Source organism: Amphibalanus amphitrite, unplaced genomic scaffold, assembly GCF_019059575.1.
Source record: "Amphibalanus amphitrite isolate SeventyFive unplaced genomic scaffold, NRLGWU_Aamphi_draft 001733F_arrow, whole genome shotgun sequence".
In the NCBI taxonomy this organism is placed as follows: domain Eukaryota; kingdom Metazoa; phylum Arthropoda; class Thecostraca; order Balanomorpha; family Balanidae; genus Amphibalanus; species Amphibalanus amphitrite.
The window spans coordinates 6,110-77,500 of record NW_024883226.1 but is presented as its reverse complement, the minus strand read 5'-3'; the positions used below and the strand labels follow the sequence as shown (position 1 = coordinate 77,500).

Genomic DNA, 71,391 nt, shown 5'->3' with positions numbered 1-71,391 from the left:
CCCGGGTTCTGTCCAGCGCTCCTAGGGTTTCCTCACTCCCACTGTCCGCCATCAGCGCGGGTGGGTCTTCAGATGGGAACGACCCCGGTCAACCTCCGGATTCCGTCAAAGCCCGACGGGTTATCGCACCCCGCTCGGCTCCGTACTTTCCACAGTCCTATCCCGGAGCCGCGTCGGTCCGAATCGCCCCGAGAGTGGCCTGGTTACCCCGACGGGCCCGGACCCTAGTCGACACGAACTGATCGCCGGCGACCGCCGGCGCACCGAATGTGATAGCTAGAGAGGACGCGCCATGTGATCGTGTATAACTGTGGTCTCGCTGTAAATATATCCATATTGCATCCATCGCGCCGGCCGCCCGCGTCAACTGATAGGGATTTAGCGTTGTAGAGCAGGCGCCGGTTCCCGGATTTTCCGATGTCAGGTCCGAACACAATAAAGTGCACTTGATTTTTATTCCGGGTCAACCCGGGTGTAGTCACGGTTCGCTCCGCGCTAGGCGTCGTGACCTGGTTTTGGTTCCGTCGAGGATTGCTCACACCTATCTTGGGCGGTCTTGTCCGTGAAAAATATTATTTTTCCATTATGTCGATGTTGAATGACAAATATAGGTCATACCAGTGTCTGTCTTTTTTAGCACCGGTCTTCAATGCGTCAAAAGGATAACACCATCTATGTCATAACTGCTTATTGTTAAACATTTTTAGCTTTAGTGGACTACCTGCATGGCATCACGCAACTACGTGGTATTTTTTTAGCCATGACTGCTGTATGGGTCACAGCTGCTTCCGAGTTCAACTTCCACTGCGACAAAGATGAAGGTAACTGAGTTGAGTCAGACTACTTTGAAGTGTTAGTTATCTGAACTTCATTGGGTCATTTAAACTTGACTTGTATTAGATAGCGCATAGTCCGATAAGGCTACATCTCAGCTCATTTAAACACAATGCGTTTCGATGCGACGTATTTTTCGACGTCGATCCTCACATGTCATCACACACAGGTAACATGTATCATGTTATCTATGCATCACCAATTCACACTGTCGTAAGTATGTATATGTCGTCGTAAGTATATGTCGTAAGTATAAATTATTATGAAACAACTGATTTTGGGTCTACCAAAGTGTCAAAATGATGTTGGAAATTGCGATACGCGGTTGGTATAATGCACAAATATATATTTCACAACACGTTGTAAATCTGGCCGCACAAGAAATATAGTAAGCAGCATAATCATTGATAATATCGGCCAACAGCAGCCAACTGATTTGGTCCAGTGTTATGGCACGACGGGTCAATGAACCTAACCGTCTTATCTCGCGGTGCGACCGTCCGCCTACGACGGCGGCCGCAGACCTACATCGACCTTATGACTGAAATAGCAGACATTGCGATCTGACCCAGTTTGTTAACAACTTTTGATATGGAGCCATTGACTGCGCCATTTTTAGCCATCGATACATTTTTAGCCTGAAGTCAAGGAATAAACTAACTCTTTTCGTTTCCTCCATCCTACCGTGCGTGAAAATACATCGAACAAGAGTGCGGAGAACGGGACTTGCGAAGATCTTTCGAAGGTCCCAAAAAAGATGCCAACTTAAATATATCATGTATTGTAATGTTAATCTCATGTACGATCTACGCATCGTAACGCCACACAGCTGGCACTATCACAGTGTTAAGTTTACTCAATAACCCCCAAACTTCGAACGATATAACGAGGCGGTGCTAACTGGCCGCATCCTAACTCATCGCTTCTGAACACCTTCGCTTTCCTGATCACAAACCCTGAATAAAACCTGCATGTATCAGACATGTCCATGTCCCACTCTGCCAGGGTAGTCACACAACTCTAATCCAGCCTGTTATAATAACCAGACATGCGTCAGTCTTACTCAGTGGTCAGGCGAAATTCGGGTTTAGTTCACTCACTGGTTGCTCGGGTTCCCTCAGGTAGCTAGACCTTCTGCACTGTGTCATACAGGTCGAGTCGGCGCTGCTTTCCTAGAGGGATGTTCTCTCTGATTCGCTTCAGTTCCTCCAGATCTGTCAGGGAATCGGATAAAAATGCGTCATTAGGTGGTAGCATTTATACATGTATGACGAAACAAGGATGATGGGGGTAGTGTGTCTCATCTAAGAATAGTAACCCGAACATCAAAGTCAGTCTGCTAGGCTCTGTATCAAGGGTCGTGATGTGGGCGAGAATTGCACCTTGGAAGCGTTTTTAAAATGCATGGAATCGTCATTCGTCACCAATCTCGAACTGCAATGCAATAAACACTGAAGCCGCACTCGTTTGCTCAAGTTCCCAGCTGCTATGCATCTCATTATGAAATTTAATTTTGTCCATAGTTTCCCTTGTGGTGGAAGGACAGCATACCTATATCGGCGTAGATGACGGTTTCGTCCGCCTCGGTGGAGGCCACCACCTCTCCCCAGGGCGAGGCCACGAGCGAGTGCCCCCAGGCCACATACGAGGCGGTCGTGTCCCTCGCTGGCGACACCAGCGCGGTGTACACCTGCGACAGAGCACGCAGACACGGCTGAGAGACTGCGCGGCTGCAAGGTCCAATGTGGACAGGAAACAATGCAAAATCCACTGATAACGCTATCAAATGGACAAAGTGAAAGTGGACAAGACTGCACAATGCACACGGTTGAATGTTGCATACCGTGTGGCTACGTCATAAGCTGGACAATTGATGTCATGTGGCGCGTTGAATTCGTGGGGTGCCCTTACGGAGTACTTAGCAGAACTTAGCATTGGAATTTGGAATGTTGGAGCAAAACGAATCGGAGTTTTCAGGGGTTGTCTGTCACGCCAGTGGCGCCATCTGAAAGGCGACGCCACCTGCCGACGGTTTCCGAACATTGAAAGAGTTTGCAAGTCGGTCGGCAATTCTTTTACTACTTTGAACCACGATTGGGAGTCTGGGACTATTGTACCTTGCAGTATGGTAGTGGCTGCTGTCAGGATCGCCAGCATATGGTCACATTTACATCGTGCAAGCATTGCAATAGTTAGCGAGCGTTCCATGACAGAACTGCAAAAGAAATTGTTGCACCGAACTCACCTGGTTATCGACGGAGCGGGCTCTGGCCAGCAGTTCCCAGTGCGCCGGTCCCGTGGTCATGTTGAACGCTCCAGGGTACAACAGCAGGTCACAGCCTGTAAAAAAAACGAATTCAAGCATACCGTGAGGTTTGTCCGTGTTATTTTCATGCCTTGAGGATATCGAAAGGGTGAAAGTAATGAAGTAAACGCATCCAAACCTTGGTAAATGCAACATGAAGCAATGGTTGTTTTACACGGCAGGGGAACCTACGTTGTTACTTTCTTATACAGAGTGAGGCGAACTGTTGGGCACTCTCCATACACAATATGAGCTCGTCATCTAAGTTCAGCTTTCCATCGCATAAACATTGATTGCTTTTATTTACGGTTGATAACAATCACGCACTAAATATTGTTTTCTGCATATCCCACATATTATGATAGCGCTGCCAGTTTTGATACCGACCCTGTCTGGCGTAGAGAGTGGCCATGTCACTGAAGCGCAGGTCGTAGCAGATGCCCAGGCCGACCCGGCACCAGGGCGTGCTAAAGGTGGTCAGAGACGCGCCCGCCGTCAGCGTCTCAGACTCCTGGAACCGGATCTTGCCCGGGATGTCGATATCGAACAGATGCACCTGGCAAGAGACACGATCGGAAATGTGGGTGTGCAAGCTACATAGTAACAGACAAGATTTATGCTTCTGTAATGTGTAGGCCTGCATGGCCGTCACAACGATCTGGTATGACAGGCTTAATTATCAGTTCACTCTGAAGCAGTTGATACACGGAAATCGATAAAGCGAACTATCGGGCACAAATAACTGGAATAGAGCATTAAATTTTCGTTTTTTTTTTAGTTGCCCCTGGACTCGAAACAACTGGGAAATGAAACTAAAAACGCGACCAAAATGTCGCATGGAAAAGACGTGAACTTGAACCACCGTGAGCGGCTCCCGCCAGTGTCGATGAGATCGACAGGCCTATAAAGCACACATCGACTACTGCTGGGCTTTGGGACTTATAGCACCAATTATCAATCAGTTGACAAATCTGTTAATCGACGTTTCCACGAAACGGTCGTTGAGGAGCAGTGCCCGACGCGATCCGCTCACCTTGCGGTGTTTGGCGACCAGGCTGCCATCTGGCGCCCAGACCGTGGCGGTGTTGTACAGTGTCTCCCCCGCTCGCTCCGGTATGGATCCACCCACCAGGTGCACGCTGTTGTCACGTGCCATCTCAGACAGGGCTTTGCACGATGGTCCATCAGGCACGCTCTCGGCATATTCTCCGAAATATTCTGGAAATGACCATAGATATGCAAGTAACAATTAACAAACATACCAGCAATCAGAACCCCACAACATAAATGGGACTTTAACATCTTCCTTTTCATCTATTTGTCCAGCTTTGGAGACAAGATGCCCTTTCAGCTTTCTGAGCTCTAAGTTAAATGAAGCTAACATATGACATGAATGTAGAACAAGTACCTGATGAATTCATGATGCTGGTAAAGTGCTTATTGGTTAGGTGTTCTTATGAGGGGCTGGGCTCACCATGACTCATGCATGCAGTGGCAGTTATCATCTAGCACTGGGGTGCTCATGACTGGCAGCATTTTTCAGAAATAGTCATGCACTTTTTACAAAGACAAGAACACTAAATTGAAATAACCACTGATTATCATTATTTACCCATTGTATAACTCAATCACATCCTAATCAACAAAGTCACAATGACCCTTTATGACCTCACTAGTGATCTTAACTGGATATTTGACAGAGCACAGAGCTAACAGTAAGGCCACCTCAAAGCAACCATATCGAGTAAAAGTGAGCACAAGACTTACGAGTTCCATATGGTGAGTTGAAGCACTCTGGCAGTGCAACCATCTGAGCACCTCCAGCAGTGGCTTCTTTGACCATGCGAGCAGCCCGCAAGAGATTTTCCTGTTTGTTTGCACATACTGATAGCTGGACTAGTGCCAGCCTGAAACCTGCGATCATACATAAGCATGTGTCAACATGATAACTTGGTATTAAATAATAAATTGTGTTAACATCTGAGACTTGAGAGGATATACAACTTGAAATGAGGGCATTCTGATGCAAATGACTAGTAGGTACTAGGTAAACACCCTAGACAAGACATGAATGAAGCAATAACACCGAAGATGAAGGTGGTTTTTGTAGGTAACAACTAACAAGCATTAAAAATATCAAATTCATATTTAAATGGACAATGCTGTGGCTTAACACTTTAGAGTCCTTTCAGGAATAGGCCTCTTTACATCATTTTAGACTACCTTGACTTTTAGTGCAAGGCTGTAGGCATATACCTACTTTAGGTAGGTATAAGTGTATGTGTATGTCAACAGATCAAGATGACTCATTACATGCAATGCCATTGTGCTCATACCAGATTGAGATATGTAAGATTTAAGTGACTATCCTACCCTGAAAAATTAAATTTGAATTGGCCTAAAATTGGTGTTGATGCAGGTAGCTTGATTAAAAAAACACACACACACACAGATGACATAGGTTTTACGGTCCTTCATTTCAATTTGATAAACTCACGTGATGCTGCGGCCATGTCAAATAAGTTATGTGTTCCTTGTTGTCGATTAAAAACACCCACCGACCAAGCGAAATTCCAAATAAAAAAGGCTTCGGTGGTGTAAACAGTTAAGGTTGGTATATTGTAGGTAAGTGTATTGGCACAGATGGAAGCACTGTCGAAATGAATGACGTCATTGGACTATGAAAAGTCTGGAACGTGTCAAGCGGGACAAAGTGGGACTCAGCCGACTACAGCGGGACAAAGTGAGACTCAACCGACTACAGCGGGACATAGTGGGTCTCAGCCGCCTCCAGCGGGATAAAGTCGGACTCAGCCGGTGGGACAAAGTGGGACTCAGTCGCATAGACTCAGTCGGTCCCAGTGGGACACAATGGAACTTGGCCGGTCCCAGCGGGACAAAGTGGAACTCAGCCGACTAAATCGGGGCATAGTGGGACTCAGCCGACTACAGCGGGACATAGTGAGACTCAGCCGACTACAGCGGGACATAGTGGGACTCAGCCGGTTCCAGTGGGACACGGGACTCAGCCGACTATAGCGGGACAAAGTGAGACTCAGCCGACTACAGCGGGACATAGTGGGTCTCAGCCGGCTACAGCGGGACAGGACTCAGCCGGTCCCAGCGGGACAAGTCGCACTTTGAGTCCCGCTTTGTCCCGCTTTGAGTCCCACTTTGTCCCGGTGGGACCGAATGAGTCCCATTTGTCCCGCTGGAACCGGCTGAGGCCCACTATGTCCCGCTGAAGTCGACTGAATCCCACTATGTCCCGCTGTAGTCGTCTGAATCCCACTTTGTCCCGCTGGGACCGGCTGAGTCCCATTGTGTCCCGCTGTAGTCGGCTGAGTCCCACTATGTCCCGCTTGACACGTTCTAGACTTTTCATAATCCAATGACGTCATTTAATTCAACAACAGTGCTTCCATATCTATGTCAATATACTTACAATAATACCAGCCTTAACTGTTTACGCCGCAAAAGCTATCGGTGACGCAGGACCTTTTTTAACATGTTTACTGGGGAGGGGGCAAATGCCCCCGCACTCAACAGAATCCCCCCCCCCAGTCGTCGAAATTTGCCCGCTATAAAAATGGGCATAAAGGAACAGGGTGACAAACATACTACTGTGACTTGTTTTGCAATGGATGTCAAATGAGTCAGTCTGCAAGTAATGACCAGTGGTGGATCCAAGGGTGGGTCATATGGGTCATGACTCATGACCCCCGCCCCCTTGGGGCCCGGGGACACCAGAGGCCTGCCAGGGGCACCACAGGCCTGTTGGGAGCACCATCGACCTAGCAAGAGCACCATAGGTCTGCCAGGGACACCACAGACCTGCCAGGGGCCCCACCGACCTCGCAGGGACACCTTGGGCCTGTCAGGGGCACCACGGGCCTGTCGGGGGCACCACAAGTTTGTCAGGGGCACCACAGGCCTGTCAGGAGCACCATCGGCCTAGCAAGAGCACCATAGGTCTGCCAGGGGCACCACAGACCTGCCAGGGGCCCACCGGCCTCGCAGGGGCACCACCTTGGGCCTGTCAGGGGTAACAGGCCCGCCAGGGGCATCACAGGCCTGCCAGAGGCACCACAGGCCTAGCAAGGGCACCACGTACCTGTCAGCGACACCACGGGCCTGTCGGGAGCATCTCAGGCTTGTCAGGGCCAAGGGACACCACATTCCTTTCAGGGGCACCACAGGCCTGTCAAGGGCACCACCGGCCTCGCAGGGACACCTTGGGCCTGTTAGTGGCACCACGTGCCTGTCGGGGACACTCCGGGCTTGTCAGGAGCACCGCAGTCCTGTCAGGGCCCAGGGGCACCAGCGGCCTAGCAGAGGCACCACCGGCCTAGCAGGGACACCACCGGCCTCGCAAGTGCATCATGGGCCAGTCAGGGGCACCACGGGCCTGTCGTTGGAACTTCAGGCTTGTCAGGGGCACCACAGTTCTTTCAGATGCACCGGCGGCCTAGCACCATGGCACCATGTTTGGCCGGGATCGCGATTCGGCGTATGTCGCCTCGCATTAGCCGCGCGTTTGCAGTCTTTTCGTGGTTTCAAACGTTCAAACATGGGATATGATGTTGCTCCCATGCATTAGGGTGGGTGTCAAGGTCACCGGAAGGTCAGGTCAGGTCATTTACCTTTGATGACCTCGGCTCACATTTTCGAGTTGTATGTTTCTAGGCAAGTTTTTAGAGCTGAATTCGAATATAGCAACCATTTGACCGTTTACGAAGTAGTTTTGGTGCCTTCGTAACATGTTACGAAGCTTTCAGAGGCGGTTGCCACCTACTACGAATACCCGGCAAAACCCTTATTGGTTGACCTGACCTGACCTGACCCGACCTGGCCTAAATGCATGAAGACATCATCTATGATCATAACTAACATGATATTCGTGATCAGCACCCCGAAAAAACCATAGCAGCCACCCTTTACGACGCTCTAACAGGTCCCGATTTTCCCGACTTTTGAGTCATTGACCTGACCTGGAAGGTCAACCGATGACCTAGGACCTTAACATTGGATATCATCGGCTTCCTTTCATCACGGGCAATATGGTCGTTTTTCCGCGAAGCTCTAGCTCGATCAGGCGCGAAACGGCAAGGGGGAGGGTCCAACGGACCCCCCCTCCATATACGTTCGCCGCTTGAAAACACCAATACGGGTGAGGGTTAATGGATATTAAAGACAATTTTCCATTGTGCATCATCAAGTAGCGCTCCAAGGATGCGGAGCTCTTCTCTTATGCTCTTCGTACAGTCCGCAGCTGCTCATGCTAAGAATCAGCAGCGTGAGCAGCATCTGTTGTTCTCAGTAGCGAGGCACCTTAGTAGTTGGCTTAAATAGATAATGACGTCATTGGTGACTTGGTAATCTACTATACTATTTGTAGAATGAAACTCTGTCTGTGTGGCTGTTTGCACCGTGCAGAGGTGTGCTTTGACGCCGTGCGCAGGTCAAACGGTGCGGTCGATGGGGCTGAAATTTTCGCAGCGTGTTGATGACGTCATGGGCACGTGCAGTGTCGAGGTTCGAGTGCCGGGGGGTGGATGGTTCGCACGTGGCACGCGCTGGAAAAAGGTGCTTTTTCTCCAAATTTTGCTCGGCTCTCAAGCTTGCTTCAAGGCATCGGCAGCCGGGTTCAATCGCCCTTGACAATAAAATGCATGACGATCGGCGGCGGGTGCCTCTCATTTGCAGATTGTCCAAGTTATTTATTTTGATAAACAGAGGCGAATGAAGGTGTTGATTTTCGGTAAATAAAGACAGTTTTTATGCGCTTAACCGAATGCACCGCGTTTGCCGCAGTGCGCCACATTTGTCCACATGCGCTATTTTTGCCTCGCAAATCGCACAACTTTGTCAAATATGGTCCGATAAAGGTGTGAGAAAATTGGTTCCTGGCTGCAGATAATCGCGAGTACAATAAGGGCATAACGCAAAGCACACCTCACGGGGGAGAGAAACAAACGACGGTGACGGAATGACAGACGAACGCTTGCTCTCTCCTTCTCTCTCTCTCTCTCTCTCTCTCTCTCTCTCTCTCTCTCTCTCTCTCTCTCTCTCTCTCTCTCTCTCTCTCTCTCTCTCCCTCTCTCTCTCTCTCTCACTCCCTCTCTCTCTCTCTCTCTCTCTCTCTCTCTCTCTCTCTCTCTCTCTCTCTCGGCACCTCCCCGGTCTGACAGTGTTCCTAGCAGAAGAGCAGTGCCTCTCCCCAGGGGCATCTCCATAATTACGCATTTCCAGAGTTCCATGACCCATGGCCTCAAGAAGCGAGCGGCGCGGACCAGCGCGGACGCTGAGAGGTCATTGTGCGTTTCAGCGCGTCGAGGAGATGGCGTGCCCACGCATTTACATAACCTTAGGAAGTAAAGGTACACCTGGTGTGGTTTCATCGCTGTATTATCTGCACACCACAAGGTAGCTTTTGGATATACAGCTTGAAAGAAAGGGCAGTTGAAAAAGTATGATCAACTTTCGTATCTATCCTACCCCATTTCATCAACAGGTCTCAGGGAGGGGAAAAGGTGACTATGCTTGTGTTCACAGCTGTTGGCTCCGGTGCACATATCTTGCTATCAACAGGTGATGGCCGATCAGAATCAGATGCAACATCGGTGCCAGATTACGAGCGGCAGCCCGCGGTTGCGGGAGGGTCGTACACTGCTCAGCTCTGACCCTGAGCGCGCGCTGTCAGTACTTCGGCTGGAATGGAGCGGACAGACCATGGACAGTGCATGATCTACATGCAAAGCAGCAATGCCGGCTCTTCGGTGCGACCGATTTCTTATCAACTCAACTCGTATCTTCTGCACACCTACTTCTGCACAAGTATGAACTGAGAGACAAACCGAACGACCGAGGTGTTGCTTTCGCGGTCATCGAGGGAATGTGAGATGAAGGTACCCCGGCTAACGATTAATTATGCGAACCGTGAAATGGCGATATCCCGTTATTGGAACAGTGTAACAAAAATATTCCAGATAGGCACTCGCGCAGTGGATAGACAGTCGGAAATAGGGACAGCAGCTGGCGCAATGCATCGGTAATTTTGCCGCAACAAGACATCGAGTGAGTTTCGTGTTATCAACATCAGGAAGGGTGATGAGGAATACACATTTGGAAGGTACATGGTTATGCCCGAGCGTTAATTACGACGCGGCTGTTCAGATACGCGACACACAAAGTACGGCGCAGTGATTGGAGTGATGGTGCGTTGACCTGAATGTTACGCAGCGACGTGTTATTGTAACATGCTTGCGGTAATAGTGGTGACGGTATTTAGATATGCAATTGCAGGTGGCGGCATGTGTAGTTTAAACGTTGTGGGTAGTATGAACACCGGTACAGATTGTTGTGCATTGTTCGATAGGGAGCGTGTAATGATGCTATATTGCACTATGGTGGTGGTAGATTAGAATATTGCGATATGACAATTGGTAAGATATGTGAATGCTATATAGAAATACCATGCGCCGATCGCCGGCCGCACCAGCCCCGAGACGGGCTAGAGACGGGCGCGGCCCTGTGCGGTGAATGTGCGAAGGTATAAATAGGCGCGTTTGAGACCTTCGTGTGGCTCTCTCTCGCTCGGGCTCTTGCTCTCTGGTTCGCGCGCGGGCAGTGGTGGTCCCGACGCCGCCCGTGGTGGTCGCCTTGTGCGTCTGGTCTACAAACATGTAAGTTCTTGGGCCTTATCTCCTGCCCAGTCGGACGTCTCTAACCGGACTCTTGCCAAGCCCTATCCACGACACTGGTTCCGACCGGCGGAGTGAAAGGGTTAGAGCCTGACTTCGGTTGAGTCTCTGCTGCAGTCGGAGATATGTCTCAGGCACAGACACGCACATATAGTCACACTGGCGTAGGTAACAACACTTCAGGATGGCCGCGGTACTGTGGGCAGTTTTTAGGTTCGATTGATTGGTCTATATGTCTTTTTGAGACACCGTGTTTCGGGACTCGACTCAGTCCATTTCGGCACGTTTGGCTGCTATGAGTCAGTTCCACCCCTTTGGCAATATTATTTCGGTGTCATGATTTCGGCTTGATCATTGTTTCGGGTTCCATTGAATGTTTCGGCAATCAGCACTTTGGCAATATTTATTTTAGCAGTGCACGGTTACCGTGACATTGCTCGTTTTCTTGTACTTTTGTTTAATTTGTTCGCTTTTATTTATTTCGGCCTTTTCATTTTCAATACATATTTAATATGTATATCTTACTCCGTTCTTTTTCGAGGCTGGAAATGTCGGTGAGAACGCTGGCAATATGAAGATTCGGACACGAAAGGGTTTGTGGGTCGCATAGTTTTTGGTCGATCAGTAAATACAACTATAGACGGTTAAATGATTGTTGAGAGTAAGACGATACCCCTAGACAACGATGATAGGATTGTGCAGATGACACAGATTAGAATACCCCTAGACACACGAGGAATATTAGCAGAAGCTACCACAACAGCCAGTAGGCGGGCCTGAATCCATTCTTACACCCATCCTTTACCCACTCTACATCCTCATCCTTCTCCCAGTCATCCTTATCCTTATCCCCATCCCAAACACCACTTATAAATTCACACTGGGGGCTCGTCCGGGATTTGATCTTAATCAGTTCGATTAAGAGACCTCTGGAGATGCCCCTACTGGCTTTTGCTTGTTTAATAACCTTGTTTATTATTTTGTTTATGGTCATTGTTTCCGGCTCCGAACTGTAATCACATTCAGTCTGGGCTCGGCCATCAGTGAAAGTGATTGAGGACGGTAGGTGCAAAACACGCACAAACAAATTCTGAGGGTCGGTTAGTGTTCACAGTACCGCGAGCCTGAGGTTAAGTTTGAAATTGAAAGTTACGGATACGGAATGGACACGATTATTACACACAGACAACGGGACTGGGAAGGGGCGCGGAGGGCGTTGACCTCTTCGCACGGCAAGTTACAAACACCTGTAACCATGAGTTATTCGGTGCCTTCATTACCAGAAGGTATTCTTCGGTAATGGTGCAAATTCGCATGTTGATCGGCTCGATCACGAAGCCTGGATGTGTTCCTGCGTCAGCATGCGGTTAGGAGGTTGTGGGTGCCACGGGTTGCATCTTGATCTGCTCGATCAAGAGACCCGGGCGTGGTTCGGTGCCGACAGGTTGTGAGAAAGTTGTGTGCGTGCTGAGATTTGCATCTCGATTTGCTTGAGCTAGAGATCTGGAGGTGTTCCGGATTCGGAATGATGTTAGGAAGTTGTGTGGTTGGCTTCTGATTGGGTATTTTCATGTAGCGCTATTTCTATTAGGTTTGACGGTATTCAGCTGGATTTTGCTTCGCCTTCAAATACTATTGTAACCGGCATGGTCATTTTTCATGACATTTTATGATATTGTGGCTTTCATATTGAGGAAAATTTTCGGCTAATTTTGCGGTTGTATGGCTTCCATGATATCTGGAGATTTAAGCTCGGCAAACGTAGGTTTAATTGGTTTCTTATAGGGAGTTTCGGGCATAGGATCCATTCGATAATTTCATGTGACTTTATTCCGACTTGCATTTACAGCAGCTAGCATCGCCTGGTGACAGCCCGTTCGTTTTTTTTTCACGGTATAATGGTCGATTAATATTTCGGTTGTGTACCGTAAATTGCATCGGATTTCGTCGAAGTTAAAACATTTCTTTGCTAGTTTTATTTGTATCTCAGTTTCCATTTTAAAAGCCTGTGATTGTACTTCGGATACGTTTTTTTTCAACAACATCCAATTACAGCATGGGAAGTAACGTTATCTCTTCTCGGTTGGTTTTGTTCCAAGGGCCTATATCGAGCCTATAGTATGGCGATGCCGCGATACAGCAGAGATTTCCTACAAAATCGGTAATATTTTATTTGCCGTCCAATTATTTCAATAGCAGGTATGCTTCGGATGCCGAAACGTTTCACAGGCGACTCTCGCAACTCCACTTTATCGGGGTCTCTGTTGGCGAAAGTGCAGCACGGTCGGTGAAAGCTCTCAGGTGGAAGTAGGACACCGCCGCGCTGTACGCACACGCACTCGCCCAAGGCTAGTAGTAACGTGTTTACTACGCGCCTCACGGTCAAGGTCACCACAGGACGTTACACCGATTACACCGGACAGATTCACCGGAGGACAGCAGGACAGAGTTTGTGAACACCTGGGCTGTGTCAACACCCGGACTTGGAAGTTCATGAAATGTTTAGCGTATTACAGTAACATTTTATTTCACAGTAACAGACATTTAAGTTATATATTATATATGCTATATTCAAACTAAAGACTTATTATCACAATTCAGTTAATGGTTAAATTTGCTGGCTAAACCTTGGCGTTCCTTTGATGTGCATGATTGTGGAATTGAGTGTGACCTTCCGTGCGTTATGTGTTAATTGATCTGTGACATGAGTGTGTGACGCATGAGAATTGATGTGAATGCTTAGCGCTTACAGCGTGACTAATGACACAATGACTAGACGATCATCCCCGTATCAAACAAAACTTTGGTCGACGGAGATTTAAGGGATATTAGGTATTGACTTTTAAGTAAAGTGTGAGGACCAAAAGTAAGCTCAGCTTACCATGACGGAGCAGACGTAACGACGGTTTTGACGTAATGTCTCACAGGATATGTGCAGGACAATCACAGACGGAAATTGTTACTTGGCAGGCGGATACGGTTATTATAATAATTTCGGCACTGATACCTAACGTAGGCACCGGGGTTAATGTGACGGTGATACGGGACGACTCGGCCGCCACGAGGTGGGGCCACCAGCACGTTGAAAGACTACGGCTGGCATGAGGTCATCTGGCGATCGGGTGCTTGGAGTGTCCGGACGTAGAGTCTTAGATAGGAGGATAAGTCGCCCAACTCTACGGGCCGGGAATAGCGTATAGGGGCAACTCCCCCTGGGCAATACGCGCTGCTCGGCTGCGCCTGATCAGCGAGCCCAGCAGTTTTGGACACTGCCAGTGACGAGGCGCCAGAGGGGTACAGATCGAATAATGGGTGACGTCTGCGTGACCCCACGACAGTCATTGGAAGAGAGGATATCAGTTGCCCTCGTTTCCGTTTTCCTTGTTCTAGCGATATGGAAACCCGAAGGCGTGAAGGCGTCTGCCCGCGGGGTATGACAGAATTGGCGTGGACTGCCCAACCACGGCCCCTTCAGCGACGGGAGGAGACGAGAAATATTATAATTCGTGCCCGAAGCCGACCATTCGGAAGGTTTCGCTCGCGGCGGCGATGCCAATGGCAAATTTCGACTCAGAGACGATTCTTTTGTCGAGGACAGGCTCGTGGCCATCTGCTTGACAGTGGTGTCAAGATGTCATGAAAACCCTTGGGAGAGGGTGGAGGCGTGCGGTCGAATTGGTCTGAGGGAGACGATTCGAGGTCTGAGGTCTTCCTGCGGGTAAGAGGATGGGGAAGATGATGCAAAAAGCTAGAGACGACAGCGAGTCCGCGGACAGCTTGTCTGGGAAGAATCCCCCTCTACGTTTGCGTCGGTTCATGCAGCGGTCACGCTGGAGGTCCACAGGGACCGGTGACCACCAGGTCGTTTAAGTCCTATAGGGATATATAGGGCGAGTAGAGAGTGAGAAAGAACGTGCACAATTCGATGCATTTTGTGCAGCGCAAGGATGCATCTTTTGAGTACATCTTCACTTCGACGATGTGGCTACTGAGCTGGATTATCTTTTTATCTGGTTTGGCGTAACTTGCTAGGTGTTCTGTGAACCAGGTGAAGCACTTTTTAAACCTTTTGACAGAATTCGAAACAGAAAATGTCGGAAAGATTAAGTGCGTTGCGATCCAGACCTTGGATGGTCGTGAGGACAGACCAATGTCGCTAACAACAACCGGACGGTTTTGGGGCGTTAGCACGGTGAAATATTTCGTCTTTTGGTTTGACGGAATCAGCCATTTAAGCATAAAAATATGCCACAGATTGGTGACATTTGTTTCAACATCAAAACAGGGAAACCGGTCAATTGCCGTAAGGTTGCTTTGGTTAAAAGTTTTTCATATCAAATGACAGTAAAGGTCGTGAGATGAGGTTTTGAATTTACGTAGTACACGTCTGATATCTTGTTGTGGATGAACACGTGATAATTCTCGATGGACTGGCAACCCAATGTACCCAGTGACCGCTACTGAATGTCATAACCGCTGGTCTGTTGACATGGGCGTTTGCAGAGATAAGTCGGACAAAGGTCGGCGAGATCAACTCAACCAGCGACTGCTATCCCATAAAGTCGTGAGTTTCCTTTTAAGACAGCAGAGTGACTATACCCCGCTGTTGGGATAACGTAAAAACATCCTCTGAGAATGTCAACAACCAAATGGTCGGGTGGCTCTTGTCTCGACTAGCACGATGTCCTCTGACTACCCTGAGAGTGCAAAGGCGGAATACGGTGATCAGTTGGCGTTCAGGGGCAAATGGTCGCAGGTATCCTCAGTCGAACCCTTACGATGGCCAGTAATGTCACGAGCGGGATCTCAGCTCATCGGTGGCTAAGACGCAGCCAAAGTGGGATGACACAGCATGAGATGCTGTGAGTCTCCAAAGGAACATTCGTTCCCCGCCCCCAGGATCGGTCGGCCCCATACACGTGAGGAACACTTCACGAGTACTGGTACGTCGCTTACCGTATACAAAGGTGGCAATGTTTAACTCCTACGAGGGGTCAAACATCACAGGCGAGACCCAGGCGTGGCGGCATCTCAAGAGGTATTCTGTGCGACTACCGGGCAACTATGGCCGCCCCGAGACCTTTGTCACTATTCTCGCCCCGCACACTCAATAAGTAGGGATGAAGACATTTGTTGCAGAAGTTCTGACAACAGATCAGCTCACCATTTCCTTGTATAACAGAACCCTCCCGTGAGGAATCAAACGACAGGGACAGCAGTACGAGTAAAGGTAACTCATGGAAGTAACAGACTTCCAGCCCAATTTCCAACGGACAGTGGGTGAATGACATGCGGTACGCAGCACAAGATAACGGGTCAACCGTCCAGTCTTCAATTTCCTCAGAGGTCAGATTTAACCTTTGATATGGTGTGGTTATGTGGTCGAAAGGATTGCTTCGTTACAGTTATCAAATTATTCATGCTCTGGTGCAGCAATGGGAGACGAAGAAGGCCGGGGGCTAACGAATAGGAAACAGACGTTATATCATGTAAGCATGACCGAAGGTCTGTGTTCAATAGTTATAAAAACTATTAATTCGTGGAAAATGTTTTTTTTTTACTTAGGGCCATGTACTGGTAACCAAAACAGTCAAACGGCGTGGCAATAGACGTGGGCGACGGAATCGTCATGGCTTGGTGATGTCGGACACTGGACTGTGGACATGTGGATTGTGGAAGCAACCGATTTTGACACGATTGTCATTTAATTGAGTCGTCTTAAAAGCTAGTTCAAAAACACATTGGCGGTAATACGAGTACATATAGAGGCAAATTGGTTCAGACTTCAGAACCCATAGGTGGTAATCATCATTTTGTTATAAAAAACGGAGGAATGTGAGAAAATTGGTTCCTGGCTGCAGATAATCGCGAGTACAATAAGGGCATAACGCAAAGCACACCTCACGGGGGAGAGAAACAAACGACGGTGACGGAATGACAGACGAACGCTTGCTCTCTCCTTCTCTCTCTCTCTCTCTCTCTCTCTCTCTCTCTCTCTCTCTCTCTCTCTCTCTCTCTCTCTCTCTCTCTCTCTCTCTCTCTCTCTCTCTCCCTCTCTCTCTCTCTCACTCCCTCTCTCTCTCTCTCTCTCTCTCTCTCTCTCTCTCTCTCGGCACCTCCCCGGTCTGACAGTGTTCCTAGCAGAAGAGCAGTGCCTCTCCCCAGGGGCATCTCCATAATTACGCATTTCCAGAGTTCCATGACCCATGGCCTCAAGAAGCGAGCGGCGCGGACCAGCGCGGACGCTGAGAGGTCATTGTGCGTTTCAGCGCGTCGAGGAGATGGCGTGCCCACGCATTTACATAACCTTAGGAAGTAAAGGTACACCTGGTGTGGTTTCATCGCTGTATTATCTGCACACCACAAGGTAGCTTTTGGATATACAGCTTGAAAGAAAGGGCAGTTGAAAAAGTATGATCAACTTTCGTATCTATCCTACCCCATTTCATCAACAGGTCTCAGGGAGGGGAAAAGGTGACTATGCTTGTGTTCACAGCTGTTGGCTCCGGTGCACATATCTTGCTATCAACAGGTGATGGCCGATCAGAATCAGATGCAACATCGGTGCCAGATTACGAGCGGCAGCCCGCGGTTGCGGGAGGGTCGTACACTGCTCAGCTCTGACCCTGAGCGCGCGCTGTCAGTACTTCGGCTGGAATGGAGCGGACAGACCATGGACAGTGCATGATCTACATGCAAAGCAGCAATGCCGGCTCTTCGGTGCGACCGATTTCTTATCAACTCAACTCGTATCTTCTGCACACCTACTTCTGCACAAGTATGAACTGAGAGACAAACCGAACGACCGAGGTGTTGCTTTCGCGGTCATCGAGGGAATGTGAGATGAAGGTACCCCGGCTAACGATTAATTATGCGAACCGTGAAATGGCGATATCCCGTTATTGGAACAGTGTAACAAAAATATTCCAGATAGGCACTCGCGCAGTGGATAGACAGTCGGAAATAGGGACAGCAGCTGGCGCAATGCATCGGTAATTTTGCCGCAACAAGACATCGAGTGAGTTTCGTGTTATCAACATCAGGAAGGGTGATGAGGAATACACATTTGGAAGGTACATGGTTATGCCCGAGCGTTAATTACGACGCGGCTGTTCAGATACGCGACACACAAAGTACGGCGCAGTGATTGGAGTGATGGTGCGTTGACCTGAATGTTACGCAGCGACGTGTTATTGTAACATGCTTGCGGTAATAGTGGTGACGGTATTTAGATATGCAATTGCAGGTGGCGGCATGTGTAGTTTAAACGTTGTGGGTAGTATGAACACCGGTACAGATTGTTGTGCATTGTTCGATAGGGAGCGTGTAATGATGCTATATTGCACTATGGTGGTGGTAGATTAGAATATTGCGATATGACAATTGGTAAGATATGTGAATGCTATATAGAAATACCATGCGCCGATCGCCGGCCGCACCAGCCCCGAGACGGGCTAGAGACGGGCGCGGCCCTGTGCGGTGAATGTGCGAAGGTATAAATAGGCGCGTTTGAGACCTTCGTGTGGCTCTCTCTCGCTCGGGCTCTTGCTCTCTGGTTCGCGCGCGGGCAGTGGTGGTCCCGACGCCGCCCGTGGTGGTCGCCTTGTGCGTCTGGTCTACAAACATGTAAGTTCTTGGGCCTTATCTCCTGCCCAGTCGGACGTCTCTAACCGGACTCTTGCCAAGCCCTATCCACGACACTGGTTCCGACCGGCGGAGTGAAAGGGTTAGAGCCTGACTTCGGTTGAGTCTCTGCTGCAGTCGGAGATATGTCTCAGGCACAGACACGCACATATAGTCACACTGGCGTAGGTAACAACACTTCAGGATGGCCGCGGTACTGTGGGCAGTTTTTAGGTTCGATTGATTGGTCTATATGTCTTTTTGAGACACCGTGTTTCGGGACTCGACTCAGTCCATTTCGGCACGTTTGGCTGCTATGAGTCAGTTCCACCCCTTTGGCAATATTATTTCGGTGTCATGATTTCGGCTTGATCATTGTTTCGGGTTCCATTGAATGTTTCGGCAATCAGCACTTTGGCAATATTTATTTTAGCAGTGCACGGTTACCGTGACATTGCTCGTTTTCTTGTACTTTTGTTTAATTTGTTCGCTTTTATTTATTTCGGCCTTTTCATTTTCAATACATATTTAATATGTATATCTTACTCCGTTCTTTTTCGAGGCTGGAAATGTCGGTGAGAACGCTGGCAATATGAAGATTCGGACACGAAAGGGTTTGTGGGTCGCATAGTTTTTGGTCGATCAGTAAATACAACTATAGACGGTTAAATGATTGTTGAGAGTAAGACGATACCCCTAGACAACGATGATAGGATTGTGCAGATGACACAGATTAGAATACCCCTAGACACACGAGGAATATTAGCAGAAGCTACCACAACAGCCAGTAGGCGGGCCTGAATCCATTCTTACACCCATCCTTTACCCACTCTACATCCTCATCCTTCTCCCAGTCATCCTTATCCTTATCCCCATCCCAAACACCACTTATAAATTCACAAAGGTGCAATTCGGTGGAAGGATGCATGGCAAAACGACCGGAATAAATGCACCACTTTTGTCGCAACGCGCCACGTTCGTCACAAGGCGCTATTTCCGCCAAATATGATGAAGAATAATACGCAACCGAAGTCGTGACGTCACGATAAGTGGCTGGGGCATAATCAGCTGACGGCCCCGTGCTAAAGCAATGGGGCAATATTTTGCCGATCTTTCCCAAGAAAACTGGACCTAGTTAGATAGTTTTAGTAGCTGAATTTAGAACAACGATGTATGATCTATTTTTCTATGAAAAAATATTGCAAAATCTAACAACGCAAAGCACAAAATTTCGTGAAAACCTAATTGGCGGCGAAGTTGACGCAGAAATACAAAACATTTTATATCAAGAGGTTTAAAATAACGGATTTAAAATAAAAAAGATTTTCAAAATAACTTATATGGTGAATTTTCTCCTTTGCTTTTTACAAATAAAAAATATTTATCCAGCTCAAACTCAAATATGTCAAACCTTACGCATCAAAATCCTCCCGACGCGGTCACAGTTCGCATCTCAAGGTCATGTATTTGGTGCGTCAAGTTCGCCGCCCGTAACAATTTCGCGAAATTCGGTCCTTTCCGCTTTGAAACATAGCATTTTTTGGGCGTAGAAAAATAGAATATACTCAGTTTACTTAGAAACTGGCCCCCAAACTATCTAACTAGGTCCAGTTTGTTCTAAAAATGCTGATAAAATTTCGTCCCATTGCTTTAACACAGAGCCGTCAGCTGATTATGCCCCAGCCAGTAGTCATGACGTCACACTTCGGTTGCGTATGGAATTACACCGGTAGGTGTAGTGGTAGTAGTATTGGTAGGAGTAGCGGTAGGGGTAGTGGTAGCATTAGGGGTAGGGGTAGTGGTAGGGGTAGTGGTAGGGGTGGTAGTAGTAGGGGTAGTGGTAGGGGTAGGGGTAGTGGTAGGGGTAGTAGTAGGGGTAGTGGTAGGGGTAGTAGTAGGGGTAGTGGTAGGGGTAGTAGTAGGGGTAGTGGTAGGGGTAGTGGTAGGGGTAGGGGTAGGGGTAGTGGTAGGGGTAGGGGTAGGAGTAGTAGTAGGGGTAGTGGTAGGGGTAGTAGTAGGGGCAATGGTAGTGGTAGGGGTAGTGGTAGGGGTAGTGGTAGGGGTAGTGGTAGGAGTAGGGGTAGGGGTAGTGGTAGGAGTAGTTGTATGGGTAGAAGTAGTAGAAGTGTGGTACAGGCCGATCCAATTTGACGTGGTGACCAATACGACCTGGCCTGACCGAAGGTGACCTGGCCTGACCCAGTGTGACCAGAGATGGCCAACTTGATCTGACTTGACCCCACATGACCCAAATTTCATCCAACTAAGCCCTCAGAATAGGTATGTTCAAAATTTTCCTCTTCACGTTTCCGTCCATATCTCTGCTTCCAGACGACAGATCAATTTAAATCAAACACCATTCGAAAGCAAATTGGCTGGTGCCGCATTTTCTGGCTACGCCGCGAAGCAAGTGGCGCAGCCGCTTGTCTATATTACTATTTGAGGAGGGCGTAGTTTCTGTCTATTACGAAGGTCGCGACATGGTGCTACGTAGCGCGGGTTACAGATCACACCGTTGCACCTACCGCGCTGAAATTTGCGCAAGTTATAGAACAAGGATGGACAACGTGCCTTTGAGCGGTCTCGGCTATATCGGATCGATAGCGAGCGCGTGGCGCGTGCCCAAAAAGTGCAAATTCGCGTCATAGACTTTACATGTATAAATCGGCTGGCAAAAACGGGCGAAAATGGCTAAATTTGCCCGACACGGGTCCGTTCCCCGTGCAATATCTCGGTAGCCGTGCGCCCGATCGGCACGGGGAAAACAGCATTGTGTAGAGAATCGAACGGGCAATCGAATAGTGTGCGGTGCAGGGGTGGCACGCGCCACGTGCAAGTGTGAGGGCAATTTCATTTCAAAAAGTGCCATTTTAAACGGATTTTGGAATTTATATTAATTTCAGGTGATCGTCAGACGGAATGAGTTGAAACAGCGCCTATTAGCAATAAAAATGTACCGTCTCTCATGGAAAAATTGTGAAAAGCTAATTGATCAAAAACAATGTGGAAAAAATCGCTGAATTAAATGGTATTTGTCCAAAATGTGCCACTAAAAAGTTACACGGGATTTGCTGCTTAACCTGATACGCTTGACAATTGAAAATGCTATCATTAGAAAGAGCATTCAATTCTCTCCAAGATCCAATCATCACGTTTGCATGACAAGCAACAGTATTCTTAAAAATATAAATGTTTCAAACCTCTGCAAAACGATTTTTAGCGAAAATTATCTACGCCTTTCATTTGTCTTAAAACTACGCACCTCAATTATAAAACACATTTGACAGATTCTGAAGTGGAAAGCATGCTTATCAGACACGGGCACCTCGATGCGGTGGATACTTTTTTGCAAACCAAATCGTTGAACCGTCAAAAAGCAATCGACCGAAACGGATAGATAACCCAACCGACACAAGAACAACCAAACACCCGCCGATCGAAAATATCCCTTTTCGCGTTGCGGAGCACGCGGGTCACCCTAGTCTCTCACTATTGACGCAGCACTCAGCAGGTAAATGCAAACGAACGGATAAATGTATTATAAACGAACGGATTTTCTCATGTCAGTTGTGCGTAGCAATACAATCCGTTTTTAACCCTCGCACTTATACGAGGTGTGGCTAAAAAGAAACCGGACTGCTCGTGCTGACCATAAAGTAGGGGGCCCCAAAACTAGCGAGACACTTGACATTAATCTTTATGATATTGTCGTGATGTGTGCCATACGGCACCTCGATATCGCTATTATTCTCCTTTCCACAGCTCTTTGTTTTATTGATGACGCTGACGCTGGTCACTCCGGTCTGGATGTCCTCGACTGATTCAAAATGGGTTTCCTTGACGATGTTTTTCATTTCAGGGAACAGCCAAAAGTCACAGGGAGGGAGGTTTGGCAAATAGGAGGGTGCTTGAGCACCGCGACCTGCTTTTCGGCAACGAACTGCTGAACGCTAATGACAGAATGCGCGGGAGCGTTGTCGTGATGGAGCACCCAGTTCTAGGCTTCCCAGAAACTCCACTTGGTGCGCCTGACTCGTGAAATGAGGCGTCCCAGGTCTTCCTTGTAGAAGTGGCTGGTCGACTGTGGTAAGTACACCTCCAGCACGAACTGGCGGTGAACGAATCCCCTATGATGGAAAAAGACGATCAATGTCGTCTCCACCCTCGACTTCGACATGCGCGCGGACGTTGATGGACCTCCAGACCTTGGGGTCATCACCGACATCCTCACGACCAGTGCTGAACCTCGTATGCCATTCAAACACCTGCATGTTACACATGACTTGCTCCCCATTAACAGCTTTGAACAGATTCAGCGTCTCTGTTGGACTTTTCTCCAGTCTGGGAAGGAACGTGATGTTCGCTCTTTTTTCGAAGTTCATCGTAGAAGCCTGGCGATGACAAGGCCGCCGAACATCGATAAAACAAAGAGCTGTGGAAAGGAGAATAATTGCGATATCGAGATGCCGTTTGGCACACATCACGACAATATGCTAAAGATTAATGCCAAGTGTCTCGCTAGTCTTGGGGTCCCCTAGTTTATGGCCAGCACGAGCAGTCCGGTTTCTTTTTAGCCACACGTTTCTCTAGACCATGTTAGGCCTGATTCGCGATTCAGCGTGTCCCAACCAGCACTTTGATTTGGCTCAAGTCCGTTTTGCCCCGGCAACTCCGACATGCCAGACTTGGGCCTGTGTAAACGGAACGCCGTCAGAGCCGGGGTTTGGGTCGATATGGCTCTATTCCGGTTAGCCAGCCTTTGCCGTAGCGCTCCCGAGTTGGTATGGTTTCGGACCGCCAAGTCTGGCTCAAGTCCGGCTCCCTGCCACGGCTCAAGTCCGGCTCCCTACGGCCAGGTCCGGCTGCCTCTTAGCTGCTCTGGCTTACTGTGGCTGAAGTACGGTTGAGGTACGGCACGGCTGATACGGCCGGCTGTGGTGCGGGCGAGCTCTGGGATCGTGTGCTAGCTTCAGTAGAGCCGCAGACCTTGCCCGTACTCTGGCCGGAGCAAATGCCGGAGCTAGCCAGAGATGTAACCAGCTACGGCCCAGACCAAATTTGTTGGCTTGGATGGTGCCGGTGTCAAGGTTACGTGAAGGTCAAATCAAGGTCATTGACCGTAGATGACCTTGGCTCACTTTTTCAAGTTAAACACATTTCTAGCAGTTTTTTGGGGCCTCAAGCCTAGGCGAGAGGCGTCTGCAGCGTCCGAAATATCTACAATATGGAGGTGTTTTATTTTCTACCCGCTGGAGTCTGCACGGCTCACGACAGCCAAAGCGTCATCCGGTGGACCCATTTGATCCGCGTCGTTCTCCGTCTTTCTACGACCATCCAATCGGAAGCTGACAGAGGATAGAATCTGCCCTCCCTCAGCGGGATAATCTTCGCCGGCATGTGGGCTGATGCACCACCATCCTCAAGACTTCACGTCGAAGATCTCAAGAGCTTTGCGTTCATCCGTCATCACAAAAAAAAACGTAACCTAAAAACAGTTTCCCAATAGGTTGGTGCGCTGTCATTTCCATGCTCGGTCAGGTCAGATTCGACGGTACGTTTTTGCGATTTGTTACGGAGCGAGCGAAGCGAGCGGAGTCTTTCCCATGGAAAAAGTCTCAGTATGCCTGGCCCGGCCCGGTCTGTAACGCTTTTGCGATGCTTATATCTCAGCAACCACTTGACCGATTTACATGCGGTAATTTTTGTAGGGTAACTTCCTTCCTTCTACCATGTATTGGACTACTCCCGATGCACGCGGGTGACGCCTTATGCACGTGCCACGTGCAAAACGAAGAGTTGTCAGTTTTGTAACAACGGCAACATCTCGAACCTCGATAACTACTGGGCCGATTGCGCTGAAAGTTGGAATGTATGTACGTAAGCAGTAGGCACCCACTGGGCAATGTATATCCATGTGCCACAGTCGGAGTGCTGCTGCACGTGCGCACGTGCAGGGGTCGATTCCAGATCTCAAGAACGGCTGAACCAATTGCGCTGAAATTTGGTACATGGTTAGGTACCGGTTAGTAGCGTGCCGTGCAAAAATCAGTTGGGACCCATTTTGCACATGCGCACGTGCAGGGTGCCGCTTCCAGATCTCGAGAACGGCTGGGCCGATTGCGCTCAAATTTAGCACATTGCTAGAGACCAGTTAGAAGGGTGCCGTGCACCAGTCAGTTGGAGGTACCCCTTTCGCACTTGCAAGGCTCACCCTCTCGCTCGCTCCGTTTGTCGCCCTATACATAAGGCATTTTACTGGTGATAACATGTGTATTTATTCCAACCGTGATAATGAGTGTTAATTAATATTCCAGGGGCCATGAAAGGCTCTTAACCCTCGCCCTGGCAGGGGGGTCGATGTGACCCCCCCCCCCCCCCTCTAAGGTTTTTCGAAGATAGTTTAAAAACGGCGACGCTGCAACGGCGCGCGCCGCCAAATTTGGCACAGCCCATGGGGCAACCTTTTTACATATGACCTGAAAGTTTCAGGTCTGGGTGACCTTGGGTCAGGTCACCAGGTCAGAAAAACCGGTACAAGGTTATGGTCAAATTTCAATTTTCTTTACGCACCTGTCCAACTCACAGTTTTGGACTGATTTCATTCAAGCTTTCAGGATGTGCTAAGTTCACCGAGTTGTATAACATATAGTTCGGTTTTTTATGTCACTGATCTCAGGTCAGTTACAGGTCATTACGTCGTGATGTTAAGCCTATGGGAAAATATTCAATTCGGAAAATACTGGAGATATCCACTTCGTTCTATCACTTTTGTACTTTGAAACCACAGTAGGTACTTAAGATTATGTCACTTGGCGCTTCTTCTTTTTTTGGTGGAGTTATCCATGGGTCAGGTCAAATGAGGTCAACTGAGGTCAAAAGACGTTATTGTGCCAATAACTTGTCATATAATTAAGATAAAGCTTTCCAAATGGTATCATTCTGTTCCTCTTGAACAGCCGAGTCAAGTGATATGCAACATTGAGCATTTCGACCATTCTTAAGACTTAGATGTACTTAAGATATGCTTAACTTTTTAAGTACACTTAAGCAGGCAAAAAAGTATATCATTTGACGCGCCTCGACGTGCTGAGTTCACTGGTGCTTTTGTTTTTGCTCTATCTTAATTAGATCAAAAGTTTCCAGCGAAAAACTTTTGACCCGTTTCAGCAAAAAAGAAATATACACTCATAGGTACCCCCAAAAACCCTAAATATTGACCTAGAGCAACCAAATTTGCACAGGGGCGAGAATTCCAGGGGGGCCCACCTACCTACCAAATTTGGTGTTTCTAGGTGCCATAGGAGCCAATCGCGAGGGGGATCGCATCGACGCCCCCCCCCCTCCCCCTGACAGTGTTATGAAAAATGCCCTGCCAGGGCGAGCGTTAAATGACCGTGCCTTGTCTTGTCTTGCCTCGCCTTGTGCAGGCCGTCCGATATCTGCGAAAAGCTACTCAAAGACACACGTTCATCATGTTGGTATAGGGCGCGACGTCTTCTAACACAGGGCAGTCGTTTCATCCTATGTATTTCCTTCATATGACTGACATATGCATTGTATTTCCTCTTCAAAATACTGCTCAGAATGACGCCATTTGATAATGCCCAAGAACAGAATGAGCATTTATGATTTGTCCTAGTACCGATTCAACTGCTCAACAGCTGAACGTGGTTCCACGACACGCAGCAAGATCACGACATCTTCTGAGTATTCGACTAGAGTGCGGGGAGCGGCACGGGGACCTCTCCATCCCTACTGGCGCTTGGCCTCCGACCTACTGCTGCTTGGCCTCAAGCTTGAGCCGGAGCGACTCGGGCATGGAGGGCGGCGGCGGCCGCGGCACGCGCAGCGCCACCTTCACGCCGTCGTAGATGAACCACTGCAGCGCCGTCAGTGTGCCGATCATGATGATACGCGCCGTCAGGCCCTTCCACATGCCCATGAAGCCCAGGCTCTTGGCGACGTCGATGGCCGACGAGCCCTTGGCCATGTTGAGCTTGCTGACGACGGTGTCAGCCGGGTGGGAGACGATGGCGCAGAACACGCCGGCGATGTAGCCGGCGGCGAACGTCACCACCAGCTGCTCGCCCTTGGAGCACTCGGCGCGCGGCTTGGGCACCACATACCTGCGGACGGAGTAGGGTCGGGAGGTCAGCGAAGACTCACCAGGCACGAAGAACTACACAGGACAGAACGACACGGGACAAGACGTTCCTATGAGCAGGATGGCACAAGCAAAATACCTTCGTAATGAAGGCAGTGGTAACTACATTTCATTGAGAGCATCATCGTCTCTGAGTTTCAAGGAACCGTGTCGCCATATCAACTCACTGGTAGAGCGCTTCAACGGTACGCTCGAAGCAGGCAAACTTCATCATGGTGTAGGGGATCTGGCGGGCCCAGAGCGGCGCCACGCCCTTGTAGAAGCCCCACCAGCCCTCCTGCTTCATGATGATGGGGAAGCCCTCGCGCAGGGTCGACGCGAAGCCCGGCATGGTCTGGATGCGCACCTGTCGGTCAGAGGTCGAGAAAGTGTCACCACCGGCTTGTCTGCGTCTACAAGTGATGTGTCCAATCTGATCACACTGCGGCAGCGATTGGAGCGGGTCGGTCTAGGGTTACGAGATGTCTGGAAAGCTGGGGTGCTTTGATGTGATGCCAGACAACGACTGTCTGCAAACATTCAAGCGATGACATTATTGTCCCATCGGCAGTTAAAGCGATAAGGGTAGAAGCCAAGTAGCATCAAACAAGTTTTCTGATAGAAATCAAGACCAAGAGACACTTTTGTTTACTCTCACGAAGATTACTGGTGCTATCCACACTCAGCAGTGGGCGCCGTCCACTGAAATCAACGGTTTCGATGGTGTCCCACTCTAGTTACAATTATGGGTCGCGTAGCTTCTTTAGATACCGGGAAGCCCAAGCCTACAGGGCGGGCCTTATAGGCCCGTGCCCGCCTTGACCGCTCCCATGGACCCATACCCACCTTGGCAGCCTCCATGGGCGCCAGTGCGATGTCGGCGAAGAACTCGGCCGACGCCGAGGCGGCCAGGTAGAGCGAGGTGCGCCACAGGTAGGCGTTCTCCTCGCCCAGGATGTTGGAGTACAGGTGCTTGAACACCTCGTAGAAGCCGAACTTGCAGAGGCCCTGCATCGAGTAGCCGATGGCGGTGGGCGCCCAGCCGCGCGCTAGGCCTCGCACTCCCTCCTCCTGGATGGAGACCTGTGAAAGGGATGATGTGGGAACGTTAGTGTAGGAGTGTCATGTGGCGGAGACAAGGGAACTTGACCTTTTACTTTCCAAAAAAGTGTTCTTTGAATCAGTACCGTTAGATGTTGCATTGATATAGGGACAAAGCAACTTTGATTCCTTATTGTTCTGAGGTCCCTGTATTGACAACAGATCGACAATGTTACCTACCCGGAATCCGTTGACGATGCCCTTGTACTTTTCGGGATCGGTCTGCAGGCGGCACTTGACCAGGTCGAGCGGCACGATGGCCGTGTGCGTGATACCGCACGACAGCACTCCGCCCAGGCCGGCGATGGCGAAAAACTTGGGCGAGCCATACTCGCAGCTGTACTCGGGCTCTGAAACGCGGTGGAGAGCAGGGCGATGGGGTTATAAATGGGATTCACTTCACTGAAGAGTATATACCTGAGCACATTCACTTCAGTTGCTGCAGATGAAGTCAGCGTATTTTTAACATTAACCCGCGCCCTGCTGGGGGTGTGTGTGTGTGTGTGTTTGAACACCCCCGTTGTGTTTTTTTCGCGAATATCTCATTGCTACACCTTATCATACATCAATTCTACACATGTGAAAAATTCAGACCAAGGTCATTCAAGGCAGGCGCGGATCCAGAGGGGCGACGGGGGCGGCCGCCCCCCCCCCCCCCCCCGCCATCCGAAAAAGGCGCCCATATCCCGCGGCAGAGAGGGCGCCCCGAGCAGAAGAGCGGCGACACAGCAAAGGTTCAGCAGAAATAGGGCGCCTCCAGCAGAAGTTGGGCTCACCAAGCAGGAGAGTGACGCCCAATTGCCTATTCCCAGCAGATGAGAGTCGCCCCAGCAGCAGATGGGCGCCCCCAGTGTTATGTTTTGGTTCGTTTCGAGTGAAAGAGCACACAATCAATGGAAAACGCGATTTATTATACTGCGATACGTTCAGGCCGCAAGAGTGTCCAAAAGATAACAAGTATCGCGAGCGCCGCGCCTAGTCGCCCGCGCCAGTCATGCCGCTCCGCGCGCACCGTCAGCTGGCGGCGGCAGAGGCGCTCACAGGCACGAAGCCGGGGCGGCCAGCGGTGGCGGCGGCAGGGGCGCGCGCAGGCGCGGCCAGCAGCCGTGCGGGGGTCGGACCATAATCGGCGGGCAGGCTCCGCGCGCGCCAGCCGGCTCGGTGGGCTGCGCCGCGGTACGGCCGGCTCCTCGGCCCGTGTCTGCCGGCGGCACCGACACGGCGGCGCCGGTGGCAACCGATTGGCCTCCCGCCGGCGGCGGCGAGGCTCCGTACACTCCGTCCGTGCTGCACGTTGGAATGCCTCCCGCCGGCGGCGGCGAGGCTCCGTAGGCGCCCGTAGCTCCGTCCGGCTCTGTGGGCTGCTCCGCAGCACATCCGATTCGGCCCGTGTCCGCCGGCGGCGGTGACACGGCGTTGTCCGGGGCTTCATTGCTGTCCGTTGTCTGCGTTGGCCAGCCCCCCGCCGGCGGCGGCGAGGCTCCGTGGACGTCAGCAGCGTCACTCAGCTCCGTGGGCTGCAGCGCAGTGTGCCCGGCTGGGCCCGTGTCCGCCGGCGGCGGTGACACGGCGGTGCCGGCGGCTACCGCTACTAGCGCCACCCCCGGAGAGTCGCGTACTGTTGTCACTGCAGATGGCACCACTGGACGATCGGCCGTGACGCTGGCCCTCTGGTGGCACACAACCTCAAAATGTCCCCGTTCCCCACACGCACGACAGATGGCGCCAGCGGCGCGACACGTGTCTCCGCCGGCGTGCTGGCGACGGCCGCAGGTAGGGCACCGCTCAAGAAACTGACGATCCCGATCTGTAGCGGTGGCGGAATGGGCGACACTCGGCCGCCTGCGCCTCTTGTAGGCCGGCAGGCGCGCCGCGTAATGTCCCTCGTTGCCGCGGAGGTCTGGGCACGTGACACGGGCACCATCGCTCGCCCGACAAACGTTCACGGCGTATTTGAGCGTCAGCTCAGAGTCCTCCAGCCTGCGGCTCACCGCTCCTGAACCACTGTCGGGCACACTGCACTCGGCACGGTCGTCGCACGTCGATGCCGACTTCGGTTGCGGGGTCGGGGTCGCCGACACCAGCAGGCAGACAGTCCGGCGGGCGGCGGCAGCTGGTCCAACGGATCCATCAGCGCCTCGCTCAGCCCCCGACTCTGACACTCCGGTCGTCGTGCCCGTCCCGGTCCCCGCGGAGGGCTCTCTGTACAGCAGCCTCTCCAAACGCTCCAGGCGCTTGTCGGCCTCGGCGGCTCTCTCCGTCTGCCTCTCCAGCAGCGCCGTCAGTTCTTGAATCAAAAATTTCTTCATCGCGCTGTAAGCTGCTCAGTCACGTAATTACAAAACCGACCGCGCCATGTTATGTTTTGGTTCGTTTCGAGTGAAAGAGCACACAATCAATGGAAAACGCGATTTATTATACTGCGATACGTTCAGGCCGCAAGAGTGTCCAAAAGATAACAAGTATCGCGAGCGCCGCGCCTAGTCGCCCGCGCCAGTCATGCCGCTCCGCGCGCACCGTCAGCTGGCGGCGGCAGAGGCGCTCACAGGCACGAAGCCGGGGCGGCCAGCGGTGGCGGCGGCAGGGGCGCGCGCAGGCGCGGCCAGCAGCCGTGCGGGGGTCGGACCATAATACAACACCCAGCAGAAGAGGGCGTCTCGTTACAAGAATATAAAATACCTTCTGTTCAAGAGGAGCGCCCCTGGCAGCGGAAGGGCACCCTTAGCAGGAGACGTGTCCCCCTGAAGAGGAGCGACGCCCCAGCAAAAGGAGAGAGGCGCCCCCATTCCGAGAAGAGGGGCGCCCCAGCAAAAAAGGAGCCCCATAATAAGAAAATGGGTGCCACTGGCAGAAGAGGGGCGCCCCAGCAGAAGAGAGGGTTCTCCAGTAGGAGACGGGCGCCCCAAGCAGAAGAGGGGCGCCCCAGCAGAAGAGAGGCGCCACAGCAAAAGTTAATCAGAAATAGGCAGCCTCCAGCAGAGGTTGGGCCCGCCAAACAGGATATGGGCGCCCCATTGACAATATCCGGCAGAAGACAGACGCCCCAGCAGCAGATGGGCGCCCCCGGTAGAAGAGGGGCGCCCCATTACAAAAAGAAAAGGAGTATATTCTACCAAGAGGGGCGCCCCTGACGACAGCGGAAGGGCAACCCCAGCAGAGGGGCGGTGCCCCAGTAAAAGGAGAGGTGTGCCCCGTTCCGAGCAGCAGAGGGTCGCCTCGCCCCAGAAAAAAAAACAGGAGCCCCATAAGAAGAAAAGGGGTGCCTCTGGCAGAAGAGACGTTCCCCGCAGTGGAAGGGCGCCCCCACAAGAGTGGCGTCTCCAGCAAAAGAGAAGTGCCCCCTGCAAGAGAGGGGCACCCCACCAAAGTGGGGCGCCTCCAGCAGAATTTGGGGTCGCCAAACAGGAGAGGGCCGCCCTATTTGTTGACTCTGAATTATCATGGGAAAAACAAGTATTTCAGGTTGTTAGCCGCTGTTTCTTCGTTCTCGTTGGTCTCTCTAAGATAAGACACAGGCTGCCCTTTGAAACAAAAAAGTTACTGATCGAGGCACTCGTGTTTCCCCATCTGCATTACTGCTTAACGGTATGGGGCAGCTGTTCTGTTACTCTCCGCCAGCGAGTGCAAAAGGCTATAAATTTTGGAGCCCGTATAGTTACTGGCTTGTCCCGGCGTGAGCACGTCACTCCCGCCCTGGAGTCGTTGGGGTGGCGGCGTCTTGACGGTATGTTAGAGGAGAGGGACGCGGCCATGCTGCGCAGGCTGATGTCGTCCGGGGCGCCTCCGGCGTTGGCCGATCTAGTGCGCAGTCGCTCTGAGGTGTCAGTCAGGGCCACTCGCGGTGTGTGTGCTGGTCAATTCAAATTGGAGCTCCCTAGAGTAAGGACCGAGCGTGGAAAACGTACTTTTCCGTACAGATCCGTGTCTGTTTGGAATGCCGGGTGCATGAATCGTCTGTGACTCGTGTACACGTTTGATGAGCGCTATTTTAGGACATATTTTTAGATAGTTTATGTGTTCGTCTTTTTTACAACTTGTATTGACGAGAGGGCAGAAAAGCCATGTTTTATGGAGCTCTTAATAAACCTGACTATGACTATGACTATGACTATCCACAGTAGAAAAGACTCCTCAGCAGCAAAGGGGCGCCCTAACAGAAAAGGTGCACTCGTAGTAGAAGTGGGACGCATCAGGAAGAAGAGGGGCACTTCTAGCAGAAGATGGGCGTCCCAGATAAGTGGGCCGCCTACAGCAAATTGGTCGTTCTTAGAAGGAAGAAATGAGGCGACTTAAGCAAAGTGGGTCTCTCCATAATGGATTAGGCGATCCAAGCAGAGGTTGGGCGCCCCCGGGAAGTGAGGCATACCAGCATAAGTGAGACGCTTCCAGAAAAAGGAGGGGGCATCACCGGGAGAAGGAGGACTGCACCAGTAAATGGAGGTCACCTTTTTGCTAATATCTTTTGCTAGGGTAGCGGTGCCCATCTACGACTTTTAACCCGTGCCGTGCTGGTGGTCTGAGTTTTCCGTATCCTGCTGGGGAGGGGGGGGGGGCACACTCCCTCGTCTAACTCGGCTCCTGGGCCGCGTTATAGTGACATGCGATAAGCGGCATTCGAAAGATCGTCAAAAAACAGGACGAAAACGAAACGGTCATTTTTTAGGTCAGGTCGAATGTCAGGTCACCAGAGGTCATCAAAGGTAAAATGTTGCCTGTTTCAACATTTTTTTTCCGTTTTCGAAGCAGCGGCACATAACTCGGAAACCAATAGAGCTATAGCGCCGCAGAAAAGCGCATTCGATAGCCCTTTTAAAGGTGTTTCTGCAAGCTGCGCTCAGATTTGACCTCAGGTCAACGGTTTAGCCTTCAGAGGGCAAAAGACTCTAAAAATAGCCTTTTTACGAACAATGTTTTCCTGCAATAACTTTTGACTCAAGGGAGTCTCGACATTACGTTTGCCAGCATTGCGTTTCTGTCGTCGAGACACGTCGAACAAACTAAAGGTTGACCTTATGAAGGGTAATTTTGAGAATTTTACCTCAGGTCAAGGTCATGACCTGACCGGGAAAGGTCATGCTGCATAGCAGTCGATGCGTATCGTCGAGCTGAACACAGCTGAGGTGTTTTTATCGCTCTAGCTTGAATCTATCAAAAGTTATTTTAAAAAAAAAACTGCTGCGGACCTTTCATGACATGGGATGACCTCTGGGACATAATGAGTGGTCACACTAGGTGCAATGTTCTTATTCAGTGTGTTAATTTTATATGTATCCCAATGCTTGATATTGTCTAGAATGGCGCTCGTCCAAAAGAGATGCCATTCAGTTTTCTCCCAAAGACTTAATTATACCTACCTACCTAAAGGAGACGTCGCACAACTGACCTGACCTTAGGTCACAGATATCGAAATTCCGGGATATACATTTCATGAATAGTGTTGCTTTCATCAATCGCTGAAAGGTTCAAAGCAATCGTTCAGTCGGTATAGCAATGGTAAGCATTTGAACTTTTTCTTAGGCTAGGTCACTTGGCATAACCTGGTGACCTGACCTTCCATAACCCGCGTCAGACATTTTTACAACATGTGCAAAAAAGATGCATGATAAGGTATGCTGAAAATGGCGGCGCTGCGCGCAGCCGTTTTTCAGATATTTGCGAAAAACCTGAGGGGGAGCGCGATAACGCCCCCTGCACGGCGCGGGCTTTTAGCTCCCGATTTTGACGGTTTGGCGCCCCCTTTGTATGGAGCGCCCCCGGATTGCCAGGTCGCCCCTATTTCGACTTGCCGCCCCCCTTCCCGAAAATTCCTGGGTCCGCCCCTGATTCAAGGTCAGGTCACCAGGTCACTTGAAGTGACCTCACCTCATAAAAAGTTTCAATAGGTATCTGTCATAGCTACACCGAGTGACCGATCGCTTTGAAACTTTCAGAGATTGCTAAAAGGAATAGCACGTACAAAATGTATATCTCAGAATTTTGATATCGATGACCTAAGGTCAGGTCAATTTTGCGACCTCCCCATTATAAGTCAATGGGAGAAAATTGAAATGCGCCTCTTTTGGACGAAAGACATTATAAACACTCCCAAACACTGAATTACAAGTGGTTTAGACACACTGAACATGAAAATGGTGTCCGTGACCCCTGTTTATGCCCTGAGGTCATCTTAGGTCACGAATGGTATCTAACAGTTTTTCGTAAATAACTTTTGATAGAAGCATGCTAGAGCGATGAAAACACCTTAGCTGTGTTCAGCTCGACGATACGGATCGACTGATATGCAACACGACCCTTTCCGGTCAGGTCATGACCTTGACCTAAGGTCAAATTTTCAAGTTGACCTTTCAAGATCAAGTATAGTTCATTCGATGCGTATTGACGAGAGGAACACGATGCCGATAAAAGTAAGCTCGTACAAGGCTTGGGTCAAAAGTTATTGCAGAAAACTGTTTCCGAAAAAATCGGTTATTTTTGCAGTTTTTGCCCCCTGCAGGCAAAACCGTTGACGTTAAGTTAAATCTGAGAAATTATTCAGAAAGGGCGTTATTAGGGCTATCGAATGCGCTTTTCTGCGGCGCTGTAGCTCTATTGGTTCCCGAGTTATGCGTTGGCTTCTTGGAAATTGTCGACATTCGACCTGGAAATCGGCGAAATTTTGCCTTCAGTGACCTCTGGTGACCTGACCTTTGACCTGACCAAAAAATTGACCTAAGTGATTTCGTTATTATTTTTGGCGCTCTTTCGAACGCCATCTTCCGCGTATCGCTACGTGCCCAGGAGCCGAGTTAGAAGGGGGGGGGGGGTGTTCAAACACCCCCCCCCCCCAGCTGGGCGTGGAAATCCAGGACCCCCAGCCGGGCGCGGGTTAATTGTTTTAGCAAGATGCATTAACCTGCTGCCTGGCCTGTGCCAGAACAAGCCTCTCGCATATGAATTATGAGGTCCTTTAAGAAGAATCCCGCTTTCATGGGTGACGGAACTGCGAATGACCTACGAAGGAAGTAGACATCCCAGAGGCATTTCTTGGCACTTTACCCTCCGTTTTCATTTTTCGCTTCGAAATGCACCCCGCTCGTTTCTCCGCCTGTCCGTCTGCGTAAGCCCACCACGGCCCATCGACTCCAGTGCCTCCACTGACCTGCGGTGCTGAAGGCGGCGATGTTGCGTCCGTGCACGAGCGAGGGCTGGGCGGGCTCTGCGGCCGGCTCGCAGTGGGCCACCGGTACCGACGGGAACGGACTGCTCTGGGCAGTCTCCAACAGAGAGCGGATCATCGCGACTGACGAGCGAGCGGGGCAGGTCACAACCTGGTCAAATGCTCTCGCAGTGAAAGGTCACATATACACAAGCGGTTTGCACGGAAAGATGCTGGAGTCTTTGAGCTACCGAATGATGTCTACCCGATTGCAATGGTTCCTAATGGATTTTGGAATTAAATTGATGAAATACTAGGACTTACTCCACAAGGAGATCGAATGGGTCGGAGCGCTTTCAATATGTATTATACATATCGTCGTCAGCGAATCAATAACGGGTCGAATCGAGTCGGGTATCGAAGAGGTTTTTCGAAGTCGAACCTCTTCGATACCCGACTCGATTCGACCCGTTATTGATTCGCTGACGACGATATGTATAATACATATTGAAAGCGCTCCGACCCATTCGATCTCCTTGTGGAGTAAGTCCTAGTATTTCATCAATTTAATTCCATCTCCACATCATGTCATTACGTGGATTTTGGAATATTAAAAAAAAAAAAACGTTTGTGCAAGTGTCTCTTGGCTTCACTCATAAATGACCCAAGGTCATCACCTGACCTTCAGAGCTAAAATTAATTGTGGAAAGTAGTTTCAGGTCATGGAGAGTCCTTTGGTGCCGTGCTCTAGACCACTAGGTGGCTCACAATATGCGGTGCAAAGTTGAGGTCTTGACCTCTGTTGACCTCTAAGGATTAAGCGGCTAGGTGTGACGCTGATTTGCTTGGGCTACGTGTCGCCTTTTCAGAGGACTCTGTTGTGTGTGAGTTTGAGTGCATCCGAGCCTGAGACGTCTCCAATTGGGCTGAATCCGGGCTGGGGCCAGTGCGTCGGTTCCTAGCTCTTCATGCAGCTTAGGTCAAACGAGGTCATTATATTTACTAGGGTTTTGCAGTTAGTAAGTTCTATGGCTAATGAATCGTGTGCTTTGCATTTGAACTGTTTCTAGTCGTATGTTTCCGGAAAAGCCGTGCCATTTTTTCTGGACGACCTGTAAATGACCTTAGGTCATCGCATGACTTTGAGGAACAACATTGACAATGGGAAAACTATGTTCAGCCCAGGTCATGCAAGTCGTTTGGTGCCGTTTTTTTTTTGTGCTCTAGCTCCGACTGGGTGGACCATAATATAGGTACTGTGTAAGTTTGGGGACCGTGACCTTTGTTGACCTCAGGTCAAACGGCTAGGAATGACGCCGAATGGTTTGGGCCAAGTTTGGGGCATGTGTTCCCTTTACAAGGGGCTCCAGTTTCGAGTGGATCCGAGGCGTTCCGAATAAGACTGAAGCTGAGCTGAATATGGGATGTCTTGACGGACATTTTCACCTCATCGCAGCATGTAGACGTGTGTAACGTGTGTATCTGCTCTGTCTATTCGTAGGTATTCCGCCTATCGCGTGTTGAAAGTTCAAGTACTTAACTACCAACTATATGCCTACGTATGAATACATAACGAATGAACTCAATTTTTAGTTTGATTAAATTCGTTTATTATGAAGTGGTCCAATGTCTTGAATAGGAATCAAATGGACATAATTTATGCATTGTTAAAGTTGTCGGGAAGGCAATCACATATTGTAGGTACACATTCTTCACGCAATATTGCATTTTTCGTCGTATCTTACCAGTTTGGTTGGGATCGGTCCGCTCCGTGCCTCTCCGCCTGGGGTCCAGCGAAAAAGGACAGCTGCCGGCAGAGGGCTCCGAATCTAGTCGGATACGGGCTATTTCGGTGCGTCTAGTAGGAAATTCCTAGGTTGAGATTTTCTCGTCAAATTATTAGTTCATTATATTATAAAATTAACTGAGTTTTGCCTTAAAACTATGATTGGGTAGTTGCACATACAGACCTTTGAATGATTCTAAATTATATCACATTTTATTTGGTAGCTTTCTTAGTAGCATGAATTTATACCAGAGTTGCCAGAAAAGACTATCCAACACCGTCAGATATTTTTACTTAAAATCAGTTCGCTGCTCAAGATTCATAGACGGGTCATGATAAGCACGCAGCAGATTCTAACATATAAAAAACATTACCCATTTTGCACACATCAGTACAGTAATGGCTGCTCCTTTTTCGCGGTGGGGGCGCGCCGGTCGAGACGGGGGTTATTTTTGGAACGGCCGTCGGCCGGGCGCGCGCTATAACTGCTGACGTCAGACGGTGCGTCGCGGGAGCCCCTGTGGGGTGAGACGACCAAGGACCCAGCTGTTGGGCGGACATATTCTGTGTGAAAGGGACGCACCTCTGCGATCGTCCGTTCCCCAAGGTCACAATTATTGTAGCGATATTTGTAATGCTCGGCAGAAGGCTTACGGTAACGAAAACTCGAAGTTTGAATAGATAATTTACTGGGATATGTGCGGCGTTCTGTACTTAATACCTCCGTATAAGTCGATATGAAGCGAATAACAGTCCAGGTATAGGTGCCTGTAACACTGACAGGGTGCCTTTCATGTTCGGTTGGCAACGCAATAGCAAGACGAATTTCATTTAGAAGCTTATCACCAATGCCCTAAATACTTCTAACCAGACGAATATTGTTGATTCCTCATTCCGTGAGACGAATCACTGGATGAGTGACGACCGATCTCGCTGTGATACAGCCGGCTGTAAAGAGAGCAGTTCCATGACAGTGTTTCCAATAGAGACTGTCGACAGATAGCTCTCTTGACAGTCACGGCGTGTACTCTCCCCGGCTTCGTCGGAGCTGTATGTCGTCGGCAGGGCGGCGCTACGACGCGTTGTCTTGTCTGGTTGCGGTGAGCTCGAGGGCCGTTTTCATATTTGCTTCTGTACGCCAGCCGTCACATTCAGATTGTGTAGGTTGGATTGTGCTCATGTGCCGAATGTGCCTAATTACATTGGGCAGTAATTAGAGTGATAAACGGTACTCTGCAGTATTCATCGAAGTGCTGTCTTTGTTGGCTTGTCGAACGTCGTTCTCATCAAAGCTTATCGAGAGCTTTTAGCTGAAATTCGTTATAATCCGAACCACAGTACCAAATCACGGCATTCGGCACTACAAGTTACATAGGCTGTACCGCAGTACACCGCCAATAAGCACGAAATGCCTGCACGCGTAGGCTGTACCGGAATACACCAGTGCTAAAATGGATGTACGGCATCTATTGATGGTAGTTAGAATAATTCGACTTCCTAAGTGACTTTTTATTATAAATGTATAGCTTTGTAAGCTTTGTCAATAGTCGAAATCGCTTATGTTGCAAATGTTGAAAAGTTACCTGGGGATTTTGTTCTTTTGGTAGATCCCATGGATTACTAACATTTTTCTACCTCACTCGATACCTACTTTGGATAGTTTCAGCTTGTAACTGAAGCAATTACGCATAAGGAACTTTATTGTCCACGGAGCGAAGAGCTAAGGCTTTTCTTAAATGTTAATGTGGATGTAACAGCCAACAGGAATATGTCAATCGTACATGACCGTAAATTGCTGAGTGAAAGCCATTTTAGGTGACCAGTGGAGTGCGCTTGAGGGCAGTAATTTCAGGGGCGTCGTTTTGTATAGGCCTGGTAGGGCCCGAGCCTTACCAATGTTTATTTGGGCCCTACCAATGTTCGCTGAGCCCTACCAATCTTTTGTCACTTATCAGTTAATAAAAAATCAAAATAAACAGATAAGCAAATATTAAATAAGCACATATGCAAGTAAAGTACATAAATAAGGTTCTAGCCACAGTAGGTGCATGTAGCTGACAATGAGGTTTCACGTGTCTAGGACTCCGGTCCTTAATGGATTTTAAGAGGCTCGAAAACGCAATTGGTTATAGAGGTCCATAACTGCCTCTGAGTCCCGCATACCACGCGACCGCCCCTAATAGACCCCGATCCGTCTCCACACCAGCCGCTGGAGGCCCTACACCGACTTCGGAAGGTGCCGCGGTGCTCCAGAATAGGCCATAGGTATATTGATTTGAGTGGGTGATGCAGCCTGATTCCCCAGGGTTCAACGCCAGGTCATTACCGCATCAGACCCCGAAAACTGAAGCTCGTAACTACGAGGGGCGTTCAAAAAGTTTCGGGCCGAACAATGAAGGAGTTGGAATTTTGGCCTGCAAGGCGGTGTGTTAAATGATGTGTTATTGGGATGTCCACTTACGCAAATTAAGTAAGTGGCCATTAATTAAGTCTCTTCTGTGATTGATTCGGGCTTCTATTCGTAGCATAGTTCGCCATTTCGGATAGGATGGGCGACGCCCAGAAGAGAGCAGTGATTCGTTTCATAGTAGTTAGTGCAGAAAAGGCACCAAGCGTTAACCCTCGCCCTGGGCATTTTTCATAACACGGCCTGGCAGGGGGAGGGGTCGATGCGACCCCCCTCCGCTCGTCAACTTTCCAAAACAGGGGCACACAATTGATGATGTGCGTCCATTCGATAAACATCGAGGAGAGGCTATAGGGAAGCTGACGTAAAGTGTGCACCTGATCCGCGACCACGCACCTGCGTACATGGGCGGGATGACGAACAGTGAAGCGATGAGCTTCGAGTTGTTGTCGCATCCACTTTTTTCTCTCCGAACCTTGCACACTCTGGTTAGTGGTTGCCACCTCTTCCCCAACATAAGAAAATTAGCAGCGGCAACCTCGCTAACAGCAGGGAGACGAAATCAGCCGTCTTGGACGTGCAGGATGGGTCCAAAACCCACTTGGTTATGGAGGCCTTGAGGGCTCTCGCGAAGCGCTGCGCGAAATGTGTTTGTCTTAACGGTGTTTATTTGAATAAATGAACTTTTTGGTCTAATGAGTCGATGCTGTATCTCTCTGCTCCTTCATGGTCGGGCCCGTAGCTTTCTGAACGCCCCTCGTACTGTCATCCTTGTATTTTGGCAAGCAGGTCTTTCTAACTATCGTTGTGTTTCCAGTCCTCGTTAGTTGTCGAACCCTTCAATTGGCGTGGGTCTTCAAAACCGTTCCTGGCCCCGCAGCCGTCTTTTTTAGTCGGCTTGGGCCCTCAAAGCTGTTCCTGTCCCCTTTCAGCACAGCCGTCCTGTCGATGTGGGCCTCTTTCAGAATGGCGTGCATTCCTCCGACACTATTGCCTATATAACTGCACGTTTTGTGCATGGCGTCCGGTGTGGACCCATATTTCCAAAGTTTTTTTGTGTGTTTTTTTAGATTTCGGTTAGTCTTGTCAATGACCAGGGCGAAAAATAAGTGGCCGAAATCCGATGAGAAAGGCAGATTTGGGGGTACCCTTCCTTGTAAGCCCCGTCATATATGGCCAGCCGCCGCCTTTGGGCACTACCAATCATTTTCGGAAAACGACACCCCTGAGTAATTTAGTGCTACATGGGTCATTATCCCAATCCATCATCATTCCAGCGTTCACCATTCCTATATTTTGAGCATGCTTAGACCAAGGTTCCCCACAAATTGGCCCCGGATGGATCCAAGGAAGGGCATTAGGAACTTTGACCTTTCTCGCAGCACCCAGAAATTGTTTTTTAGCATATTTTTCCTGGTATAAAACAAAACTTTGCATTTTCTTTTTGGAGGAAATGTTAGCATTGAATTGCACCATAACGCAAAAACAAACGATATCCGAGGAGCCTGAGCCCGACCTTGTCTGCCTAATATTTGTTATATTTTTGTAGCGACTGTGTTTCCACATAATTGGTAATTGGCCGACCCCCTCCGATGGCGCATACACCGTTTCACATTGCCTGGCCACTCCCCCAATAGCTACTTACGTTGGCAAGGCAGCTACAGCACGACAGCATTTCATAACGATATGCCACTCCATGACCACTAGCAAGCACCAGACTTGTGATTCAACAACCCCATTAGACCTCGGAACTGACCACACAAGTCAGCTGATTTTCGAACCTCCATCCGGCTACTGAGCCGCGCCACGACACTGCGCGCCGCTTTTGGCGCGGGCGCCGGCGCGGGCGCCGTTTATGTCTCAGCACGAGCGGTCGCGGTTCAATGGCCGTTTGTCTTCACACCTGAACAGGGGAGTCGTATTCGGACCGAGGCCCCTGGAGCACGGCCGGCATACGGAGCAGCCGGCGGACGCGGCACAGGAATCGAGAGCGGCACGGGACGGTGCTGCCAGACCTCCCCCTGTCGCAGCAGCGGCGGGTCACTGTATACAGTTAGTACGTATACGGTCACCTGGCCCCTGAGCCGGCCATGCATTGAGGAGAGGGTACATATCTACCTGTAGAAGCGATACAGTAGCATCCGGTGCCACTGACGGCAGGCTTTGGCGACGCCAGGAATCTGCGGTGTAATATTCGAAGCAGTAGCATCGGTAATGAATACGAATGCGTCTCAGTTGCACACCTAGCTTTCATTGATAAGATGCTGACTGCCACAAAATGGCTCAAATAATTGAAATGAAATAAGCGATTTTTTATGCATTACATAATCGTATTCGGCCTTGCACGGCACGTGCTGTTAGTGTTACAATAGGTACCAAAAGGTGTGCATAATGTCGCGTGAACAATTGAAGAAATGAAGATGCTTTTTCAGTATCATGGTTTTGTTTTTTATACACAGCACGACAGATAACACTATAAAAAAAAGCCAAAAGGTCATCTGCGACCCGCCTGGTCGAGCCGGTACGGCGCCAAAATTGTTAACCACTCGTTACCGTCCCGACCCTAAGATTGGCCCTATAGATTAGGGGATAGCTCTTCCGTCGGGGAGAGCACGGGGTTACCTCCTCGGCGCTCCAGGTAGGCCGGGTAGTATAATAATTTGGTGGATTGTACTTATTAACGCCTGAACTGCAATGAAGTTCAGCGAGCATCCCAGCCCCACCTTGAATGATTGAATGATGCAACGAACAGCTGACTTATCAACAAATTTTACGGTGAGCAGTGACAAGCACGCTTACCTTTCATTTATCTCCTATAACTGCGTTGATGTATAACGGATATCTGCTTGTCTGCATGACCACTGACCAGCATGAGGGACGGGAAAAATCGGGATGTACCTAAATGAGATCGATTATAAAATCAAGCTCACTGGCGGATCCAGAGGGCGAGCAACCGGGCTAAAGTCAGGTCCAGGGGTGGCCAAAATGTGATTTGCCCCCCATTCATTTAAATAGAATTCGCCCCTTTAAAATCTCCTCTGGACCGCAATTCATAACAGGCATGTATGCTAGCTAAGTCGATAAAACTTTATTTCCAAACCCAGTTAGCCCCAAGTTATGTCGAAAGTGGGAAAACTTTACTGTTGATACCTTCGGAGATCTGAACTTTTTCTTCACAAAAGTAAAAGCGGCCCTGGTGGCGCAGTCGGTTAAGGCGTCGACCCGCGGTGCGGGCGGTGCCGGGTTTCGGGTTCGATTCCCGGTTCCGCCCGTTCCGCGGGCGTCGTCCCCGGCTGTGTCACCAGGTGTGGGGTAGGCTCCCACTTCAGCCGTAGCCTGGGGGGTGGGGGAACAAGGGCCAGGAGGAGGAGGAGCCCTCCTGTAATTGGGCCACAAGTGCCCGTTGGAGGGAGGCCTGAATAAAAAAAAAATAAAAAAAGTACTTTGCTCATAATTTTTTGTCCTCTTTCCAATGTTGAATGTCGAATGAATATCTTTTGAATGTTACGATCGGACAATGGCCCTGGCATGAATTTAACTTACGCCGGGGAGTTTTTTTTTTGGGGGGGGGGGAGGGGATAATCGGTTCATCCCGGCAACCATTATAGAGCTTCCTAAAGGTGGCCGGCTTTGGTCACTCCCTTTGAAAATGGCTGGATCCGCCAGTCTGGCAGGGGGGATCCAGGGCAGGGGTTTGGGGGCTTAAGTCACTATAGCCGAAACGAATAAGCCACCCTGCGAAGCATCGAATCGGGGCGCCGCTACACTAAACATATCACTAACGGGTGTGCACTTAGTTTCTGGAAAAAGTTTGTGCTGCCATAACTTTAGTGTTTGAACTTGGATTAAGATGATATTTGGCACATATATAAATTGCAGCAATAGTTAAGAGTTGTCAAAAGAATTAGGCGCTCTCTCCTCCCAGGCGGTCTACAGCCCACGTGCTATACAGACGCTCCCTGTTGAATTTGCGCGGCACCTCCGGGTTCAGGTGTGGCGATGGCTAGCAGGTTATGGACTTCAAATAGACGCTAATATGCACTTAACATCTTCCTTAGTACTATATCGTCTTCAAAAGTCGCCATTCGGTCGCCGTTGAGATATGCCAAGAAGATTCCCTTCGCGGCTCACAAACGGTACATGTGCGCCGTCCCGTAGATCCAGCGCTCCGCGCGCACAGTGACTGCACTGTGGTGTGATCATGACACCTATACTTTCCTCGGGCAGTGATGTTCCCAATGTGACAAAATTTCTTTATTTAATCACTGCTGTCAAAAGATATCGACGTCGGCATTGGCTACATAGGGCTAACATAATGATTGGATACCGCACGTGGGGATATGGCGGTCCACTGACCAGGAGATCGCGTCAAAAGTGGTCAACAGGCTAAGGTTCCACATTTTGTGAACGTTTGCTTCTCGAGGTGGTGTTTTACCCCATCTTCATTACATAAAATTTCCGTTTTAGGTGATCTAATTCCAGCATCCACAGGTGATTGCTTGAATGGTCTGTGCACTCAGCATTTATATGATAGCTTACAGATCCATGTCTCATTGCTCCTCTGCTGCTTTTATCAGCTGCCGAGTGCTGGATCATGGTATCTCTACCCTTTTTGGTATACAATATCACAATTTAAAATTTTTCTTACAAACCTGGAAAACGGGAGGACGGGAAGCGTATCGGGAACGCTCACAAGATGGTGAATACCTTTTACCAGAACGAGCCTCTTCTGCTGGGGCACTTTCGCCACGAATCAACACACCTGCACACTGTGCATGTGCCACGCACTTCCCCGTGCTTGTGCCGTTCCTCTAATGGCACAAGCTTTCTTTCTAGCAATACTTAGAAAGCGCCAGTGGGAAGAGAAGTTGTTTCTCAGGAATTTTTGTTATTTTTGTGAAAATTCCGCCACTCTTTTCCGCGATCATGACTTAAGGCCTGGCTACACTATGCGTTTTCTTCGTGCGTTTTTTGCGTGTTTGCGTGTTTTGCGTGATATCGTTCTAGAAAAAGGAACGATATTACGTTTTTGTGATGTTTTTCACCTTAAATTTTAGTTACATAAGAGTTATATTAGCTTTTGTATATAACCAAAGTAAAAATTATATTGTTTATAACTTTTTTTCCTAGAACGATATTACGCAAAACACGCAAACCTGCAAAAACGCACGCAGAAAACGCATAGTGTAGCCAGGCCTTTATTTGTAAGCTCCTTTCTGTATGAAAAAATAGTCGGTTTGGTCTGAATTTTGGCATGCTCATTCCCAAATGAATGATTATTCACTATACGAAAGTTTGTATTGATAGCTTTAATAGTTTTAAAGATACAGATGATCAATCTTTTTCCAGAAACTAAGTGCACACCCGTTATGTTCATAAACATTAGAGGAAGGGAGAAAGACGGAGGGACTTGTCCTCAATATCACTATTAGGTCAGCCCTAATCGCACACTTTGCCGCCCTTGGTGCGTGGAACACATGCCGCCCCCAAACCTTTGGCCCCTTGTCGAGAAAAAAAAACATCTTGGATCCACCCGTGATGTCTGGCCATTGAAGGACTAACCATGCCAAAGCGCCAAATAGTATTCGTGTTAGCAACGGAACAAGCTCAGGTAACGAGCGTCTTTCATCAGATTACAGACTGAATTTGAATGGTATGTTGAGGAACTCAAGTCATTGAATAAATGGCCATTTATACTTGCATGTCCGTCGTGAAGAACATCCCATACTAATTTCATCCCATCTGTACTCGCATACGAAAGCGAAAGCTAAAATTGCTTATCTATGCGATTCAACGTCGACTATTTAAATTCGTCTCTAAACTTTTTATGTCATCACTCAATGCAGGCTCTATCTTATGCGTCGTTTGAATTTGCAATGCAAATTAGACCATCACATTTTCAGCGTTTCTCCGCAGTTATCGTTCTTTTTTGTGCACACCTTTTCACATTGATTGGTACCGATTAACCTATAAGTTAACGAACATTAGGCATCATCGCTCATTAAAAGCGACAACTGTTATTAGGGATGTGCTGAGACTTCATTCATTACCAACCCTAACCAGTAACCACCATTCTGAACCCGTTTACTTAAAGGAAAAGGGCCACCTTCGTGAAATATGAAGATATCGTTGTTTTTCATTTTGACATTATTATTTTTCATTTTCTTTTTAAAACTGGTGCCAGAAGTGCACAATTCGCGAAAAAGTATTTAAAACTATTTAACATATTGGTACTACGTTGATACTCTCTACGGCACCTACTGTATGATGGCATAGCGATGACGTCACACTCAAGCCAATCAGCGTTCAGAAGACAGACTCGTCGGATTGTGTCAGATAAGCTGATTGGTTAAAGCTGAGCTGGTTGGAGCTGATTGGTAAAAAACCAAAGCCTCACCGCGGGTGGCTGTATTGTCGGATAAGAACGCATTCCTGGGATAAGAACGCATTCCTGGCGTATTTTCTTTTAAAATTGCCGATAACTACGAATGGAGGCCGAAATCGGCCGTAAGGAGGTAGACAAGCAGGTTTTCAGACACGGGCTACAAGATGGCTATCTCAGTTTCAATCCCCATGTTAAAGGTGGCCCTTTTCCTTTAAGTTATTTCACGCATAGCTACCTACTCGCCGAAGGCGAGCTTTCAGTCATGCCAAACTTAAGGTCGTCTGCCAGTGCCTCCTCGCTATAACCAGAACGCCTTCGATTTGCGGATATGGTAATGCTGGCATCTGCATGCCTATTTGCATATGACGGTTGAAGTTTCAAGACGGGCAATGTCACATTCGACAACGGGCAGGCGGTTGAGCAATGCGCGAGCAGAAGACCGTTGACATTGTACTGACCTTGCCGGCTACATGTAGCCACACTGAGCGTTAGTCACACCGTTCAAACAGAAGATGCTAACACATGACTAAAACAGCATTCAGTCTCCAGACGACCAAAAAGCTAAGCTCTAAAATCCGAACCACAGGCGGGGCCCACTTTTGGGTAAGTTTTCATGTTCACTGTTTTCACCTCGAAATGTTCAATGTTCATCTAGCGATTTGAGCTTTTTGTCTCGGAAGAAATCGAGCGGGGCCATTGTGAAGCATTATTTGGTCCGATATGTTTATAGGCTACGTATCTTCCTATTTTCAATCATAGCTGGATCCAGAAAAGCGATCTCGAACGTTGCGGGGATATACCATAATTCCCTCAAAAACTTTTTTTTTCAAACTCCAAAAACTCCTTAGGTTTTGACTACATACGCACTGCCATGCATTATGCAATTTAAAGCAAACTTTTGCTCATAAAAGTTGTTAAGTTCTCTTTCTTTTTTAGAAGACGACATATGTTCATCGACATCGGGCGCTGCGAAGGGGGAAGGGCACTTCAATCGGGTCTGTAGATTGATAGGCGTCTAAATCGCACGACTGACCCACGACTGACGCAGTCGTGCGACCAAGTCCCTGCTTTTTAATCATTAATGTTGATTGCAAGAATAGCTGTTGAAAAGCGGCTGTTATCCTATAGACGGTGCTGCAATTTCATAGCTTCTGGTAGGTATGCTCACTAAATTCGCAATTCAGTGCAAAATTCTGATGAGCGGTTCCATTTATCTCCAGCAAAGTGGCTCCCCGCGGTTGTCATGAATGTGTAGGACGTAAACCATTTGAAGCCGATTCATTCCATGCATCGTTTAGTGGCATGATAACGATATTCATAAGCCGTTGAAATTATGCACTTATGCAGGAAATGCGAAGAAACAGCTTTTTAAGGGGTTACTTGTTACCCCGTGCCGTAACCTGCAGGTCTAGCGTGTAGATGAATTTACAGTCGATGGAATGCGTCATTACGTCGCTTCTTAAAGTTGTTCGTTTCTCCGATTGAAGCATGCTAAATGCATCGCTGATAGGTATGTGGCAGGATTAGAAAATGTGCGCGACATCTTCTAAACCTAATTTTAGTATCTACACATGTCGCAACTAATCGCAGTTACCTACATCGCGAAGCACTTCTACCTGACCTACAGCACCGAGTACCAACACTTCAGCTCCTTTTATTCGTCTTACTTCAAATAAAATTTATACCGCAAGTTAAAAAGCAAAACATCACAATTTCCCAACATGCGGAAACTCAACATGCGGCCTCGTTACAGACTGCAGCTGAGAGCCTATTCATTCTGTTGTGTGACGTCAAGATGACGCTGAAGGATGGGGGATGGGAATTTAACCGTGAACAAGGACATAACTGCCCTTATCCAGAGTTCAAAACTTTTACAGCCTTCGCTCCGACCGCTCGGAGGGCTCACCTGTGCCTGCTCCTCCCCCGAAGTAGCCCGTCCAGGAAAGCCGTCGCTGCCGCCCGCGGAGCTGCTGTGACCGCCGCTGCCTCCCGCGAAGAGCTGCGACCGCAGCGGCGCATCGGCAGCGTGTGCGGCGCGCGGCGGCCGGTCGGTGTTGGTCCGCGACGGGCCATCTATCGCCGTGTCACCGGCAGCGGCCATTTGCATGGGGTCATCAGGCCCCGATCGGACACCGGGCGCCGCGGCATTTCCATACGGGCCGGCCACCTGCATAGACAATGAGCGGCGCCGGGCGCGGGCCTTGCAGGTGAGAGGCGTGCCGGCGGCGGCGGAGGCGCCGCGCTGAACCAGATGTGTCCGGAGTGCCCACGGGCAGCGACCTGACCCGACCTGACCCGGCGCCGGCCAGGCTGAGCGGTCACAGAACGGAGGTATCGGCTGTGCCGGTCGACCCCTTGCGACACAGACGACTCGTGAAGAGCCCATAAGCCGGCCGAGAGAGTTGCACGTGATGTTTGCTACGGAGTCGGCTGAAGACCGTATCGGGAATGCAAATGAATGCGACTCTCCCCTCGAACTGCGGGGACATCAACAAGTTGCGGTCGATTTCCGACTGCGAGACGCGGCCCTCAGCCACCGAGGTGCCTACACTCCCATTCATCGGTTGGGTTATCAATTATCAGGTAAGAGCGCTAAAATACCGGATTATATTGAAATGTAGTATAGATAAACTCAGTCTGAATACGTAAAACTGTTTTAAGCTAAATAACACACGCTTCATAGCACGCTTCATAGCGGATGGGCGCCATTACCGCTCCAGTCCTCACGCAAAAAGGGCATGGGTGCACGGGTAGGCGATTGAAGCTTCCGAAACTGACGACTACAGAGGTTATTCTCATATGGTTCTTTAAAGAAAAAAAAACTAAAAGCATTAAATAACTGTTACGTGATGCTCTTTTGATGATTGTTTCCGTGGCCCATGGGCATGGGCTATGAAAAAGGGCAAGTGGGGACCTTAGTATTCATTACAATGTTGCAATGCCAAGTGGGATAAAGGTTGCTGCGTAGACATTTCGGGTCGGCTGACGCAAACTTTCGCAAGGAACAGGTACAGGTGTGGTACGACTAAGCGATAGATTCTCTAACGTTCCAGTCACCATGTGTCAGCGAGTATTCACATGTCATCTGCATGAGGTATTTGTCGAACGTTACCAACGATGGGTTATTTATGATTCAGGGGCGATGGTGCTACTCCTTTCACACCAAGTGCGGCACTTGCTTTCGCAAGTTTGGGAGTCACACAGGCCCCACTGCACCGCACTTGCTGTGCTGGCAAAACTGGATTGAGGGCGAGTCGAAATGAGAGAAAGTGTACATCATGTCCTAAGAATACAGTCGCATTTGTTGTCAGTCACCCGCCATTCACTAGGGTAATCGATACAAACGAGCACCAAGTCCGATTTTGTACTTATTAGCAGGCGGACATGGATTTTTCTGCACTTAATTCACGGACCTCGTATTGTCAAGCGTGTTTTACTGCTTTCTCGGTAACAATTTATAATTTGTGTGAGTTACCTGATTATAACAGACATTTAAGAACGTAACGAACTTTCTAAAAAGAAGTAGCTATATGCATACAATACACTGTATTAAAGCATTCATAACAAAAATTTACACTTTCTCGCAAATGGCCACCAGCACATATCATAATACAAAACACCTGTAGCAAATACATCGAACGATTACCATGTCATGCACAATACGAGGACAAGGCGCGTGCAACTCGTAGCATACGCAGGTAGATGTCCGGTGATCATAGAACATCATCACATCTGCGATATCCACTCAAAGACGCGCACCCAAACGCCTCGCACCTAAACTCGACCTTCACATAACACACCCATAAAGAGAAGTTTCGACACGAAAAGGACAATAATTTTAAGTGCAGCTCAGCTCTCGTAGCTCCATACCAACTGCATTCACGGAGCAGAGCTGGAAGAGAAGTTGTTACTTTTCAAATACAATGATCGCACCAGAGCCGTGTTTTTAACGATGATTATATGAATGAGATCTGGTCAGACGAGCATTCTTTATCGAAAAAAGCTCATAACTGAGCAAGCTCTGTCTTGTCGAAAGTTGAACAGAATCCGCACATCCGAACTGAGGATCCGTGAGTCTCTAAGGTGTCGGGGGATACCCCGCAGGCTTCAATCAGGTCTCCATCTCGCAGACTGCGAAGAGCTGCATTGACGTCGTTCTCGGGAGGACATGCACCGGCGAGACATGTCCATTGTCCATCAGATCGCGCCTCTGCTAGGAGTGGAGGCCCATCGGTGGGTGCCTCTCTGGCCTCTACATAACCCCCGGAACCTCTACGTTCACAGACGCCGGTGTCTCCCCGACACAGAAGAGGCCTCTCGGTCGCACAAAACTCGTCGATGTCACAGCGATTTACAGGGAGGCGGTGCCAGCCGGTAGCGTCCTCTGTTTGAATCACCACGTCCTGAGAGAGGCGCCGACCGGCGGCAATCCGCCATTGTCCGGACACACGAGAGGAGCGTCGCTGTCAGACGTCGACGCGCGGCTGATAGCACAGCTGCATCGGTGGGTCTTTGAACCTCCAGCGAGTCACAAACACAAACTTGAGCGTATGGTCCTTCCCCAGCATCTCGTCGTTGCAGAAAATGTCGATCTGGGAAAAAAGTACCACTCAGACTCACACATTCATACAAAAAGAACTAAATAGACCAATCACGTTCACATATTAGTTTTGATGTTTGTAATGACCAAAAGTTGTTGCATGCCGTTGGCAAGCAGCCCTGCCAGGCGACAGAGGTGTGGCTGCAATGATATGGAAGGCGATACGAGCGGGCCCCGTAAATCATCACCCTGTAACCTGTCGTCGGGCCATCAGCGCCTCCCCGCCGTGTCGCCGCCAGATAGAGACGAGCGATTTCACTTCTCACCGGCCGGACGAGAGCTCGTCCTCGGCCCCGGCACACCACCGTGTCACCGCATGTCGCAACCGGCCGTGCAAGGACACCTCAGAGCCGCCCCGCGTCCGTCCGCATACCAGAGCGAGAAACGCCGATGCACATGTACGAATCTCGGCGCTCGTACATCATCGCCCAGCCAACACTGCTTTTCACGGAGCGCTCATGCCGATGCATCAGCCGCATGAATATTGGAGTCGGCGTCTGTCACAGCGCAGGGGCCGCACCGGGTGGGTTGGGAAGGGACGGGGCGACCCTCTCAAACGCGGCGTCCTGGCGGCCGCTCTGATGGCCCGATAGGGGCGCTGGGGCTGCGTGATATGCACGACGGTGCCGGGGCAGGGGGTGGGGGGGGGGGGGGGTGACAGACACGTGACGACAGGCCCCGGTTACCACCGGAGAGGGGCGGTGGCGACAGCGCCCGACACGCCGCGCAGGTGCTGTTACCGAGACGCTGGCTACTGAGGAGCGGCACCCGGGCGGGACGGAAGGCCTCAGTGGAGACGGGCGGCGCTGGGTGACTGCTCGAACGGGACTCGCCGCGAAGCGAAACCAACGATATACTTAACAGACAATATGCTCGTTAGAATAAAATCTACTCTTTTTACGGGTTAACTTAGGTACTCAGCAGCCAAGCAGCTTGTGCGCTATTCCATCTGACTGACACCATATGACTACGCATACGAGTCATATGGTTATACTCGTATTTTGCCAGCTATGAACTTTTTTACAGGTATCATATCATTGCGATTTACGTTTTGACATAACGATGAAAACCTTCGGATCAAGTAAAAAAGGGAAACGCAAACGAAGCACGGAACTGACGAAAGTACCCACCTCTTTGTACTTGTCCATACTGTTGAGGATTTTGAGCGCGACAAACTTCTTGAGGTGGGTGATGGTTGCTTGTGCTGAACAGCGGATGTGCTCTCGACTGAGCTTGCTCAGTTTTGAACTGGAACACTCCAGGGATATGTTGACCTGAAAGGTGACATCAGTGTTACGACTGGTTGTACATTCAAAGTACCTAACTAGGACAAAGTCAGCCAGTAACCTAGAAATATAGCGAACAATGAAAACTCGAATTTATCATGACTGCAAAGAGCGCACACCACCACAGTCTTGGCTATTGCTATTGACCACACAGAGTGGCTATTGCTGGGTTGAAAAGCCTGGGTAAGAGCTGCATAGTTTTAAATCGTAACCAATCATTAAAACAAAAACAAAAACAAAAAACGGAACCCAACCCAGACGTGAGAATTACGAGAAGTTTGGAGCGAACTGCAACATGCAACGCAAAGCTTAGCCACAGCCTCCTGGGGCGAACCGACTTTAATACACAAGACTGGCCATGTTTGACCCAGCATAGGATAAAGAAAGCCGAGGTCAGCATTGAAGTCCCTTCCCCTGTTGATCAAATAATGCAATCTGCATCAAGTATAGCCACATAACTTGACATTGCACACCGCACAACCAAGACATCTAGAGAAAATGTTTCTATCAATGCTGCCACCTGGTGACAGGTATAGCAACCACAGGTGATCACATGTGACCAGGGAACGACTCAAGTACCAGAGTCACCTGGCGACAGAACTTTGGACCAGTGAGCCTAGCGTACTACGCTAGGCGCTGAGCGAGACCACTGCGTGAAAATCAGGAACCAAAGGTTCACCCAACTCCCGCTAGGTTCGAGTGTTATTGGACAAGTCCGCCGACCACGCCACCCTTTTCTGGAGAAAAGGTAACACAATACCGTACTTGAGAAAAACACGTAATACCGGAGCTCGAAAAAAACAAGGTTATTTTCAAAATACTTCGACAACGTTTATCCTCGTAATCCTGGATCCTAAAAACGTCAACGCCCGACAATTAGACACCAACATGCATCGATGCACGCACACAATTCACCGGGTAACTCCACACGAGTAACCTGTTCTGTCTGTCATCAGGTCCGGCAGAAGACCAACTGACCTGTTCGTCCAGCCTGTGGTAGTCCTGTCCCTTGACGGCCTCCTCTGTGCCACCGTTGGCCTCGTCATCCTGCCCGGTCTGGTCCTTCGGGTTGGGCAGGCCGCGCGACTTGTAGAACGCCCGTTCCCGCTCCATCTCGTCTGCAAAAGGTAGGTCAGTCATCGGTGGCTTCAGTGGTTCTCAGCTTATCACAAATGACATTGATGCCGTTCGTTACCATCCAATGTGGAAAATATAATATGCAAGAAATCAATGCAAGAAAGGCTGTATTGATAGTTTTAAATCTATCATGCATCAAAAATTTTCAATACAGCAAAAATAAAATCATGTACTTGTCCTACTACAAATCTACTGCTGTTATTATTTTTATCATAGTATAATTCGTAATGCTTGGCACAAGTAATGGTTTTACTCTGAATATGGTGCCCAGTGCAACTGGCCAAGAAAAGTGTGTGAAAGGGTGGGTGAAGGGAGAGGCTTTGAAGTGCTAGACACCTCAATGTCAGCCCCTACGCCCTGTGTCACATTAGTAGGGGATTGATTTCACTACTGTATTCTCTACAGAAACTCAAGAAAACTATCATCACTATCAGGTGCCATCATTTCCAAGCAGCTCTGCCCCATAGAAGTTGTGTAAGGAGTTTAAATTCAAAATAAAATGCAAGACATTACTAAGGTAGACTGAACATGCTTAGTAGCACATAGGTATGCATGATTGATGACTCACCTTAATAGGATAGGGTTGATTGTCACATCCATTTCATCCAATGTATGACTTACCTTCCAAAATGTTTGGCACCAGTTTGTAGACAATGTCCTGCATGGTCCTGTCGAAGCTGATGTACTGCAGTGGGTGCGACTGGTGGATGATGCTGTTGCACTCTGGACATGTGTTCCTCTCCTCCAGGTGCTTCACCAGACAACTCTTGCAAACTGCAAAACAATATGTACAAAATCAGTGTGGTCCAGCATTAGGTATACATATGGTATTAACACAAAACAGTAGATGGCATGACCAACTTATTAGCTGGCTTATTACATGTTGATATAAATAGTGCAATTACAGGTACATTGACTTTTTCATGACATGCTGTTACAGGAGAAAAGCACATGTTTCAGCTGACATTTTCAAAATTTGCAACCTTTATTCTTACATCACAAATGATGGTTTTAGCGGGTGATCATAAATAAGATTTTATAAAATCGCTGGAGTTAATCTGCTATCCGCATCTTAAACTGTACCTACTTGAGGAGATACTAGATACAATCTATGCATCATAGATACTTACATGTATGCAGGCATTCTGTTATTGTTGTTGCATCAACAAAGTAACCTTTACAAATCTTGCATGTGATATTGGGATTTATGTCTTCAAGTTTGATTTCTACCTCCATGGTCTCTTGCTTTACTTTCTCACTGAAAAAAAATGGCAATATGAAATATGCACTTTGTAATCTATAAGAGTATCAAACAAGTTTTACTAATGACAAAATAAGAAGGTGAAATCTCTGATCCAGAGGCCAGTTTTACCAACAGAAAAATAGCCACCTGCTGGAATTTTTTGCCTTAAGACAGCTTCACATTTGGAGCGTCAACGTGATGGGCGTGTAAACGGCTAGGGCTTTATCTTTTACGCTCCATGTGTGAGGCGGTCTTAAGGCGAAAAATTTCTGCAGGCAGCTATTTTTCTCTGGTTTAACTGGCCTCTGCTGTGGTCAGATTTGATAACCTTGGTTTGACTTGCAGAAAGAAGTCATATTGTGATTTGCTAGTTTTCAAATTTCACCATTGATTTTTGAGTGAGCCTCAGAGCAGAATAATCATTAATTGTCAGTCATGACTCATAAGTCCCCATAGCGCTGAATAACGTCAGGTAACTAATAAGCTACCACAAAAACTCACTCTTCCATCCCATTCCAATTCTACCCACCGGCCGCCACACCCGTTTCTCACACAAAAACGTCATCCACTCATCAAAAAGGGAGTCCATATTACGACTTATGAAAGATCACTTATTATACTCTCACCTTTACACAACCCAAAATACCTACAAAAACCGAAATTATTTCGAGATACCTATCGCCGATAACAATAATGCAAGCAAGACAGCGCGCGCGTTGAAATGCGCCATAAAATGTAAGTGCGCTATTTACGTATACTTTGGTAGCAATTGGTCGAAGGCTACCAAATGTTCATTTCTACTTGTTTTTCCCTAACGGGATAGGCCTTGGGAAAGGCGAAAAACCATTGGATGATTTCTGGCTCTGAAGCCGGACGGCGGACACATTCAGCCCGAAACAGGTGTCGTACATTTTCAAGTACGTTTTCGCCCATGAAGGCAAATAGTGAAGGCCAATGCGTGGGACAAACTGTTGGCACGTTTCTATTTTCTAAACAAAAAGTCTGGAAAGAGCACGGATAATGCGTACCCCGGCCTGATATGGTCTCGGGAAGCAGGCCACATGTCACTTAGGACAGGATCATTTGAGTTTAACCCGCGCCCCGCCGCTGGGGTCTGCCGAGCAACGCGCCCTGCTGGGGGGGGGGGCAATTTCCCCCCCCCCCCCCTAAGATCTCGAGATCCACGCAACATAGCGACAAGCGGCAAACGGTGTTGGATAACCCTATCAGGGAACTACCTTGCGACCCAATTTCAATGACCTAGGTCAAATCGATGACGTCACAGGTCAGGTCAAATGCCGAATTTTCACCATTTACACTTTACAGGCATTTCAAGAAATGCGTTGTAAAATCGAGCAAAATGCATTTAATTGAAAATCATCGGTGGGGAAATTTTCGTGAAACACATATTCTGCTATTTTAGGTCACTGATACCAGGTCAGGTCACAGAGGTCAGGTCACTGAGGATCACAATATGAAAATATGTGATGCATGTTTTATGGTCCATTTTATATGCCAAATACGATTATGTGGGTCAGACAGCCTTTGGGGTCAGGTAAGATTATGTTCTGATGAAGGTCAGGTCAAGGTCAGGTCAAATTAGGTCAAATTTCATAGTTGATATTTTTGCATAAAATGGGTATCGATTCGATGCAGCTTGTCACGGGGAGTTCAACGGCAGTCTTTGTTTTGCGCTATGGGTTCTAGAATTGCCAAAAATTGAGTTAAAAATTTGACGTCAACAATTTTGAAGTTTTTTTTTGCTATAACTTGGCCAAAAAAGGAGATATCGATTTCAAATTTGATAGGTAGATAGAAGAGGGTAGGGACTATCACATATTGTTTTTTTCGATATTCGGAAAACTTTGGGATTTTTTGCGTTTTTCTACCAAAATCTTTTTTTTTGAATTTTTTGGGTCAAAATCCAAAAATTTCAAAATCCGAGTGAGCAGTTTTTTGAGCAGTTCAGTTTCTTTTGTCTACATGACCATATAAAGAACTTTGAAATTGCTTGGTAACTGTAACTTTTGTGAGCGTTTCAAGATTTCATGTTTTTTGTTCATTTTTGCTGGAACATGACCTCAGTTTGACCTCAACAACTCCTGACCTAAGGTGACCTAAGATTTGAAATTTTGTGTGAAGGTGTCAAATTGATGCCCGGGAAGGTAGTGAAAATTTGGCGGCGCTGCGCGCCGCCGTTTTCTTGCTATTCAGGAAAAGCAAAGGGGGCGAATTGCCCCCCCCCAGCGTGGCGAGGGTTAAAAGTATGTGTCAAGTTGATTAACTGGTGGTGGTCCATACTCCATCCGATTCCCCCTCCTCCTCTCCCAATAAGTTCGAGAGTTAAGATTAATGTTGCATGAACAGGCTTTAAAAAAATAAATCTACAGCAGCTAAAAAAAGGTATATCACATTGCTATAACCGCTTGCAATTCATTATATCCCTGGCGGAAAATATCTACCTTCATTGCAGCCGAATTACATACAAACATTGATCATCGCTAGCTTTAGCGTTTCGAGTTTATTGGCCCGATATAGGTAAGGTATATAAGGAGCCAAAGACACATATGTATAGTTGCCAAAGAGTATACGAATACGATGCAATCATCTTTCTCGTGGCTCTCGTTTCCAAGAAGCTTATGCCTGTGGACAACAGCTAACTAACATATGATAAACAAATCAATCCATAGAAAACACCGGCCTTAGAAATCGCCTAACTCTCCCAAACACATTGTCACCTTTAAGCCATAGTACTCACGCTCTTCTCAATTCACATCCTAATTGTATCACACTACCGTCGCACTATGTTTTAACTCAGGATCAAAACTGGCCAGGGCACGTAACTAAGAAACTATATGAGATACAGACGTGTTTTTGGGCTCAAACGACACGTTGGTGACTAACGATCATTTAGAGTGCAAAATGTGTCGGACCAGATGCTTATGTACTTGTTTATGATGTCACAAGTGTCACGAAAAATATACAAATATTGTGTCATATTCTAGCTATGAATGCACGAGCATTTAGGTATCGTAAATTTGTAATCGTATCTATAAAAGTAATCGTAAGTCTGAGCAAGGCTCATCGACGAGGCAAGCCAAGGTTGAGGACATGACCTTGTTAGTTAGCGTTGATGACCTCAGATGACCTTGAATGCCCTTATATAGGACTTATTCATATAGGACCTACAATCTTTATATTTATTTCAAAAACATTTTCAAACGTATGTTTTGATATCAACTTGATGTTAACCCTGTATCCACTTTAGTAAGTCCCGAGTCCTGTATGTTTTACGGCACATGACGTCAGGGGCGGATCCAGCTAATCCGTTTGGAGAGGGCAAAAGTTTCCGACCCATTCGGTGACCTCGACCCACCGCCGCGCCGGTGCTTTTACAACGCTTCACTACGTCTGCAATCAGCATGTGTGCAGTTCAGGGAGTTCCATCTGTTATCAGCATACCGACCTAAACAATGAGCAGCGAGCGGTCAGCTCCATCCCTCAAAATGATTGTGACAAAAAGACCTGCTTTTCGTCCAGATAGGCATCGACGCTGTATTATATTTCTCATCACCAAAAGCTTTGGGAGCGGCAAAAGGATAGTCTTGCCCACACTATTCAGCTATGGGGAGGGCAAATACCTAGCTATGCCCTTCACTGGATCCGTCATGCATGACGTGAAATGGTAGAATGTATCCCAAAACTTCTTACCAATTCCTATTGTATGGTGCGTTATGTAACATGCAACGTGCAAGTGTAAAAGCACTTCATTGTCATACTAATTGACGCTTACTGCTGCAAACTGATGCTTTTTTCATAAAGGTGGACAGCACTAATGGTACCATACCACCTACATCGAACGTAGTAATACTGACTGAAGCGGCCGATGGTAACCCTGCCGAACGCAAACAGGTAATGGACGACCAAAAGCCGATCATCGTGATCAGCAGTCTGTGTCAGGTCTCATAGTCACCTTTCAGCTCAAAGTCCCATCATAAACTGGGCACAATGAATATTTAATTGCGCTTCATCAGGCACTAAATATGTTTATAAACTATCAAGGAAGCATGTGTAGCGACCATATAGCTCCAGAGCCCATCTATGAATTTACTGCAATAGCCATGGGGTGGAAGGTTCCTGTTATAGACCTATAGGTACTATATTTCATCAATTACACCGGTAACGCTGTTGATATTTAAGAAATGTTTATTTCATAGGAATGCTAGCAGTGTTTGAATGAACAAATGTCATTCATCGACATTGTCCGGTCTCTGGTTCCGGAGACCCTTTGTTTTCTTCTCGCGACACATGAAAATGCAGCTGGCACGTGTCGTAGGGGGTCGTGCCGTCAGCTGATTACGCCCCAGGGTACGGCAGGTCGCACACAGGTCGGCGACCTTCTATGGGACACCAACTCGTCACAACAGACGAGATGATGAACGAGGAGTACTAGCATTTTCCCTTGACGCACGCTAGCGACCGTCCCATGGCTCAGCATGAGCAGACGTGACTCGTTCAAAAAAGTGTTCACCCCCAACACCGGCGCACTCAGGCGCAGCTGAAATTTTGAGGGCATATAGACAACTCCTTGACCCACAGTGTGGTGGTAGTCCGAGACCGTACACTAGCGTACAATTTTTTGTAGCTCTATTAGAACATTGACATATTTAAAAAAAAGTGAGCCAATGTAAGGGCTGACGGAAATCAATAAATGTAACACTTATATGCAGCATAATTATATAAATTTAGACTCATTACAAAGCCAAAAGCTGTCGTTTGGTACCCAAATTATATAGTTTTGTCAATCCAAAGCTCGAAGATGTTGACGTGAAGCAAGGCGACTGTTTCTGCGTTTGTTCGCCGAAGTTTAGCTTTCGAGAATTGTCTGACTTTGTTGTACATTTTCAACGTTTTCAAAAGTAAAGAGAATACAAGTTTCCGTCGTTAAAGATGCTCTGATCATTTTTGAACACGATAGTGGCCAAATGAAAACGTTTAAAAATAGTCGATATTTCGCGTCCTGGCCAGTTTTTGGCCAGAGTTAAAACACGGTGCGTCGGTGGCTGCTGCGGTCCGCTCCGCCCACCGTTTGTTGCATGGACGGCCGGCGCCACCCGGTGTGTGCCAGTGCCCTCGAGGGAGCGCGGGCAGCGCCGTCTCCCCGCCGGCTCCCAGTCGCGCTCGGGCTGTGGTGTGAGGAGGTGACGTCCATCTCCGGAGAGTCGCGGGTCACGACAGGTCACGGCTGGTTTGGGAGCCGTCCGTGCGAGTGGGCTCAGTTGGAGACAGTGTTCTGTGACGTGTGAGCGTTCAGAAGCTACGTTGCAACTGGAGAGTAAAAGAAGCTACGTTGCTGCTGGAGTCGATTGCAGAGGAGATCGCCCTGTTCATGGTTCTGATAAGGTGAGTTTTCATGGCAAAATTTCACTAAGGATTGGATTTGGTTTGCCTTATAGGTGATCTCAGCAAACCTTCGTAGCTTGAGCAGCAAACCTATCGTGGCGTAAACCGTCGGCGAGCAACCGTTTACACTATGAGCATTGTTTTTAACGTCTTCAGACTCGTTGGCGTCATTATTATTAAGTCATTAGCAGGTATACATAACTTGTATCAGCATTCATCCTAACCGCACCTAGAAATCGATGGCTTATAAATAAACTAAACTTGAGTATATCATGGACAGAAGCAATCGATATCGTTGAATGGCATTGGTTGCGCGTTTCTGGAGCTAAGCTGGTTCTGCAAACATGGGATAACTGATAACATTGCAGTCCGACCGACATGTGCCCTGGCTATCGCACGAACATAACCCGTAACCCATCGAGACAGCAAGGTTCTCGGGATACTTACCTATTGGTAGGGTATCGGTGCAATAATGCATCCATTGTGCATTATGTAATATCGGCATGTTAATACATGGGCGTTGTGCCTTATGTAATATGTAATGACGACTTCGATCAAGGCATACCAGTGAAGGCCAATCTGCTTGTTAAAGTTGATTAACGAAAAGTGACAAACCTTAATTATTAAAATTGCTTAGCTCTCGTCATGCATCCAGAGGATGTTTTTAAAATATCTGCCGTTGGCGAGCTATTAGCCATTGTAAGCAAATCATGTCACGGAGAAGGTACGAACAGCAAGCTCATCCCGCCTGATTTAATAAGCAACCAATGTCATCACCATTCGCGTTCGCCTATTTTGGTATGCCTAACCAGTTGTTTGCAGGCGAGCATGCACAAATTGCATACCTATAAGGCTATATGTTATGTAACTTGTGAGCATTCACATAAAAATTCCCATGGGGAATTGTGCAGGGCTCAGACTGATGTGTGACAATACCGCTTAAAGAAGTACCTTTTCCTGTGCATGGGTTAGAGAAAATGGATCTTGAATCCGATCCCACGAGGCACGAATCTTGGTTTCGTAGTTTCGCAATTGGGATCCGGTCAGCTCTTTCAGTTTGACGAGATACGTTGGGATTAGTGATGTCAATTACGGAAAATCGGAGTACCGATACCAAACCAAATACCAACCAAAACCGTGGAGAAATACCGAAACCAAACCAACTTGGGAACATGAGGAAAATACCAACCTTTTACCGATTTCTTAGCCTCTTAACCCGCGCCCTGATGGGGGGGGGGCATTTTGCCCCCCCCCCCCTGTGGTTTTTCTTAATAGCGAGAAAACGGCGGCGCTGCGCCAAATTTTGGGTACCTTACCGAGCATCAATTTGACACCTTCACACAAAATTTCAAGTCACAGGTCACCTCAGGTCAGGAGTTATTGAGGTCAAACTGAGGTCATGTTCGAGTAAAAATGAGCAAAAAACATGACATCTTGAAACGCTCACCAATTCTACAGTTAACAAGCAATTTTAAAGTTCTTTATGTAGTTGTGTAGAGAAAAGACGGCGCTACAAAACTGCTCTCTCGGATTTTCGAAATTTTGGGATTTTGACCCCCAAAAATAACAAAAAATGATTTTTTCGAAAAACTAAAAAAAAAAAATCCCAAAAAAATCGAATTTCGAAAAAACGGAACATTTGTGATAGTTCCTGCGCTCTTCGATATACATAACAAATTTTAGATCGATACCTCTTTTTTTGGCCAAGTTATAGCGAAAAAACTGTTAAAAATTGATGACGTCAAATTTTTGAACTCATTTTTTAGCAATTCTAGACCTCGTAGCGCAAAACGGAGACCACCATTGAACTCCCCGTGACGAGCTGCATCGAATCGATACCCATTTTATGCAAAAATATCAACTTTGAAATTTGACCTAATTTGACCTGACCTTGACCTGACCTTGACCTGACCTTGACCTGAACTTGACCAAAACGTGACCTAAGCTGGCCCAAAAGTCTGCCTGACCCACATAATCGCATTTGTCATGTAAAATGGACCATAAAACATGTATCACACGACACTTTCATATTGTGACCCCCAGTGACCTGACCTCTGTGACCTGACCTGGTATCAGTGACCTCAAATAGCAAAATATGTGTTTGAAGAACATTTCCTCATCGATGATTTTCAATGAAATGCATTTTACTCGATTGTACAACGCATTTCTTGAAATGCCTGTAAACGGTGAAAATTCGACCTTTGACCTGACCTGTGACGTCATCGGTTTGACCGAGGTCAATGAAATTGGGTCACAAGGTAGGTAGTTCCCCGTTGGGGCTATCCAACGCCCTTTACCGCTTGTCGCTATGTAGCGTGGTTCTCGAGATCTTAGGGGGGCCAAAATGCCCCCCCCCCCCATCAGACCGCGTTGCTCGGCAGACCCCATCAGGGCGCGGGTTAACAATTAGCGAGGGTTCATGACACCAACAAAATACCAAACACATTAGGATTGAAATACCAAATACCGAGTTGGTATCGGTTTGGTATCGGTATACCAAAAAGTTGGTATCCGATTGACATCTCTAGTTGGGATCATTAAGTAGGGGTCATTAAGTACCTACCTATAATTTGTGTCTAGTGATCCAGTGAAATTATTAATCCTTTCATATTTTTTGTCAAGACAAATGTGATCTTGTCTACAGATTTTTTTTGCTGCAATTCACGGCTATATTTTGTGTTTTTGTTTGTGATCAAATATCACAGTTTACAATTTTGTGGCACTTATTGACATGAAATTACCCGCAAGAATGATGATTTCCTAAGTTTCCTGTTGTAGGATCCACTCTGATCATGGATCTTGATCATCCTTGATTTGTTATAGTAGATCCTATGAGATCTTGATCACAGATTTGCTACGTAGGATACGATGGGGTCATAACATAACTTGCAGTTTGCTCTGAGATCGACTGAGATAAAATGCCTCTTGCCTAGTCAACTCTCGGATCCATGCTATTTGGTGAGCAAACATCCATTCACTATCCTAGGCATGCTTCTCTAGCAATATATAGGCATCCTGATGTTTTGCTTGTTGGTATTCTGCCAGAAGCATTCAAACATCGGTGCCATATTAGCCTGATAAGCTGCGTATTAGCAAGGTCACGGTTCGTTTCAAATTATTTTATGTGCTTATTAAATGAAACATATTAACTTATTAAAATTAACATGTATTAATCGCAATAAACCAATTTGTACAAAAGTCACAGCTTAATAACGATTATGATCTAGCAAAGATAAAAATAATTGACATTGAGTCATATTCTGTGGTACTCGTGAGTACAGGGTGGAAAGTAATTACGCGAACATACTTTTTCGTCTTCTAGTAATGAAAAAAACGGCGGTGACATAAACAATATATGTTTTACTTTATCCTTATCTAGTTGCGATGCATTGACATAGGCGTTCCGGCATGATTTACATCAGCATGTGAAGATCTGTTGGCCAAAGCTCAGCCCACACCTTATGGAGCTGTCCAGTGAGGAAATCGGTATAGGTGGCTCCTTGCAGCTTTTAGACGGTCTCCTGAGGAGTCATCTGGAGATTTTTAATCGAATTGAGGCCCAGGCGTTTCCCAGATCAGCTTTTGTATGTCCTGAAGAAAAACAGGTTCTCACAGCACCAGTATTGCGTTTTGTTGGCCGTGAAAGTAAGGATTTCACCAATCACGAAGAGCAGTTTCTTTGCGTCGGGCACAAAAGTGCGCTCAATCATTTTGCCCCTTTCGTTGCGCGGTGGATTAGATAGAGACACTCGTCTTGGAGGATGTTCCACCGGTTAAATACTTTATTTTAGTGACCTTTTTTAGCGCTACACGCAATTCTGACACCACCCGGGGGCTCGTGACCCACTGATGTGTTCCTTTGCCGGATGTTTGAAGGTTGGGACGGACGGGACATAGGACGCAACAGCAGCCCTCAGAGCAGTTGTTCTGCAGGTTTGACGGATGAAACAGTTTCACAGATGTCTCACCCAACCACAAATACAGCTGCCTGTCCTCCTCTGTCCATCTTTGATTGTCTTTGAAAAGCTTCAATTAACAATTCTGCTGTTAATTCGTGAATTTTGGTCATCCCGAGGGTTTGTATGACTTAATTTTCGAATTTTTGCGTATTAATGTGCTAATCGTGATATCCTAGATCGGGTACCCGGCCAGAGTAAGCTATTTTGCCAGTTTTCGGGTCGACTGGCGTCGTTTTGTCGCCGACATGGTAACCACCCGTCCGGCGACAGAATTCGCCGAGGGGTTGCTGCCGCGGACGGCTTTGCTTTTTAAGTCCTCTCAAGTGTTATTGTGTTTAAAAAAACGCATAATTGTGCAATGCTGGTGCTGAGACCGCTACGAATCCCTTCTCCGCCAGTCCAGCGAAAATAATCACAAACGTTTTCCCTGGGAGCTCCAAATTGAGCTCTTTGCCCATTTCGGTCTTGTGCAGCGTATGGTGTCTGCACCATTTTAAGTCGAGAGGTGTTTAACCCGCGCACCGACGGGGGTCTGCGCCAACTTAGTACCGACGGGGGGGGGGGGCGGATGACCGCCCCCCCCCTGAGATCTCGAGAACGAAGCAAGATAGCGACAAGCGGTAAACGGCATCGGATACGCACGGTCAAGATCTACAATTTTTACAAAGGTCATTTTCAGGTCAGGTCAAAGATGACGTCACAGGGGTCGAAAAAGTCAAAATGGCGGCGCTAGATATGGAGAGAGTTTTTCTCGAATAACTTTCGAATTAGTCAAGATAGGAACAAACTAAGGGCATCATCGTGATCCTCTCGTCAATCCGCATCGAATGATATATATGTTGACCTCGAAAGGTCAAGGTCAAAGGTTGACCTCAGGTCACGTGACCTCGAGGTCATCATGTATATCATTCGATGCGTCTTGACGAGCTGAACACAATGAGACCATCCACGCGTCTGTATCTTGTTCCTGTACGGAGTTATTGGTCAAAAACCTTTGGTGACCTTTGATGACGTCACATGACCTCACAGCTGCCCAACAGCAAAACAGACCTCAAGGTAGTGAAGGTAGATCGTATATGAAGTCATGTATGGTATATGGGGCCATTCCGACCCGTTTTAGTGGTAAAAACAGGGAGTTGATTTTTCCCCCATTGACTTATAATGGGGAGGTCGCGAAATTGACCTGACCTTAGGTCACCGATATCAAAATTCCGAGATATACAAATTGTAGCTACTAATGACCTAATAACATCCTGCGACTTTCAAAGGCCTCCGACATCTACTGTAGCTCTGGCACGGTGACAAAGTTGCAAAAAAGTGACTTGAGGTTGGGTCATTCAAAGTGACCTGGTGACCTGACCTTGAAAGGTAGGAGGTTCAAACTTGCACACCATGTGTAAAATTGATAAGGGAATAGTCATACCAAATTTCGCGGCGCTACGCGCCGCGGTTTTCCCGCTATTCGCGAAAAACCTCAGGGGGGGGGGGTGGATATCCGCCCCCCCCCGTCGGTGCGCGGGAACCCGCGCACCGACGGGGGTCTGCGCCAACTTAGTACCGACGGGGGGGGGGGGGCGGATGACCGCCCCCCCCCTGAGATCTCGAGAACGAAGCAAGATAGCGACAAGCGGTAAACGGCATCGGATACGCACGGTCAAGATCTACAATTTTTACTAAGGTCATTTTCAGGTCAGGTCAAAGATGACGTCACAGGGGTCGAAAAAGTCAAAATGGCGGCGCTGAATATGGAGAGAGTTTTTCTCGAATAACTTTCGAATTAGTCAAGATAGGAACAAACTAAGGGCATCATCGTGATCCTCTCGTCAATCCGCATCGAATGATATATATGTTGACCTCGAAAGGTCAAGGTCAAAGGTTGACCTCAGGTCACGTGACCTCGAGGTCATCATGTATATCATTCGATGCGTCTTGACGAGCTGAACACAATGAGACCATCCACGCGTCTGTATCTTGTTCCTGTACGGAGTTATTGGCCAAAAACCTTTGGTGACCTTTGATGACGTCACATGACCTCACAGCTGCCCAACAGCAAAACAGACCTCAAGGTAGTGAAGGTTGATCGTATATGAAGTCATGTATGGTATATGGGGCCATTCCGACCCGTTTTAGTGGTAAAAACAGGGAGTTGATTTTTCCCCCATTGACTTATAATGGGGAGGTCGCGAAATTGACCTGACCTTAGGTCACCGATATCAAAATTCCGAGATATACAAATTGTAGCTACTAATGACCTAATAACATCCTGCGACTTTCAAAGGCCTCCGACATCTACTGTAGCTCTGGCACGGTGACAAAGTTGCAAAAAAGTGACTTGAGGTTGGGTCATTCAAAGTGACCTGGTGACCTGACCTTGAAAGGTAGGAGGTTCAAACTTGCACACCATGTGTAAAATTGATAAGGGAATAGTCATACCAAATTTCGCGGCGCTACGCGCCGCGGTTTTCCCGCTATTCGCGAAAAACCTCAGGGGGGGGGGGCGGATATCCGCCCCCCCGTCGGTGCGCGGGTTAACGGAAATTTCTGAGTATGAGCGGCCGGCCGGCCGTGGTCACGCTTTTGCGAGGCTTATATCTCAGCAACCACTTGACCGATTTACATGCGGTAATTTTTGTAGGGTAGCTTCATTCCTTCTACCAAGTATTGGACTATTCCCGATGCATGTGGGTGACCCTTTATGCACGTGCCACGTGCAAAACGAAGAGGTGTCACTTTTGTAATTGTTGCAATATCTCGGTAACTACTGGGCCGATTGCGCTGAAAAATGGCATGTAGTTAGGCACCCACTAGACAATGCATATCAATGTGCCAGAGTTGGGGTGCTGCTGCACGTGCGCACGTGCAGGGGTCGATTCCAGATCTCGAGAACGGCTGCACCGATTGCGCTCAAATTTGGTACACGGCTAGGGACCGGTTAGCAGGGTGCCGTGCAAAAGTCAGTTGGGACCCATTTTGCACGTGCGCACGTGCAGGGTGCCGCTTCCAGATCTCGAGAACGGCTGGGCCGATTGTGCTCAAATTTGGCACATCGCTAGAGACCCGTTAGTAGGGTGCCGTGCACAAGTCAGCTGGAGGTACCTCTTCGAAATTTCGCACGTGCAAGGCTCACCCTCTCGCTCGCTCCGTTAGTCGCCCCAAAAGGCGCTATACTGGTTATAAATAACCACGCAAGATAGATAAACAACTGCTAATCTACAGGGTGGAAAGTAATTACGCGAACATGTATTTTCTTACAATTTTGACCGTCAGTGGAGCATTTTTATGAGTACGGGCTGTCATGGAACATAATTGGTCGTGTTTGTTGTCGCCTCATCTACCAAAAGTGACCTAACTTTGAACAATGACCTGGAAGGTCTTAATCTAAGGAAAGACTACGCTCGCTTCGCTCGCTCCGTAATTACTGACGATTAGGTATTGCTGACTTTATCTGGATGCCAGTCGCAATAAACATGCCTACGTCGTTCAGCAGGTGTCTTTTATGTCTACGTCGTTCTGAAGGTGTCATCATTTTCGTTTAGAGGCTTAACGGAGGGCGACATAGCACATTACCGGTATACCTCTCATATTGCAAGTACTTGCCCTTGCAACTATCACTTTCCGTACATAGCAAAAACCAAGCCTGTGATGAAAAATAAGCAACAACTAATAACCCAACGCGGAACTTTTTATTAGTGGGAGACAGGGCTGCGGAGTCGATGGATTTTCGGCGACTCCGACTCCGACTCCGACTCCGGCTTTCAAAAACCAGCTCCGACTCCGACTCCGGGCAGAATTGTCGACTCCGACCGACTCCAACTCCCGACTCCGACTCCGCAGACCTAGCAGGGCTGCGAAGTCGACAGATTTTCGGTGACTCCGACTCCGACTCCGGCTCGGGTTTCTAAAATCGACTCCGACTCCGACTCCTACTCCGGTTACAACTATCGACTCCGACCGACTCCGACTCCGACTCCGACTCCGACTCCGCAGCCCTGGTGGGAGATTTACCATATAGAAACCCAGCATTATGCAAAAATATGCGTGATATAGGCACGGGGACCCGCAGTTGCTACTGTACAGCGACCCTGAGTAAATTGTCCCAGCATCCTCACAGGGAACAACGATAAGCTGTCAGAGGGCACGCACAGAAAACCTCAGTTGCTCTTTTACAGGGACCGGCAGTCGATATCAATGTTATCGGTTGTTACTGGACAGGACAGACGGCTAGAGTTGGGGTCGTGTACAGTAGCAACTGCGGGTCCCCGTACCAAGTACAGATCGGATCGGTATTATATGGGGCATGGATGAATCGATGCACCAGAATTTGATATCCAATTAACAACCTCAGCCTCTACCTATGAATTGTTTCGACATGGAAGAACTTCTTTGCAGGGCATTTAGAACATTTTTTTTTATTACTTGGCATTGGTAAACCAGGACATGACCTCCATTTAATGTTTATTTTATGTTGCTGTTCTTTGCTAGACTTCCATCACGCTTCCTACGTGACGGAATGGAAAAATCTGTAAATCCGATATCCTATCGGCGGAGAACGAACTGTATCCGCGTTCCCTGGACATGTCAGTGGATTACTCGTCTCTAACTGCAGCCACATGCTGCATTTGATACACAATCACCTACTCTCTGTTGGGATGCGTTTCGAAGCAAGCATAAAGATACTACCTACTCATTAAAATATGACACCACATTGAATGTGTATTCCCTACATTGTGCCTTCAATATTTCAAATCATTTTTTTTTTTCAATTAATTCGTGCCTTTAAGAAATAGTACTCGTAAATGACGCTTTGGGATTCCATTCCGTCTGATAGACGCCTTTTTAGGCATAAGGCCAAAACTAGACACTTTTTGTAGCGTTCATTTGAACATTGTATATCCTAAACGAGACAGGCTTCAATACCATCAAATTAAAATAGGTAGCCGAAACTGGCTAGAAAGTGCTTACCTCGTAAGTTGAAGGTAGGTCAAGGTACCTACATACATGTGTCAATAATGAGGAGAAGGTTTCAAATCGTCTTCCCAGTGCAGGTCAAGATATAAGATGAAACTTTCAGTTCATTGCATTTTTATGCAGACCGAGGTGCGTGCTAAAAAAAAAAAAAATATGGCCAAGTGCAGGTATGCTTACAATTTACATGCTTAATTCGAGCACCTTGCTGCACTGCCTTGTTCGTCTCGCTTATTTACTCATTCTAGGAAATAATTTTTGGGGTCAGAAAGTAATGCTTGCTCCCTCCGACAGCGGTGTTCGGATGAATGCCCAGTTAGTAAGCACGGTTTTAACAGATATTACTTGTTATTCACTGACCATTCATCCATCTCTGATTTGATGCTGCAGATAGTTGCAGAATTCCAAACTAGCATTTCATGTGCCGTCAAATCGATTCTGCACAGCTGGTTAGCGATGAAGGACATCCACTCAATACCGATATGATACACAATTCAGATGAAAATATCTGATTGCACGAAAGTCAGCCCTTCCTCTTTACGATGATGGACGATTCTACGTACTAAAACATAATATAGTTACCTGAATATAAATTAGCAGCCATCATGAAGGCAACTTGCCTCCACTATTCACCGTCATCAGTCATGATCGGAATACAAATGCCGTTTGCCAGTCACTCATGACTCAACTCGCACCATTACCGATGATACCGTATGAAACACGGACTGTTGTCAGCCCTTTCGGTTGCATCGACAAACTGTCTGACATGGTGCGATGGGACACATTTCATCATCAAACAAAGCTTCACGGGCGGCACTGCCTCATCAACTGTGCAAAACTCCTATAAACGACTAGCACAAAGCGTAGCGGCTGTTCAGCACCGCGCAAACGATCACTGGGGCAACGAAGACGGCGGCAGCGGCGGCGCCTTTCCGTAAGTGGCCGTGGGCGCCGCAGTGCTGTTTGGTTCCCAGCGAGCGCATATGTCGGTGTATACCTCACCGCTCTCAGATTAGACGCCTAGCCGACCCGTAAACACTGTTGGCGAATGGCTGCGCCGTCTCGACAGTAACCATCGCTGTCAATCGCTGTTCCATCTCCAATCTGCTGCTGTAGTCCGGGCGCCCAAAAACCCCAATTCATCACCAATCTGACTGCTGTGATCATCAAAACCTTGCGCGCTTGATTTTCGCAGGCCCGCTAGGCCTGTCTCGCGAAGCATCCCCTCAGCAACGGGCCAGTTGGGGCAGGTTGTGAATATTCTTGTGTGTCGCAAATGACGCTTATTGTTTTCTTTTTCTCTTTCTTCACTGTTGTCTTCTGCTCATTAAAGTCATGTAGCACGTAAGCAGTTCCGGTTTAGCGCTTTTTTAACGCAATCATCCTCTCCTTCATCTTCCTGATCCGTTTATAGTTGCTTTCTTGTCTGCGCCTTCCTCCTCTTTGTCCGAGTTGGCGTTTTACCGAGCTGTGTTTTGTCCCGCCGCGATGCGCCGTGAACGAGACGACAGCCGCCTCGGTCGGTCGCCGTGAAGGACATACCTCGCCGTCTCAAAGGCCGCCTGCGAAAATGCCACTGGCAGCCAGAAACAACAAGCTCCGTCAGCTAGGAGACGACAGCAGAGGCAGCTCTGTAAGTCAACGCCTGTTTCAGCGCCGCGAGCTTTCAGTCAGCCACAAAAGCGACGGCCTCTCGCTATTATTAGCCCGGCCCGCGGGTCACAGATGATGTGCTAAGGCCCGTCAGCCCGTAGAAACAAAAGCGCAGCGCTTGAAATCCATCACTGTCATTAGCATATTGTGTGGGGTGAGTGGAGCGCGAACGAACGCCGATCAATCAGACGAAATTCACTCGAGACGCGATCCTTTATCGATCGTGTCACGCCAGTTGTCAGTTGGAGCTCACGGTCAATCCGACGAGATGTGAGTCCGGCACGAGTTTCGGCGGAGCGGGTCGTCGGGGGTCGCCCCCCATGGCTCCGATGTCACGACCTCTGCTCGTGCTGCGCACAGCGCTCGTTCCGCCCCATTGTGCACCGGTACACGACTCGCTGACGGCTGTCAGAGTTAGCATCTCATCGGGGAAGCATCGGTAAGGCACCCGCAGACTGACTAGTTATAAAGTCGGTGAGGACCGACGCCTCGGTTCATTGAACTGCCATTGAAAATTAGGGGTTCTGTGGAAACGTACCCTGCTCAGGGGTCACAGGGTCACCCCTATTTTGGAACAGTCGTTAGCGTTATTCGCATAGATCCTTTGTGTCGTTGCAGGTTGATAACAGTTGTGAAGGAATTAAGCATTGCCTTATTTAATCGCTGTCCAACTTCTGCCATGCATCTGTCATAGATGTCCACTCGTTCAATCAAGCAAAGAATAACAAAGTGACTCCGCAAGCCCACTCATTGCCGTATATAGCACTGGTGCATTTTTATGCATCACTGGTCTCGCAAGCATGGACTGCTACCTACTTATAGAGTGGCATCCGCTTCGTACCTACACATTCAATAAATGAGTCAATTGTGATAGATGGGTATTTACATCTTTGCTGTTCTTATATCCCTAAGTGGGGGAAAGGAAATCGTAGGTAACCTTGAAGTTCGTTAATAGTTACCTCAGATTCATTGAAAATTATACAAATCACACAACATGTTAAGTAAATTAGTGTAGTAAATTAGTCGTATACTCAAGCACACATTGTTCGTTAAAGATGTTGTACCCATGGGAATATATAGGGGAATATATATGGGAATATATAAACATAATAATAATTAAAGTTATAACGTCTTGCGGTGTCTCTTTCTTCAAGCTCGTCGGTATCATCAGTCATAGCAGTCCGCGGATCATTAAAAGGACGTTAATGAATAGAGATGCGTCATTTGGCCGCTAACGTACCACACACCTCGAAGGCCGACATCACTTCTGGCATTATGAATTGATCCCGACGAAAAGCGAATGAATCGCTGCCTTCAGGTTCTGACGTGGGACCCCACCCGGCACGACGCATATGTTGCCGTGACGGATAGTTGGTAAATTGAGCTCGTGGTGGATCAACTGGGCCGCCCTAAGCTGATTGAAATACCACCGGGTGGCAAATAAATGGCTTGAAATTCTGGCATACTGGCCTTAGCTATGCACGGTGATGAGTGAGGTACCATGCCAATTGAAACGCGCCTGGAGACGAGATGCTTATGGAAGTCATGGTTTTGATATAATACGATATTTACTGGCATGGGTTATAAAGTATCGCGAAGGCTTATTACCTGTCCCATACCATGCCAACGACATTTCACTGAAAAGCGCACTTGGATTTCGGGATGTATAGTATATGTTTTCCTAAAATGGGTACGTCGAATACCAACTGATCACCGCGCAGTG

The 71,391-nt window shown here is 48.2% G+C and overlaps 4 protein-coding genes across 8 annotated transcripts in view; 1 reads left to right on the top strand and 3 right to left on the bottom strand.

The window, feature by feature from the left end:
* Positions 1-623, top strand: part of LOC122374888 (ADP-ribosylation factor-like protein 5B) — an 8,227-nt gene extending 7,604 nt beyond the window's left edge. Inside the window, exon 5 of the mRNA XM_043353943.1 lies at positions 1-623. This exon is cut by the window's left edge and continues 1,000 nt beyond it. The gene's annotated coding sequence lies outside the window, so the exon portion shown is untranslated.
* The window catches only part of LOC122374887 (omega-amidase NIT2-like), a 9,380-nt gene extending 3,627 nt beyond the window's left edge, over positions 1-5,753 (bottom strand). Inside the window, exons 1-7 of one of the 2 annotated variants that reach the window (XM_043353942.1) lie at positions 5,637-5,732; positions 4,907-5,053; positions 4,173-4,357; positions 3,527-3,695; positions 3,080-3,174; positions 2,386-2,524; positions 1,935-2,048 (exon numbers count right to left, since the gene is read on the bottom strand). In XM_043353942.1, the coding sequence (XP_043209877.1) occupies positions 1,960-2,048; positions 2,386-2,524; positions 3,080-3,174; positions 3,527-3,695; positions 4,173-4,357; positions 4,907-5,053; positions 5,637-5,652 (840 nt within the window). In that variant the 5' untranslated portion in view covers positions 5,653-5,732 and the 3' untranslated portion in view covers positions 1,935-1,959. Of the gene's footprint in view, positions 1-1,599; positions 2,049-2,385; positions 2,525-3,079; positions 3,175-3,526; positions 3,696-4,172; positions 4,358-4,906; positions 5,054-5,636 lie in introns of those variants that run through there. The other variant, XM_043353941.1, reaches the window with a different exon arrangement.
* Positions 5,754-25,975: 20,222 nt separating this feature from the next.
* LOC122374890 (phosphate carrier protein, mitochondrial-like) lies at positions 25,976-36,673 on the bottom strand. Its single transcript, XM_043353945.1, has 6 exons — positions 36,590-36,673; positions 34,848-34,988; positions 27,890-28,059; positions 27,455-27,691; positions 26,797-26,975; positions 25,976-26,591 (listed from the first exon to the last, which is right to left on the bottom strand). Exons 2-6 carry the CDS (start codon positions 34,981-34,983, stop codon positions 26,240-26,242), a joined length of 1,074 nt encoding a protein of 357 aa, XP_043209880.1. The 5' UTR covers positions 34,984-34,988; positions 36,590-36,673; the 3' UTR covers positions 25,976-26,239.
* Positions 36,674-48,953: 12,280 nt separating this feature from the next.
* On the bottom strand, positions 48,954-54,423 carry LOC122374891 (polycomb group RING finger protein 3-like). 4 transcript variants are annotated; one of them, XM_043353946.1, is made up of 6 exons: positions 54,315-54,423; positions 53,576-53,703; positions 53,067-53,219; positions 52,287-52,426; positions 51,153-51,296; positions 48,954-50,014 (listed from the first exon to the last, which is right to left on the bottom strand). In XM_043353946.1, exons 2-6 carry the CDS (start codon positions 53,679-53,681, stop codon positions 49,889-49,891), a joined length of 669 nt encoding a protein of 222 aa, XP_043209881.1. In that variant the 5' UTR covers positions 53,682-53,703; positions 54,315-54,423; the 3' UTR covers positions 48,954-49,888. The 4 variants fall into 4 exon arrangements, with proteins under 4 accessions (XP_043209881.1, XP_043209883.1, XP_043209885.1 ...); XM_043353948.1 differs by having other exon boundaries at positions 54,364-54,411; XM_043353950.1 differs by having other exon boundaries at positions 54,190-54,389.
* Between the last annotated feature and the right edge of the window lie 16,968 nt (positions 54,424-71,391).

Coding starts and splice junctions, on each gene's coding strand:
- LOC122374891 (XM_043353950.1), bottom strand. Junction 53,220..53,575: donor AACAGAATGCCTGCATACAT/GTAAGTATCTAT, acceptor ATTGTTTTGCAG/TTTGCAAGAGTTGTCTGGTG. Junction 51,297..52,286: donor ACCACAGGCTGGACGAACAG/GTCAGTTGGTCT, acceptor GTCACCTTTCAG/GTCAACATATCCCTGGAGTG.
- LOC122374890 (XM_043353945.1), bottom strand. CDS start 34,983: ATGATCCGCTCTCTGTTGGAGACTGCCCAGAGCAGTCCGTTCCCGTCG. Junction 28,060..34,847: donor CGCCGCCTTCAGCACCGCAG/GTCAGTGGAGGC, acceptor ACCGCGTTTCAG/AGCCCGAGTACAGCTGCGAG. Junction 26,592..26,796: donor ACCGTTGAAGCGCTCTACCA/GTGAGTTGATAT, acceptor CTCCGTCCGCAG/GTATGTGGTGCCCAAGCCGC.